The following is a 72,089-nucleotide window of genomic DNA, read 5'->3' on the forward strand; positions in this document are numbered from 1 at the left end:
TTGCTTCAACATTTCAGTAAGGAGATCAAGACTCCTCTCTTAAAGAAATGGCTTCTTCGACATCTAGGTCCACACACCCTCCACTGCCCACCTACCTTTTGACTGGGCAATCTGCTCAGTTCTGTTTCCTTCCCTGATTGTAGGTCTGTTGCTGCCAAAAGACATGCCCTCCACTTCCCTCCATGGTAAGCTCCAGCACCTCTTGTACCTGTTTCCTCATTGTATACTCACCCCATGACTTGTCAAACTCTGTTGCTTCCTGAAGCTAGGTCCATGCCAAAAAATATCCTAATAATAACAGTAATAATAATAATAATAATAATAATAATAATAATAATAATAATAATAATAATAATAATAATACACAATAACAATATGTATGTAATAATGTATTGATTTATTGTGTTTTGGTTGTCTATCAAAACCTTTCACAATCATCAAATATTATTAAGTTACATACAAATCATTTAAAAGACAATAGTATTAATTTACATACAAAACACTTAAAAGACAAGAATGATACATCCTGCACACACTGCAGACAAAATATATTTGGCATGTAGACCTGAATTCAAGAGGTTCAAAATGGGCAGAGTAAAGTTCTCCAGGGCACTGACCACCAGAGGCCAGCCTCTCTCTAGACAAAAAGGAAATGTATGGTTTAAATTGGGCAGATTTAAGAATTATTTTTTAACAGTGTGTTTATCTTTATCTAGAGAGATTGTACTGCGTGTATCAAGGCACATTTTGTTTTGACAGGCCATTAATGCAGGGTGCTTATTGTAAATATGCAGGTATAAGCGAGAGGCTAAAAGCTATCTTAGGTGCCATGTCCATAAACAGAATCACAGAAATGAGTTGGGTTCAACTGCATCAAGCTAAAGGGCATCCACATGAAGTATGAACAATAGTGACAGATACATGAGAGTGAAAGAGAGAGAACCTTGTTAAATTTGGTCAGGAATTTGAGTTTGATATAGGGGCTTCAGCGAGTCCAGGAAGCCTTTCAGAGATCCACGGGTTCTTCAATATTTCGAAATGAGAGTAGAGATCAAGAACAGTGTAGGTATAATTTCTCGGAGAAAATACCACAAAAAGCCCACCCATACAGAAAACACAGCAAATATAGTTCCATGTATAGATATCGATCATGACTTGAAGGGAGCAAGAAGGAATGAGGAGCCACAAGGTCGACTCAGTTGATCTCACATAGCGTCTTAGTTATTCATTTCTTACAAATAAGTTGGCTGTTGGGAAAATCTGTTAGGTTCAGAACAGCAGTATTCCAAAGCAGTTTCGTTTAGACTGAAAGACACCCGTGCAAGGAAAGTATTGCACATTTCGAAAATTAAGTGAAGGTGCAAGGGGCTATAATTTAGGAAGTAGTCTCCTAGACCAAAGTTTGTAATTAGGTGAGGTAGACAAGAGGTAGGAGTAGGAGAGTGGCTGTAAGGATACATAGTTCTTTGAATACCGAATGTCATGACCTTAATGGGTTTAGATGTAAGATCTAAAATGTTCAATGAATTGGAACATTTAAGCACAGCACGTTAATGACATTTGCACATTGGAAGATATCGTCCTTTAATAACCTCAACCAGTTCACATGTTTAAAAAAAGAAGAAACGACCAGACCAAGGGAACATTGCACAGTAAATTAAACACTCAGCACAGCAGTCAGGGGGCAGGTGAACAGCTTCAGTCCTGGCAAAGGCGACTCAGTCTGCTATCCTTCACAGGCTTAGGAATTGAGCGCCATTGAGTTCAGCATTAGCACTGTTGAGAGGCGGAGCAGCCAAACACCTGTCTCAGATTTTGTGATGAGTCCTCTGTTGGGGGCTCAAGATTTGAGCGGGCTGTTTGTCTGTTCTGGTACTCACATGTTCTCAGCTGACACACTCTGCTTCCCTCTCTCTGCCCACTACCCCTTTGCCCAAAACTCATGACGCTCCCACAAACCTATCCAATCCTCAATTTAAAAACATGAATTTAACAGCCACATATCAATCCTGGGCTGGCTATGGAATTTTTTTTTTTAATAGGAGAAGCAGCTTGCGCTCTCTAAACATGCCATTTCTTATGACAAAAGAAAAGCTCCTGGAAGTTGGGATATAATCCCAGGATTATAATGATGATACATTACTGGGCAGTGCGCCATACTTGATTTTAACAGCCCTAAGTGCTCATTAAAGGGCTTTTCCAGGTGTGGGCCTGGTAATTGGGTCTTTGGGCTGTTATCACCAAGTATACTACTTAAAAGATTATCACCTCAATGATAATACCCATTATTTACAGCACAACCATGCAGTAAATATTTGCAAAAAAGCTATTGTCACCCAGATTGTGAGATCACTGCATGTGAAAACATCTATAAAGTAGTACAGTTGTTTGTGTGCAAACCACAATTTATTTTATTTCTGCCTTATCAGAACTCCTGAAAGTGGTCAATAAACCCAATCTGCAAAAACACACTTTTGAGTTAATGTTTGTCTGTGGGGTGTGTAGGTTTCATTTGTTCGCTGGGTTGAGCTATAGACAGTGGGGAGGGAAACAAGAGGTAGAGAACGTACAAAGAACAGAGAGGTTCAGGCTAGCAGACAAAAGATTTCCTTGTGCATAATATAATTCAACAAGGGTGTGATGAAGTGGCGAGTTCAACTTGAAGTTTATGATGACGGGGTCAATTAACAATTGTGCCAGCACATCGTTCAAGGCAGTTAAATCTACTGAAAACATTGATTTAGGTTCAGGCACAAGAAAACATCATGCAGAACGTTTTATTAAGGTCAGTAGGTATCCTGCTTGCTAACAAGCCTTTAGATCATTCCTCATGGTCAATAAGTCCCTGGCAGGCAACAATTGTTCAATTTAGTGAACAAGCAATACTTTGCATTCGGGTCATGTTCTGACTTTCTTTGCTTGTAAATTCTATTCTTATAGGATGGATTGTTCAATTAAAGCATTTCCATTGAGCACTTGGGGTGACGGTCAAAGTCATCCTTTTTCAAACTTCCTAAGTTAACTTGAAGCTTTGCAGAGTTCAAATCGATTTGCTGAGCGTTCATGAATCGTGTGCTGCTTTGTGGATCAGGCATACATTTCGTGAAACCTGTGAAAGTTGAGTGCACTTTTCTAAGAACTTTGACTCAATCGCTAAAAGAAAATGTTTGATCAGTGGCAAATTGTAAGTGATTGCAGGTATGGGTGCATGTTTAGTGAGGCAATCCTGTTAAGACATAACAGTGACAGCTAGTACATTTTTGAACTGGACCTGGGGTTAAATGTTTTAAAAAATATATATTTTATTTTTGTTGGCAGAGGCATACAAAGAACACACACATCAGAGTGATCATTCACATTCAATAAACCCACATAATGACACAGTAATCTTAAGTGGTCATTTCCCCGGGTACAAAGCCAAGGAGAGAAACAGGAAAAGACAAAATACTCTGCTGCACAGGAATACCATCCTACAGGCCCACAGATGAGCCACTCTCTGATGCACTCGCTTCCTGAATATTAAGGTAACTGTTGAATGCACACCAAATGTTCTTGGGGCAGGAGCAAGTGGGGAGCATATCGAGGTATTCCTGCTCACAGTTCTTGGACCAGGTAAGCAAGTTCAACCATTTCTGAAATGTGGGAGAGGAGGGATTTTTCCAGTTTTGAAGTATGCATTTCTTGGCCACCACACAGTTTATATTCAGAAATTTAGCCATTCCCTTAATATTCTTAGCTTTCCACACCCCAAGCAGCACCCCGAGAGGGTCCGGATGAATAACACTTTCACTGATCCCCGACAATGTCATCAGTATTCTCTCTCAAAATTCTCCTAGTTTGTGGCACGTCCAAAACATATGTAAGTGGTCTGCATTCTCTATTTTGCGGTGGGGGCACGTGTGTAAGCCAGTATGAGCAAATTTGGAGATCCTGAGGGGGTGTAATACAGCCTGTTTAGTAGCTTAAATTGTACGGTGCGGTAACGGAAGTTGAGGGAAACTCTGTTGGTGTGCGAGCACATTTCCCCCCAAAGGTGATCAGAGATCTTGAGGCCCAGCTCCTCCGCCCATTCGCCCCATGCCCCAGAGGGTTGGGATGGAGTGTTCGTTAGTAGTATCTTATACAGTGCGGAAACAATGTGGCGGGCACCTCCTGAATTAGCGATGTAAGCAATCACTGGGGAGTCGGAGGGCACGTCCGGAAATTCAGGGCATGCGGCACGGAAGGCAGCACAAAGTCTGCAGTATTGCAGGAGTTCAAGGGCCGACCCGGAGTGGCCCGGCTTCCATTTCTGTGGGTTTATAAACTGTCCGTCAGGGTAAAAGTCTGTCAGGGCCAGAAAACCCAGATTACCCCAGTGATGTGAGAGGGCTACATCGTGCGTGGGCTGTAACCCGGGGAACCCCCAGGCTGGGAGCCACTTGTAGTAGGGGTGCTGATCTGCTGCCAGCCTAAAGAGGTGGCTCCATGCATGTACGGTGGTACCTACTAGGTCTATGGGGGAGTCTGGCATGTATTGTCGGGGCAAGATTAGTGCCATCACATTAACATTGTCTGCTGTGCTGCAAGTGTTTCCAGTTTGACATGCGGGTGGGGGGGTAACAGGGTCCCAATGGGAGGCATATTGGGCCTGCGCCTCCAGCCACTATAGTGTCAGATCAGGGGCAGTGAATATCCCTCTCTCTCATGGAAGGGTCATGTCGGACCATTTTTAATGCACCGAGCACGAATGCCACAGAAACTGCGCGCACATTTTATGTAATTTCGCAAAGTATGTTCCCCCTGGCCAAATGGGTATGTTGGAGAAAGTATTTAAAAACTTAGGTAGTAACACCATCTTAATAAGTGAGAGCTTCCCAGCAAGTGACAACGGGAGAGAACGCCAGCGGGCCATTTTGGTTTCAGCAAGCTGTGCCACTGCCGTGTAGTTGTCGGTGAGGAGAGTGTCTTTGGCAAGGGATACGTTAACCCCCAAGTATTTGATCCCATTGGGACACCAGCGGAGTGGGTATTCAGTGGCTGGCTGTTGGGTGGAGCTAGTGAGTGGGAAGAGCTCAGATTTGGTATAGTTGATTGTGAATCCAGAGTGGGTGCCGATTCATGTGATATCCCATAATATTGGGTCTAGGTGGGCAGATGGGTTCCTTACTTACAGTAACACATCCTCCGCATAGAGGGATATGATCTCAAGAGTGTCTTTTAGGCGAATCCCCCGGAGGGAGTGACATGTTCTAATGTGGTCTGCCATGGGCTCTATTGCTAGGGCGAAGAGGATAGGGGAGAATGGGCAGCCCTGACAGGTACCTCTGGAGAGCGGGATCAGAGACAATGTTAGGGAGTTCACCCACACCCTGGCCACTGTGGAGGTGTATAGCAGTTTGATATAATTGATCATGTTAGGGTATATGCCCATCGTTTCCAACACCACCCACATGTATCTCCAGGATACCATGCAAACGCCTTTTGCAGCGTCCAATGTGACTGCAACTGCATCAGAGCCCTGGTCTATTCGTGACATAACGTTAAGTAGCCGCCTGATGTTGTGGGAGGTGGATCTCCCAGGTATGAAGCCTGCCTGATCCTCATGGACCATGTAAGTCATCAGTGGGAGAAAGCAGTTTGCTATTACTTTAGCAAAGATCTTCGTGTCTGTTCATTATGAGAGGGGTCTATAGGATATGCATTCCTCACTGGACTTGCTGGGTTTAAGTAGCACCATTATTACAGCTTCACACAAGGTCAGGGGGAGGGCAGACACTCGAAGGGACTCTTCCCATACCTCCAGGAGCTTGGGGGCCAGTAAGGCAATGTGTTCCTGATAGAATTCGGCCGTAAGTCCATCAGGACCAGGAGCCTTGCCCTTGGGGAGATCTGAGATGGCAGTAACTATCTCATCAAGTCAGAGCGGGGCATCTAGTTGGTCCCTAGTTGCCAGGGAGATACTAGTAGTGTGCATACGAGCAAGGAGATCGCTCATATGTTTTTCGCTATGCTCAGGGGCTGGGAGTACAGTTTTTTATAGAACTTGGTGAAGATGTCAAGTATCTGCTGGTCCGACCATTGTGTGGCGCCCTGTTCATCTTTGATGCAGGCGATCTGGGCCTGACCCCAATCCACCCTTGTCAGGGTAGCGAGTGTTCTGCCGGGTCGCTCACCCTCCCCATACCTCCGCGCAGCCAGTGGGTGGCTGAAGTATTGAACTTCCCTAGTAGCATGTGTATTAAATAGCTGGAGTTCCTCACGAATAAGGGCGAGGGTAGAAGAGTCAGCTGATGGTGTGCATTTCTGCTCTAGATCAAGCAATCTGGACTCAGAGCGGCTAAGGTTGGCCCTAATGGTCTTCAGTACCCTGGCTTCCCTGGATATGGACATTCCTCTAATATAGGCCTTAAAGGCATCCCATCGTACCCCGATAGTGGTGGCCTGGGGGGCGTTATGGTCGAAGAAGGACTTAATGTCCGCAAGGATATCGGCCTTAAACACAATATTGCGCAATGCAGTGGATTTGAATTGCCAAGTGTTGAATGTTGGAACGGGCATTCCTAATTCCACAGCCAGGGTGATCGGGGCATGATCCGAAAGGGTACCGGTCAGTATCTGCGCTCCCTCAATCCTCCCCATTATGCTGCTTGACACAAGGAATAAGTCAATTCTGGAGAAGCTGTCATGTACGGAGGAATAGTAGGCATATTCGCGTAATTGTAGGTGCAAAAGTCTCCAGGCCTCGTGAATGTCAAGTGTTAGATTGGTAGTGTGTCTGAAGTCTGCGCGCCGCGATAGACAGTGACCTGGGCGCTATCCCTATTCTGTCCAGGTTGGTATCTAGTATGAAGTTCATATCTCCTCCCCAGATAATTTGGATTCCACGTATCCCAGGAGTATGGAGACCACACTGTCCACAAAGTCAGGGGTATCCACGTTTGGGCCATATGTGTTTACCAGGAGATATTCTCTGTTAATGATTGTGCAGTGTAATATGACATATCGGCCCTCAGGGTCAATATATCTCTTGTGCATTATGAATTTGACGGACGTATGAATCATTGTTAGCACACCACTGGCCCGGGTGGAAAAGGAGGTGTAATACCTGTTTGGTCCCCAAGAAATTGCCATGGTTTTTGCCAAGGAACCCTCAGAGTGTGTTTCCTGTAGGAGTAATATCCTGCAACCATGTCTTTGGGCATAGGCCATAATCTTGCAGGCTTTGGTGTGATTGCTGAGGCCTCGGACATTTCAGGACATTATGGTAGTGGGCATTTTAGTAGTTTAAGGCGCATCCCAGTTTTGGCGATGTCGTCTGTGACTGCCATCAGTGCTTTCAATCCTGAGATATCCTGGTACAGTGTGGTGTGTCCGTCTGCCTCTGCCATTTTTAACATAATACCCCAACCCAAGTCCTCCCCCCTCCCTCAACACCTTCCCCAACCGGGTAGTGTTCCTGTCCAGCCCCCCCAATAAACCGACACTCCCTTTGAGACAGAGGTCAGTGGGCAGGACCCAACGTGGGTACACCTCATTACCGGCCCAACGGGGGACAACATTCATCAACAACCAAATTAAAACAATCGTTGCAACTGCAGTGGGGCACGCTGCTGCCGTGTGGTTGACATTTTAGACGAAGGAGGAGACAGCATGTGCTGTGGTCAGCACAGGCATCTGCGGTCTATGTATTACTTGCATGGCCACTGAAACCTGTAAGCATGACAAAGCTGTGTAAGACTGAGGAATTGGTTGGCCCGAGTGGTCGGTGCCCGGTCCCAGGAGAAGGGGGTAATTAGTGTCTATAGGCCAACAGCCGACCAGTGGCCCGGATGCATGTAACATGTAATATTTGTTGAGTTAACAATACAACATTGCCATCATCACATCATGAGTCAAGAATTATCAGACAAAATGGGCACTGAGGACTGAAGCCTGTTTAGGATTAGTCATCATCAGCGTGGTCCACTCCTGGATTATGGAGAGGAATCTGCGACTCAATAAACTTCACCGCTTCATCTGAAACAGTGAAAAAGTACAGTTTTCCATTATAGGTGATTTTGAGTCGGGCCGGAAACAATATTGCATAAGGGACGTTACGTTCTCTGAGCAGTTTTTGATGCTGAGGAACTAGCGCCTCTCCTGTTGTACCCTTACTGAGAAGTCAGGGAAGATCCTGATGGTGTGGGCTTCCAGGCGTAGGTCTCCTTTCTCACGTGATAGACGAAGAATGAGGTCCCTGTCGTGGTATTTGAGAATCTGGCGATGATGGGCCTGGGAAAGTCGCCTGGTTTGGGGCGTGGTGATAAGGCCCGGTGGGCTCGTTCAACCGTGAAGTATGGTGACGGGGCCGGGTTGCCTAGCAGATCTTTCAGTAGGTTCTCGACATCGTCCTCCATACACCCCTTGAGGGTGTTCTCCGAAAACCCCAACTATGCACAGATTGTTCCTGCGTGAGCGGGACTCCAGGTCGTCACACTTTGTCCTTACGCTCTTCATATCTCGAGTCAGGGAGGCAACTGTGTTCTGAAGTGTATGTATTTAATCTTCATTTTCAGCAATTCTGTTCTCAGCGTCAGTGATCCTGGTCCCTGCTTAGTCAACTCAGGTTTTTAGTGAGGCAACGTTGGCGTTAATGTCGTCAAGTTACTCGCGGAAGGAGGCTAAGTTCTTTGCCATTGATTCCATCATCGTGGCGAGATCTGGTACCAGTGCATAGCGGTGGGGGTCAATCTCGGGTTCTTCCTGTGGGGATGCCGTATGACCCACCTCAGCCCTTGGGACGGCCTTAATAAACTTATCCATGGCTCCCCCCTTGCCGGTTCCTCGGGATCTATTAGACATTGCTCATATAAGTCTGGATGCAACAATGGCCCGCAGGTGGAACTGGAGGCGGGGTAAGTAGTGAAGGCGCCAACCAGATTGGTGGTCTCCAGACAATACCTCCAGTGACAGCAGAGTGGCTGGGTGAGGGCAGCAGTGATAGATGCAGTGAGGCTTTGGAGTGATATGGGGCAAGGGGCTGCCCCGGGGCCCATAGGGGGCAAGCGGCAGCTGTCAAGAGATAGAGTTTATTAGGCAGGGCCATAGTATGATGCCTCACTCCTGTGTAGAGGTGGTGAACACTGCACTCATTTTGCTGGGGTAGACGTGTATTCTGCCTCTCTCAGCCGCTGCGGGAGAAGGTTAGGTGCTCCTTGCCCAATATATGTAGGGACCAAAGGGGTCCTCGAGCCGTGCAAGAGAGGAGGTGCTGCAGTCTTAATTATGGTCTGGTAGCACCGGGAAGTAAAGTGTAATTTGCAGCCAGATTGGGCAGGTGTGGACACGTGTCTCCAATTAGGCAGGCAGAGGCTTATGTGGCCCAGTCTTAGTTAAGTACTCTCTCACGGTGCAGAAATGTCCTATGCACAGTGGTATGGCGATGTGTGTGCACCGAGTAGATCCTATGAGGGGCTGATGGTGCAAGGAACAATATGGCACAGTCACGAGTCTCTCGCGCTCCAGACCTGACTCGCGGGCATATCAGCGTGGGCTCATAGCGTATGGGACCAGGAAGGCAGCTGGGCTCGAGCCCGCGGCTTGCGCCGCCTCCCAGCAGCAGAAGGGCCCAGCCCCGGGAGTGGAGAGGCCAAGGGACCTAGAAGGTGGGGGTCACGGGCACTCCGTCAGCGGTCCCAGCAATCACCACGGCTGCAGGAAGCCAGGCGCAGGAAGCCGGGCGCGTGGAGGGGCCGGAGTGTACGTGGTGCAGCTCGCCGCTACAGGCGATGCAGGTCAGTACCGGGGGTTCCGATTCCAGTACAAACTCACAGCGTGCAGACAGAAAGATATAAGCTGCTTATCTTCAGTTTATTAGCTCATGGCGATGCAGCAAACCGCATATGTAGACGGATTAATGTCGACTCCGCACAGAGCTTGGGAGCTAGGCAGCCATTTTGGGCTGCCCAACAGCGCCACCGGACGTGGGGTTAAAAGTTTGGCCCAAATGTGCCAGAGCGACCAAGTGCAGCGAAGTTGCCCCGAACCAAACAAAGGGGGTTTGGTGGTTCACCCCGCATGAAAATGTTAAAATAATGGGTTACAATGGTGCGTTTTATAGCACTTATGTATGAAACAATAGGTAAAAAGCCACACATTTCTCATACAGTTTTGTGTGGCAGCACATATAAATAATACAAATAAACCCTATAGATGTAAGTTAACCAACTGTGCACAGGAGCATGTTCCAATGTATTTTCATGTCTTTGCCTAAAACATATGCAAGTATATAAAACATGTTCATGATAGCTGTGCCTATAGATGCCCATGCAGGCTGCACTAATATGAACCAGTATTACCATATAAGGACTCCCAGCCAGTAAACAAAGGTCATGCCACAGAAAGAAAGCATATCCAGACTGATGATACCAACATAGGACAGTGTATGACATAATCACACTTATGTTTGCTTTTACCCTTGATGCTCAGTACAAAAATCCCATGACACACTAAGAATATATGGTGAGAGAAACGGAAAAGAAGGTACCCCTTAATCTAGAATCAGGGGGAAACAACAAAAAGCAACAGAAAAAAGATCTAGGCATATTTATTGAAGAAACATGTATTTAAGATTATTTTTTTCAGATAGAAGGTTAATCACACAATTAATTCAAAAACAGAATCAGAACCCAATGAACTGCCCACCAATAATGTAAGAAAGGTTAATAAAAATCGAGCTGACATCTACTGTGCCAAATGCAAATCATATACTCAATCATACCAATCACACCAACAAAAACTCATTCAAAATCAATAATAAAATTACACAATCAAAAGCATAATTCACAATGAATTACTTCATGAGCCCATTTTTTTTGGTGGAAGGAGAGAAAAGCCACATGCCACTCACTGTAAGGAAATAGATCACCACCTGAGTGTACAAATGAAAAGGAGAGGGACCATCCTCACAATAAGAGGTTTATGATTGTTTAGCTGTTGGCGGACAGTTGTCCAAGGCAAGTGGATAGGCAAAGGAAAAGGACAGAAGGAGGTGTACCAGCAGCCCCCTTCAAACGTTGTCCCAAGGTCACCAGACCCACATACACATAGGGAGTGGGTCAATATTTAGCAGACTTTGAGCAAAAGCAGAGTCAGAGTGTCTCGCAGTGAACATGGAGGCAAAGGAAAAGTGGGAATCACTTCGAATCATGCCAAAAAGATGGAAATCTGCAATCGCTTGAAACAGAAGTTAACCAATACCAAGGCACTCTGCCGCCAAATACACCCGTGTTGTGAAAGCTTGAAACACAATCATGGCACAGCAGAGGTAGAGGAGAGAATCATTTTCGCATTGGTAGCGACAACAGTGAGATTCCGGTCACTGTTCGTGCTTTAGGAAAGGGAGACAAAAGGCAAGCCTACACTAAAAAACGTGTTTGATACGCAAGATGGACACACAGAGGAGCTGGACGAAATACTTGGGACCCAGTAAGCCTGCCTGCAAGTGGTGTTAGTTCTGTTGGGGGAGGGGGTCGGCTCCAAAGTGTGATTACGTTGATGCCTTTGGTTGTAAAGTCTGGTCGCTCCACTAGTTGAGCTAGTCACATGATGCACTAGTAGTGGAAGCGTGCGTCATGTAACCTATTCTCATTTACTGGAGATATGATGAGAATCCAGGTGGCCATCTTGGAGTGGAGTAATCCTCCTGAAATTAGCAGAATCTGAATGCCAAAAGTTGAATAGGGCCCAGTGATGTCTTGGATATGACCCAATGATGCCTTCACTGATCAGGCCAGAGGCTCCACCAGTTGAGCCTGTCACATGATACATAGTTGGTAAAAACTTGAGTCATGTGACCTATTCTTGTGTGCCAGAGATCTAATAACAGTCCGGACGGCCATCTTGGAATGGAGAGATGCTCCCTATAATTTCACAAATGAGAAAAGTTCGATACGACCATGTGAGTGAGCACCGAAACTACGGTACAATTACCCCTCCAATGTATTAAGGCCTGATTCAATAGTTTTTAAATTGAACATACACAATTGTTCTTTAAAATTAAGATTACTTGCCATTTCAAAACTGTTGGTTCCTGTGGCCTTGTCAACATAGAACCAAGTGAATTCATCGGCAGTGTGTCCTAGTTCACTGTAATGCCCTGCCAATAGGGCAAGTACGTTTTGGTCCATATTTTTTTAGCAGTGCTCAATAATTCTTAAGTGGACCTGCCTGCCAGTTAAGCATATGTAGAGTTGATCACAGGGGCAGATGATGGCATATATCATGTTAAGACTTTTGCATGTCATGAAGGAGCTCATGTGCCATGTCCAATTATCAACATCAAATGATTTGACATTTTGAGATAGCTTTCATTCAATACAGGAGTTGCAAGGGTAATGCCTAATCACAGGTCTATTCATCACATCCACAATGCGGTTCTGAAGTGGTGCATTCCTAGTTGCTCAAACCAGCTTGTGTCTCAGACACTTTGCTTTTTTATAGGCAAAAAGACATTTTTCCATGCACTGTTCTGGAGTCTGTAGTACATGTCAATTCTTAAGGTTAGAGACCCAGATTGCTTGGGTTTGTCAGCAGAATGTAAGTACACATACTTCGCTTGATGTGTCTTCTTTATTCGATTCCCAATTAGCAGTGCCACCCGATTGGCATATCATGCCGTCTCTTAGCAGTCATTCACTAGGTGCTTGGGGTAGCCACTGGCATGTTGTTTTTTTAGATAGAATCTCTGCATGCTGTTGGAAGAGATTGACATCTGTACAGTTACTCCTTAGTTGGAGAAACAACACTTAGAATATATGGCCAGACTGAAGACACCAATGTAAGCCAGTCTAGCCACATAATAACACTCATCATGTTTGTGTTAGCCTTGATGCCCAGTACAAAGGTCGCGCCACGGTAGGAAAGTAAATGCAAACCAACACCACCAGTCTAGGAACGTAACACCACTTATCATGTTTCCTTTATCCTTGATGTCAAGCAAACAATGATCTGCCACAGTAAGAAAGTATGTGGAGATGGCACCACTAAAGACGGCCATTTAAGCCACGTAATAACACTTACCATGTTTGCTTTACACTTGATGCCAAGTAAAATATGTGTCATCAACATTAGGAAAGTAATGCACACTGGCACTACCAATGTAGGCCAGTCTAGCCACGAAATACTACTTAGCATGTTTCCTTTATTATTGATTGCAAGTAAGAATGCCACACCACATAAAACACGTATATGCAGGGTAGCACTATTAGCAGTACCTTTCAGCATATACTTTCTTAATGTGTCACATCATTTTCTACTTTTCAGTAAGAAGCAAACAGGATAAGTTATTGGGCCTCATTACAACCCAGGCGTTAAGGGTTAAACGGCGCCGTCGGCGCCGTTAATCCTTAACGCCTCATTACCATTTTAACGCCTGCTTTTAGCAGGCGTTAAAATGCAAGGTGCTAACCCGCCTTGGTGCTAATTACGGCACTGTAATTTACGGTGCCGTAATTAGCGCCTTCCCCACTCCCATTATGCCCTATGGGGCAAAAATGGGAATGGGGAAGGGTAAATGGGGAATGAGGATTTACCGCCCCACTCACCTTGGAATGGGGCGGTAAATCCGCCATCCACCATGGTGTAAACAGAGTTTACACCATGGTGGTAAAGTAGGGAACTTACCGCCTGGGTTGTAATGAGGCCCATTATGTGGATTGAGTGGCATACATTCAAGGTGCATAAAGTACAGTGCATCAGAACTATGCATCAAGGGCAAAGCAAACATGATAAGTGTCGTTACAATATTAGACAGGCCTACTTTGAATGTAAGTCAGTCTAACCACATATTAACACTTATTACCCTTGATGCACAGTATTGTGCATCAAGAGTAATAACAATTATTACAATTTTTGCTTCAATCTTTATGCAAAATAAACATGATCCATTGTATTACATGGCTATACTGGCCTACATTCAATATAGGCCAGTCTAGCCATGTAATGACACTTATCATGTTTGCGTTAGCCTTGATATACAGTAAAGATTTTACGATGCATCAAGGGTAGTAACACTTATCTTGTTTGCTTTACCCTGGATGCAAAACAAACATAGGACATTCTATTTCAAGCTACACTGGCCTACATTTGATGTAGGCTAGTCTAGCCACAAAATCCCACTTGTCATGCTTGCTTTACCCTTGATGCACAGTACATTTCATCAAGAGTAAATCAAAGATAGTATGTGTTAGTGCATGGATAGACTGGCCTAACCAGTGCTGTGCATCAAGAGAAATGAAAACACAAAAAGTGATTTTACATGGGTTGACTGGCCTAAATTCAATGTAGGACAGCCTATCCATGTAATATAAAGCAAACATGAAAGTAGTATTACGTGATTAGACTGGCCAATAGTCAATGACGTTCAGAATATTCACATAATACTACTTATTATGTTTGCATTACCTTTGATGCAAAGCAAAATTGATAAAACATACGCTTTCCAAGAGACTTTTAGCTCTACCTAATATAACTCTGCAAAACCTGAGAAGGTTCCTTAGTGCTAGGTACAGGGTCTGAAACCTGATAGAACATCTTGCACACTAATGTTACTTTTCTCAGATATGCAGGTCTAGTGGTACACGATAGATGTAGATTATGCAACACTCATCTGGAAACCCTAAATGACCTGATATTGTTTGGCCCGGACTTGAGATCCTTGAACACTCCACATCTGTATAAATGCAAGAGTGAGAAATTTGGAACAGATGCAGAATCATGGTGGGAGGCTCTCTATGGGAGGGCAAATATTGAATTGATAGGTGCACTTGTAAAATGTGTAGATTATTATTTTTTTTTTAAATGTAAGGATCTGGAATACCAAAATGAACTAGCCATTAGTGCACAGCTAATGAGAGATTTGAGAGGTTTGCTTCTTTCAATACTTGTTTAATACTTTTTCTGTGACAAACCAACTTACGGGGCATCTGTTGTCCAGAGATGAATATAGGTTTCTAAACCATCAATCAATTCCACACCTCTAGTACACCAAAAGGGATCTGAACAGATTGGAATACAAGTGAATTATAAGACTTCCTTGTCCAATTTTGGTAACGTGGACGGAACAGCAGGCTTATATCCGCAAGGTCGTGGATCGCTGATTAGTTACAACACAGCGAAAATACAATTATTACCCAATGATAAAAGGGACTGTCCAGTCAAGGTTGTATAAACCTATTTACTTTATTATTACTACAACAGACACTTTTAGCACTTCAGAATACAAACCCCCCTGTAAAGGAACACAGATGACAGACAGTTTCACTAAGGAAAGAGATGCACTCTAGATACTGACAGGAGTGTAGTTGGTAAAGTAATCCATCTTACTGTTCATGGTTATTCGGTTCCAGCACCAATGGGGCTGATTGCAGGCAACTGCCTTGTCCTTAGTTCAGATATTCTGCAGCACTTCCCACCTAGGAAGCTTGTTGGCAGAACCTAGCAGGGCATCCTGTGTGCTGGCTGGTACTGGTTCTGGAGCTGCTGGACTGGTCCTCTGAGTCCGGTATGTCCCTCTGTTCCCTGGGATATGTTTAGGGAAGGGATCTTGCTCCTGTCTTGGAGCATGTGGCCTTCATTCACTGGTGGAAGATGTAAGGTAGACTGTACCATCTGCCTGGGTCCAAATGAGTCCTTCTTCTTACTCCTTTCAAAGTCATCAGATGATCTGCCAAGTGAGGAGTTCAACCCTCTCTTAAAGAAATGAGCCCCAGTGATTGGTGCAGGCTAAGCCCACCTTAACGAACCATTCCTGGGTCCCCACCAACAATATTCTGTTATACATGAGGTCAGGACCACAGTGCTCTGCAACAGGAAAGGCAAGGGGTTACAACACATACCTGAGTCCCCCCCATATGCCTGTCTGTTGTAGATCAAAGTGTCTCTATGGTTAACTTAACCCTCTGTGACTCTTGATTAAAGTGCAGGTCTCCCTTGAAGTGTGTGTTGGGAGCAGACTTTCTGTCTCCCCCAAATCGCATCCATTGTCCCTCTGAAAGGGGTTTGCTCTGCAGGGAAAGCTGCAGTAACTGCTGCCTTTCATACAGAGAGGTGGGAACTAGCTTCAGGATGACACATTGCATACCAAAGGTGTGTTAGCCCCCCCTTTCCTGTTGTCTGTTCAGCAACTAAGTTCCTCCTCTAGGCCTGCTTTAATTATCTTGTTAGTATGCACTGCCACCCGCCAAATGCCAATAGGAAAACAGATCCATGGAGCATTTGACATTTTAATTAGGCTGCCCATGGCTGGAGGAAGGTGCGCCTTCCCCCTTCTTGAGATGTTTTGATGTACCCGTGGCTGTCACATACCAGCTGAATATGACAGGGGAAGATGGCACCTGTAGGCTGTGTCTTCGCAGAGTACACGTGACTATGCGTTTTGTGCAGGAAGCAGATGAAATGGGTGCGTAATAGGCATGCGCATTTCTCTGAGGTTGGTCTCCCATCATTCATTTTCATTAATAAAATGTGATTGATTCTAATAGGTTGGTAAAAGTTCAAAATAAAGGAATTGCCAAATACAAAAATAAAATACATAAATTGATAAGTGCTATTACATGGCTAGATTAGTGTACATCTAATGTAAGCCAATCTAGTTCTTGATGGATAGTGCTATGCATCAAGGGTAAAGCAAACATGGTGAGTGATATTATGGGGATGCATTGGCCTAGCCAGTACTGTGCATCAAGGGTAAAACAAACATGATACATGTCATTCGGTGGATATAATGGAATACTTTCAATGCACTCCAGTCTTCACGTACTACCACTTATCCTTTTGCAAGTGTACAGCAAACAGGATAAGTGTTATTAGCAGGCTAGACTGGACTACATTACATGTAGGCCAGTACAAACATGTACAAACACTTATCATGTTTGCTTTACCTTGATACACAGTAAATATTATTTGCTGTGCATCAAGGGTAAAGCTAAAAAGAATACTGGGTGGGGGCTGCTGTGTCATGCCAGAGTACACACCTAAGTTTAGCGGCTCTGCTCCCCCTTCACATGCACACACAAGCTCACATACAACCCTTTCCCCCACACATTCACACATCATTCAAACAACTATTTGCATGCACACAGTGACACACAAATGCACGCTAACCTACATACATAGAGATATCATTAAAAACACTTTGTTTAGCGGCTCTGCTCCTCCTTCACATGCACACACAAGCTCACATACAACACTTTCCTCCACACATTCACACATCATTCAAACAACTATTTCCATGCACACATAAACAGTCACACACAAATACACGCTAACCTACATACATATATACATAGAGATATCATTAAAGAACACTTATCTTCCCGACTTCACAGATTTCCATGTGCCTGGGGGATTCCTTCAGATATTTCAAAATGTTAGGCACTCTTGTAATGGATTCTGCTATGAAAGTGAGACCTACTGAACAGTCTCAATTTCAGAAAGTGCTCTGTTTTTTTTTGCTTACTTGTATCCCTGCTGGGACTGTACACTGACAAACTCCAGAGCTGCCATATCATTTGGCAACATTACAGCCATTGATAACACTTTTAGTGAACGGCCTGTTGCAACACACATTTCAACTGACATGGTTTGTGTTTACCCATGGCCACCCCTGACCTTAATTGCATATGATTGTGTAGTCCCATGGTCTGGAGGTGGATTAATATCTAAATATAAGCCATTTCTAGTTTGATATTTTGACTCCTAGGCCTGTAAAATTATAAAAGTGTTTGGTTTCATTGTATTGTCAGCTTTTTGGACAATAACTCATTCCTAGCAGGGCCCTATTTGCATTCAGTTATCAGGACCATGTTCAATCACAACACCCATTTGGGTTCAGCCCGGGAAATCCTCCTTTTGATACCCCGAGAAGGCATGTCACTTTCTCAAGATAACTGGAAATCTCCCCAGGGGTAACCATGAAACCAGTATTTTAAAGGCAGCATTTCACTACAATGGACAGCTCCCACAAAGGTGCTGATTACTGGAGACTTTTAATGTAGGCAGACAGTGGAAGGGGGCAGAGTTAGAGTAGCCCAGGAGAGGACTTTCCAGAAGGAGAAGGATTTCACTATCTTGCCATTTCCTAGAACTCCCAAACTTGCGTGCCCCTCCTTACTTTCTGTATATGGAGCTCTCAGGATGTGACATCAGAAGGTAAAGGACCCTTGTTACAGCAGCATGGATTGGCCCTTTGTAGGAGGCCTAGAATTGTCTAATATTGAGGAGTATCGGGGGTGGGGGTGCTTCCCTTATTTTATTCATATTTGGACAAATGAAAAAGAAGGTTTCATCTGGAATGTGGTCACAAATACTTTCTGATCTAAAGTCCTCTGCCATTGAGGTGAAGACCAAGATTTCCAAGAAAGAGGCAAGCAATTCCACATAACCATCCCATGAAAATATGTGGGTGTTCTGCTGGCTGAGAAAGGCCTACTGCAATTTAAACAACTGATACACAGGAACCTGCTCAATGAAGGTGAAAGAGCCCTTCAATTGCTCTCTGAAACCTTCCAGTCTGGGAAGTACAGAAGAGAGGATTTACTTTGCTTCTGGAGCATCTGAACAGAGTGCAGAAGCTACCAAAGTACCAAGAAAGTGCACCCTGGCTATTCCTACATCTCTGAACTGTTTTGACACGATTTGAACACCTTACCTTCATTAGGCTACAGGCACTGCAGGGGAACAGCTAGAGTAAATGTTGACCTCAAGGCTTAACCGCTTCATTCTATGTTTTGACTCAACATCAATGGCAATCTCTACTATCACCAGATCTGAGACCTGACGAGAAGTCTAGCATCCAAAATTGACAATGATTGTCTGTTTAGCAGCTTCTTCAGGCCCAAACCTCTTGTCACTGTAGTATCACAACACAATGCTGATTGATTTGAGCCCACTCACCACCAAAGGCAAGTCTTCACTTCTCTGCATCAAAAACCACTGGGTCTTCCAGCTCAGTTGAACTAATCGTCCTGATGTTCCCATCATCTTCAACCAACAAGTCATCACCGCTGGTGAACTGCACAACTTTGTTTCATTGCATTGAAGCTGCTTCGCACATCAACCCAGCTCAGTGCTGAAATCACCCAGATGCCTGGTTCGACTCTGAAAAGACTTCAAAGTAAGAACAGAGTACTAATAGTGGCTCTGTCCCCCTGGCCTGCTTTAGAGGGACCTCGTGACATTTAAGACCCAACTTCTTTACCTTCAACTAAATGTTTGAAACAGAAAACTCAGCGTCCCTTTAAAATCTGCATTTTCTGTCTTCTCTCTTAAATGGGTGGGTTAGTAGTGTTCCTATTAGCTGTATCTTCTTTTAGACATTTCAAGATCCTGTTTTTATAGTATCTTTTTCGGACATTCCTTTTCTTTGATACCCTAGTACTATTGTTGTTTGGGTTGCTTCTGTGCCGGCTGTCACATATAATGGAGAGTATAGTCTGCCCTCCGCCACCACTACCTTAATAAACAAAGTAGATATACCATTTAGGTTGTTTCTCTTTCAACTTTATGATTGGGATCATTGATGTTTTATTAGTAGTGTGATGCTGAGAATGTGCATTAGTCACTACTGATTCATGCACTCTTGCAGATCAGTAGACTATTGGCATATGAAAGTCATGCATCCAGTCACATGATACATACACACCTTAAGTACTCACCAGGCTGGAAGAAAAGGAGTGGTTTAATACCAGCAACTTTGTCTGTAAATCCATCATGCTTTCCCTTGTGAAACGTAGAGGATCTCTATTCTATGGTAGCACACAAAAGTCAGCATTATGGCACGCTTGAAGTTGAGGGTGCTGATAATAGTGCAGTAATGACCAAAGGTAAAAGGCCATGAAGGTGGATGCATGTGTCTAATCCACCTCCCTTGGAATGTACTCCAGGGGATCAGCCTTGAACAGTGTGCAGAGTGCCATTGACTGCCTTGACAAATGAGCACCAAAGGTGGGGAGGTCCACGCTCGCTTCATGCATAACGGTGCACCACCATAGCAGAAGCATGATGACGAAGACTGGGCGAACGTGGGACCTGTGTGAAAGAAGGCATTTACTCAACTCTGTAGGAACCAAATAACCCACTCTAGTTTTGATACTGTAAATACAGGCACTCACTAACAAATCCTAAAAGCCGCCTGGGAACCACTCATGCATAAAAGATTCCACAAACCTCTTTCTCTGTTTGTCTGCATCACGTTAAAAACACTGACAGGTACATGTTTTGTAGTAAAAGCATTCTACTATGATATTGCTGTGTACAAAAATTAAAACTCTAAACATAAACCAAAACAACAAATCATCACAGATTAATCAAATCGAGTGCAACAAAAATCCCTTGTGCCCAAAAGTTACTTATTTAAATAATCTTCGCTGATCCACAAGGGCGAGTTGGTGAATGTAGTACCCAAAGCATATGCACTAGTATCCCTCCTCCACAGGGACAGATTGTTGAATGGTGAGTCAAATAGACCCACTTTTCTACATTCTTCGCCAAAAGAAAGTGATCCAAGCTCAGGTTGCAGAGCAATATCCTAGTCCTGCCTATTAGGCATACTGTCAAAGTAGGCCACGATTCCACCTGCAGGGGCAATACAAGTGTAACATATAACTGTGGACATCAACATAACCATTTTCTGGATTTCGTCACACCATTCAGGAATAAAAGTAATTCTTAAGAATGTCTTTGCAGTACAGGTAATGCTACGTGGTTCTGTGAAACAATCCTCAAGGTTAGTGCTACAGAATAATTTGTTAATGATCATTAACCATTGGATTTTAGTAACCTGGGGATACAATAGCAGTACTTATACACAGTCATGGCCCAGGGATGAATCCTTGCTCTGCAGAATTATAATCCAAAACAAAAGTAGATTTCTAAACTAGCAAGTCTCCGACCATCAAATAAAAGCCAATCCTGCATTGCAGATTTGACTGCTTAATTCATAACTGGATTCATTGGACAAGTGAAGACCATTGCAGATTTGATGATAAATGTGCTTCAAAGTAGTCATATTTTGGAACTATCGCAAGGGGCTTTTTCTTTATTATATCCTGGGGAGTGATGTGGCACTTTCCCATTGGCTATTTAATGGCCATAATAGGTTATATGGCTACAAACTTCCTAATGGCCGGTACATTGGCTAATATGAGATGCTGAGCCATTCCCTTAGATGCAATGTGTTGCCAGTGGAGCTCTTAGTGTGGTTCTCCCTATGTTCACGGGAGTGCCAATGCAAATAGACCTGCTGTCAGCACCACTCCCCTCAGGGATCTCTGGGTGGTGCTCTCGTGGTCAGAGGGGGTGCTGTGTTACAAGCTCTGCTACCAGGGCAGTGGCTCTCGGTGCGACGCTCGCTCTGATCATGGATGTGCTGATCTGAGAACCTTGTTGCCAGCACAGTAACTCCTGAGCAGCACTCCCATCATTAGAGGGTGCTCTGCAACAAGACCCCTGAACGGTGTGGCCCTACTACCCCAGGCCGTACCTGACAGACGTGGCCCCTGCACTAAACCCATCCCAACCATGCACCTGATCTTACTGAGTTGCGAGTGGATGGCTCTGCCCCGTCACAGGATACCATTTTTGCTAGTCTGCACCTGTCGGATGTGACCTTGCATCTTCTTTTCATACCCCGTCACTGCCACTCGGAAATCTTCCCAGGTTGCTCCCAGCAGTTGCCGGGTCCTTTGTAGGTCCTGTCCCTCCCTCCTCATCACATTGTGTATGTGGTTGCTGGGAACTAGGCAGTTAGCAACCACTCCAAGCAGATTTCCCTTTTTATTTTTCTTACCCCCCAATTCCCTTCCGTGGGGCCTGAGGACATAAAGGCTTTATAGAGCGCACCCTCAGGGCCACAGTAGGAGGTATTGGCCCTCAACACCTCATCAAGTGCCCTTGCTGTGCTCGGGCCTTTAACTCAGCCTTCAGATCCCATTACTACTGGGATGGCACTGGGGCTATGTCTGTAGTGTTTATTTACAAATTTGAGGCAAGTCTTCCTCTTCTGTCTAATCATCATTATTTTAGATCTCTTGTTATAATTTCTAGGGCAAGGTGACTGCAAAAGCTGGCAAAAATACCAAGTTCTCTTACAGGTGCGTTCTCTATCTTTGCAATGACCAAGGCATCATCCCTCAAATATGAGCAACGTTTTATTGATTCCTGTGTTTGGGACATCCAAGACCCCCTTCCTCAGTAACATATACAATACATTTATTTAGTGGACAAAAAGGAGCCCAGCTTGCTAACATCCAAGAGGCACTCCTTGTGAGAATGAAAATCATTCTGTCCACCGGCCTCTGCTCACAAACCTTGCCCAAGCAATATTCTCACTGTGGAGTGCATAATGCAGTTTAAAGGCAAGCCATAAACCTATGACTGCAAGGATTTTCCATTGTTTATTAAGGTTCTTTATATCAGAGTCAAAGTCAGGGTAACAACAAATGTAGAAGTCCCCCAAACAATCTGAAAGGGTACCTGTCCAGGGAGAAGTGTTGCATTCAAATGTCTGCCCAAAGCCCTGATCTCAGACACCTGGCTTTAGAAATCTGCTTGAATGAAATCATGAACAACAGCATATTTACTTAATTTCCAGGCCAAATGCTAAATGTTCATGTGTTCACCACCCGGCAAGCCTCAAACAAGTAAAATGGGTGCAGAAATCAAGGCCAGAACATGAACCCAATGGAAAATTGTGGGGCAGCAGTGATCTAACAGTGAGCAGATTTCCCCCTGCAAATAATCAAACAGAAGCCTCGCCAGACTTCCAGTGGAGTATATGTGGAAACCCAGGATGACAAGCAACCGACTCTGGCAGAGTGACTACCTGTTGGCATTCAGTGTAAGCCCAAGGACTGAAGAAGTGTCCCAGTGAGTGCATAAAACATGATCCTGCAACAGGTTCATGGTTTGGGCAACAAGCAAACGGTTGGCCAGATAGATGATCTAGTGCACCCAATGAATTGAAGATAGGCCACCACCAGTCTCAGCACCTTGGAAAAGGTGCATGGTGCAGAGGAAAGCCTGAAAGTATGGAAAGGGAACTGCAAACTGTTTCTGGTTCAACAAAACTGAAGAATGAACAGTGAAGAAAGCTTCATGAGCAAGTCCTCATGTAGGTCTCTAAAATAAGATAGTTTTAATTACCTTCAAGTGGTTATAGGTGAGAAAAGAAAGATGTTGAATGGCCTTACATTTATGATTGGTCACATATCGGTCTGCACATTCTTATCCACCAGAAAAAAAGGCAGCTCACTACCTTGGGGCCATACAAGGCTCCAATTGTCTTGGCTGAAGCTTATGGTATTGGCAGGAATTAGCTTATGAGGACAGAAGACAAAGTTAATGATAAACCATAGGATCCATGCAACTGGCAGATGAAAGAAGGGGATGCTTAATTTACTCAGTTTTGGATGGTGGTTGACAACTCCCACATCCGAGGTGAATGTGGGAGTTATCTCTGCCATGCAAGAACAATGTGCTGAACCAGAATCCAGAGAAGGATTGATGGCTATTCCAAAAGGCTTGATTCGTTTTTTTCATCAAGTGGAAGGTGAGTGGGAAGTTGCCATCGGTTCCCGGCCTGGCCAGCAACCACTTATAATTCTTCTGAGCTTTCTCATGAGTGGTGATTGCCCCAATATATTTCACCATCCTCTTGATCAGTTCTTCACAAAAGAGGACATGTCTGGCCACCATGCTGGCATCACTGTCAGACAGTTGAGCAGGTTTGTGGTCTACTTGAATCAGCAGTGAACTGTTTCTCTGTCAGGAATATGTCATTGCTGTTGGCTAGCATGCAGTCTATAGGTTGCAAACGCCCATGCAGGAGGTTCACATTAAACAAGACATCTCGGAGGGATGCCTCCTCGTCATTATCCATCATGAAAGCCAGCAGGTCGAGGCTTTCCAGAAGTTTGATGATGATGATTTATCATTTATATAGTATGTTCACCAAAGTTCTGGTCATAGGGTGAATTTGTCTTGTCAGGATTTGAACCTGTGACCTCCAGATAATGCACAGATGACAACAGCAAGAGGTCAAATCTCTGGGCTATATTACCAGCATAATTTTTCCTTGAACCCCCAGAATGATTGATCAATGCCCAAATAAATGGGCCCGGAAGGTCAGGATCTCTGGAGAAACGACTGGGACTTATTCGGTCTTGCCAGCAAAAAATGGGCACAAGCATTCAGCCCTAGAGAACTTATGATTGCCTTTATCAAGGGACCCGGTGGGAATGATACACAGCTATGTGTTGTGGCAGACACCAAGATTAACATCAACCCCCTTCTTCTGGATTTCCTAAGACTGGTGGTGTTGTTGAGCCATTTCGATGGCCAGACCAGCATCCAGATCCCCAAGGGAATACAAGTCATGACCATTCTGGCCAAGAGTCTCCTTCCTCCAAACTGTCATTGCCAAGGGAGACTTCTTCCCACGTAAACAAGACTTACATTTGTGATTTCATCTTTGATGTCCTGGGTGTTAGTCTTAGCAGTGCACAGTGGTGGCACGAGTTATGGTTGCGTAGCTTACAATAACTGGCGAATTTCTGAGGTTATTCAGTTTTACTTGTAACCATAACGTCCCTTTAACAACGTTTTTTCAGTGAATGTCATAGGTTTTTATTAGTGCAATTTAACCATAACTTTCAGTTAACAAAAGCCTTTTCAGTGAATGTTATGGGTTTTAACCAGTGCATGCTAATTTCCTACAATTTACTAATATCCTACTTACCCCAAGATAGCATCTTTTTTTTCCAATTTACAAAGTTCTCCTTTAAAACTCTGCAATGTGCCACCTTCTAGCATCATTTATAACACTTTTCCAAACTTTTTTTCACAGTTTTTGCGTCAGTCGACATTTGCAAACATCTGATGTCATTGCAGACTTTCCGGACAGTGTCACGTGACAGCACGGTCGCGCTCTGCATGGTGGCTTGTTTGTGAATGGGTCGGCACTTTGCGATCAGTTCTGTGCTTCGCTGACAGTTCGGAACTGCATTTTATACTAATCATGGACGTTTCAATCTCAAAATGTTCCCCTTGCACAGCTCCTACACCTTTTCTTACTCATTATCCATTAACAATCTAGTACAGAGCACATACTTGGAAGAATATTAGCAAAACTGGTTTTTGTCTTAAAAATGGCATTAGCTATTGAGAGCCACCAACAGCTGGAGAACCTACACAACAAAAAAAGCGCAGTACCTCCAGAGACAATAAAGAGGACCAAGAAGATGAGGTAGAGGAAGAGCCTACCTCTAGCATCAATAGAGAATCATGGGTGTGGCAGTTCTTTACCACTGTTGAGAATGTATGAAAGGCTAAAGATACCAAAGTGAAGTGCACTGAGTGCAGCACTGTACTCAATCACAGACTACCTGGACAGTACTCTGTAGGTGCCTTTCCCCGGCTTACTACGTGTGAGAGAAAATAAAATAACTGACACAACCCCTTGTCGGGGAAGGAGGCACTGAGACCCGGCTGCAAGAGTTCAAAGGATGGTTTATTTCTCCAGCTAGGAAATAACCCCAAAAAAACCCTAGACTCTCATTACATCACGCTTATATTTATATCAATTAAAGTAACTTTATCAAAAAATGCTAAATGGATCCGATTGGCCAGGCGAAATGGTACTGTAGGTGTGGGTGGCATCTCTTCCTTCTGGTTGGCTGAGTGGCTGACGAGATGACGGGCGTCAAATATCTTGTGCTCCACGCAGGTCAGGGTCCGGTCAATGTGGTCACTACCTAAGCTAATATGTTACACATTAAATAACAAATTATCTAAAACATTTAATGCTACTTTTCACATTTCTACATAAGTCACACACAATGATTATTGTCAATACAATTTGGGTCATTCGTGGCTTGTAATTGAAGGCATTGACCCTTATTGTGCATGTAAAAGAATCAGGCTGTGTTTCGCATCTCTCCTAGGTTTCAAACCCATTAGTACAAGTAAAAACATATATAGTAGTAAAAATGCTTAAGGTTAGTAAGGAGTGTGTTGGGTGGGTTTCGCAGCACAGGCGAGGGTCTGGCACTTGAAAGAAATACCTTACTGGGAGCGTAGGGTCAGGAGGGCAATAAATTGTTCTAAAATGGGGGTGGGTGGCTGGCACGTTTATGGGGATGAATCGAGCAGAAAGTGCTTAGCTCATTCTGATTCACATGCTGGTTTTCAGGCGAGCAGTGATCTCAGAGGAAGAAAACTGTATCATATTGGTTGTTGCAACTTTCTCCGACTTCTGCGTGAGAATGGGAGCGCAGAGCTTTCCTTCGCCGGGGGAGTTCAAGGGTGGGGGCCAGCCAGCTGCCTGCGCGCCTTGTGTGTGTGTGTGTGTCTCTGTCCTTGGCTGCTGCGGTGGAAGGGGAGCTGAACATTGCTGTACTATCGCAGTGAGGCCTGTTTACCCGAGATGGAGTCGAAAGGGGGCACAAAAGATGGATGCCCTGTGTCCTGCTCAGTAGTCCCATCTATGTAGCGGTCAACCGTGGTTAACTTTACATAAGGGCGAGGGGCAATCCCACTACCGGAGGCACATGGTCCAAGCCTTGTACTGAGGAGCGTACGACGCGAGGGGGTGTGAGGACCCCTCACTCCCATACAACTCCTACATGACCAACTCCATGAGCAGTCACACTGAATCCAATCCCTGCAATGCTCTCAGGAAGGCTGTTTCTTTCTTAGCAAGTAGTAGGCTATCTTCTTCCACTTCATCTTCCTCAAGCAGTACTATAACCACACAGCCTAATTCAGTGGGACACACAATCCCACCAGCTACCTTGCAAGCAATCAAAGAGGTTGTTGATCCATATCTTTCAAAGACAACAGTCCTCTCTTTATACTGCAACATACTACTCTGCAGAGGGGAGCAATTTAAAAAGTGCTTTTGAAGCTGTAATCCAGTAGCATGAGAAACAGTGCCCCACCTTCGATGTAACACATGTACAACATCCTCCCCTGTCCACCTGCCCCTCCATATTAGTGCTTTGTGCCTCTTCCCTCATTTCCCCTCACTGTACGTTCTAACTTCTCCTGGAACAAAAAAAAAACACCAAAAAAGGTTCCTTTAGGAACCACCTTTCACACTAAAAAGAGAACTAAAAAAAGTCTTATATACTCTGTCTACTTTCTCAATAAAGTACATAGACTCAATAAGATTTTCCAACATTTCCATTAGCATTTTGTGTTATGCTAATGGGAATAATGTTTCATTAATCCTCCAGTCCAGTGACTGGAATGGGGGATAACAGGCCACCATCCCAAGTTATCGGTCCAAGGGAAGCGAGGGTGGAGAACGAGGGCTCCAGACTATATTCCCCTGTTCCAGCCCCTGTAATGAGGGATGAAGGCCATTAGCACCCCGGTTTGCCAAAGCAGTAACCTGGGTGCTAAAAAAAACATTTTTCTTCCTACAATGGGACGTGCGGGCATCCCAAGTCGAGGAAGGAAAATCCTTTTCCAAGATGGCCGCCATGGAAAGGGAAGGTGGGACTCCATACAGATCCCCTCTTGCCTTTCCATGGTGGCCTGCAGAAGGCGAAGAGAGAAGCATATGGCTATATCACCAAAAGCACATTTTTTTCCCCTTTCAAACCTATCCCAATTTTTAAAAAAACTTGAGCACATAGCTGGTCCCTGGTGGACATGGCCACTTTATCCCCATTGGTTGCCCTTTGTGTTCATTGCCAGTATACCATGACCCAGACAATCTAGCCACTGCCCATGGCCACAAGAAATACCTCAGTCACCAAATGTATATCACTATTTTTTGTACCTACATTATGACAGTTGACAAAAAATAAAACATTGACATTTGCAAAACAATGCTTTCAGGTCCTTGCCAATGCTCCTTACACGAGTTTGCTGGAGATCCGCCCATGTTTTATTTTTTCAAAAGTGTTGCAATGTACGTGCATACAATAGTCACATAACTTAGCCCCCACTTGGCAGAATCCATTCATACCTTTCACAAACATTCAAGGTTCAGTCTCTAATCTTTCTGAACACGTTTCTCCAAATTCATCAAATAGCAACAAAGTTATAAGCCATTTAAAAATGTTGAGACCCCCTCTAATTTAGCCCCCGCTTGACAGAATCCCACCAAACCTTGCAAAAACATGTATATCTAGATCTAAAATCTTTTTGCAAACTCGTGTGTAGATTTGTCAAATGGTACCACATTTATAAGCCTTTACAATATGTTGGGACCCTCCCTCTAATTGTGTTCCCTCTTGACAAAAGAACACCACACTTTTCAAGACCATTCAGTATCAGGCTTAGAATGGAAATCCCAAATTTCATGCAGTTTCATTGATGGGCATCTAAGTTATAAGCCATCCAAAAACCGTTTTTCACCAACCCTGTAATGAACAAATAAGCTTAGATGCCCCAAGCATCTAATATTTTCGCGGACATCACAGGACTGCCCCGGATTGTTTGCAGACATTGGAGAAGAAAAAAGCCTGTTTTCAGACTTTTTAAGGACATATCCCATCCTCATCACCCGTCACGTCCCCAGATATTGCTTCATTAGTTTGACAAGTGCAATATTGTGTATTTTAATGTGTTATTACTGCGCTGTTTGTGGATTCTGGCGACTGTCCCCGAATCCAACATGGCGGGCGTTTCCAAGAATCTGACGCACCTCACGCTTTTCACCATTCAATCAGCGGGCACGGCAGATATCCGCAGACCTCACATTGGCCCCTGGGCCAATCGGTGGCCCGTGCGAGGACCGAACAGGGATGTAAGTCAGCAGACCAAACCCAGATGACACTTTTTTACCTACTTTTGGGTTGTTTTTAAAAAACGACTGGCTGGATTTACACCAAATTAACAAAAGCATGCTTTTGGGACTAAGCCGGCAGCCCTGCCACACATTTGGTGAAAATCCATCCAGCGGTTTCGGCTGTAGATTTGAGCAAATTTATTTTTCCATTGTGTCTATGGGAAAATTCACACATTTTGGGACCACCCTATAACTCCCCCCCCCTTTACAAAACCTCTTTAATCTTTGCAGGATCAATCTGACAGGGCCATAAACTTCTTCTGCAAAATTTTGTGAGGATTCATTCAGGGATGGCAAAGTTGTAAGCCACCCAAAAAGTGCTCTTCCTATGGGTTGAGCAACTTAACCATAACTAACGGGCCACTACCACATGCCCTGTAATTATCATAGCATGTGCTTCTGCTGTCAGACCATTGTCCAAATGTGCAGCTGGTACACCTGTGCGGTGGTATGCATTCAGTTCACACTGATAGGGTGTTCTTTGGAGGAGGCGGCAAATAGGATCCCAGAGATCAGCAGGTGCCAGCACCAACATGGAAGTTGGTGCAGTAAGACAGAAGGTCATTTAACTCTTTCCAAACTGCAGGCATGATGCAGAAAAGCATTCACTTTCCGGACAGCAAGAAAGACACACGCAACATTAACAGAGGTTTTTCACCACTGCCTGCACCCGGACAGATCTCACAGGTTCACCCTTCGCTCTGTCAGAGTCTGCTGCACGTTCCAGTGCTCAGCATCTGTGCACGTGAAGAGTTTTACTTTGGAAGCAGGACATATGACATGTATGCGCATGCATGTGCATGAACATGCCCACCATTACGCTAGACACTATGCTTGTTAATAGGATGTGGCAACCTTCCACAACTCCTGAGTGAAGACTCACTGTATATCATTTCCACAACAAATCAGTGTTATTTATGAGTGTGGATTAGGCCTTTCAGTGTGGTTGTGATTTCTGTCATTGACAGCACTTAAGTATATTTGGCTGGTGTAGGTTTGTTTCAATAAATCTGCATGTTTTTTTCTGTGAATGTCATTACTTGTAGGGTGGTCTGGTTTTGCAAATTCTATGAAACCGAGTGCGGTAATCAGTGTGAGTGACAGATGTGAAGCAGTATTTGAATGACTTGTATTTAAAAAACAGTGCACGTTTTCCCAATCTTGGTGCTAGGAGTGATTAGAAAAACCACACACATTTAAAAAAAGAAAGCAAGATTGAAAGTCCTAGAACACAAATGAGAGCAGCGAAGTAAGTATTCAGGCATACTGGTCTGTATCAGTGCAAAGAATTGCTCAATATTTCAAGTAACAATCTCTCAATAGCTACCACTAAGCTGTGACACCTGGCTTGATTGACGTAAAATCCCAGAAAGAAATATGTTGCTGTCACTACGTTTACAAAATGCTGTTAGAAGTCACTAAAAGGAGCCGGTTGTCAGTGATGTAAAATAGGGAAGCATGTAGGATAGGCTAGGCATGATCGCCATGCACATGGATAAGCCACTCTACCAAAACAGAGTGCTGACAGCAACTGCAAGGATGGAGTGCCAGATGAACCAACTGGCACCACATCACATCACACAAAACTACACAGGGTCATCTTTGGGGGAAAAGGGTACCTACTGGCCTAAACACAGTTCATGAAGGAATACCCAAAGCACATTTTTATTAAAATGGTGATTATATACACACGTGAGCCACATACATAAGTACACATATTATCATGTGATGACAATACCCATAAAAACGTAATACAAAAAATAACACAAATCTGATCACAAATCATGGAGCCACAGGACCCATGACATCTGACACAAATGCCAACTGGGAACAATGTCCACTTGAATTAAGCACTTGATGTAGTGTACCAGCAATGAGTCTAACATGTGTATTTCAGCATGTAGGAAATAGTTAAATTGATTAGTCCCGAGTTGTGCCAAACTGCATCAATGCCTATTAGTAAGCCACGCTGTATGTTTCATTTTCTTGGAGCAATGCAGGAACTTCATCAGAGTGGCGTAATTCACAATCAGATGCGGGCGATAAATAGAACGCATAAGAAGATTTCTTATAGCTCATGTAGGTGTGACTAAATGGAAAGAACACAGGAGGAGAAATACATCCAACCTTCCATGTGGGAATCCTGTAATGGCTAGTGAGGCGTGCAAGTAGGATCCTGTAGAATTCAGGCATTATTGTTCCTGGGGTGCCACATTCTAAGAGTTGCTGAGGTACACTCTGTATACACCAATCCTTATCACAATGCCTTCTTTAGTGTCCAATTGCAGAGGAGGATAATGGTTCATCAATGAACCCTCGTAGTCCCAAGTAGAAGTAGCAGATTTGATTATGTGGATCCTTATGCCTAGAGAGAAATAGGACAGATTCCTAAATAATGCATGATGGAGAGAAACACCATCACGGTGACATTTTGGAAAGATCACGCAAAAAGCAATAATACACATAAGACCATTGAACCGAGGGTCCCTCAGGGATTATGTGCATAGTAACAGCGTTTCACAGGGACAGATGCTGTCAGAGTGTGTGGATGAAAAGGTGCCGTGTTTTCTCACAGTTTTTTCTAATGGATCAAAACCAGCACGAAGTGAACCCCCGCTTGTGATGTCATCAGTAGTTGTGCCTTCATTGCGTTTGTTGTGACGTCTTTACGTTAGTACACAATGTCGTGAGTACATGAATATTATCGAACCTACAAACATGCTAGACTGCACAGGTCCGAAAACAAAAGTGTGTTTAAAATGGATACCTACTTCTATAAAAAATGAATAATGTGCCAGTGAAATGTTATATACAAGCAAAAATACAATCTAAATCAGGAGAAACGGTATGCAAATTATGGGTAATCTGTTATGTCTGAGTAAATTCTTAATGCTCCCAGAACCTGTTTCACTCACTGTTCTAAGTGAGGTGTTTGTTAGGTTTAAAGATCATATAGAATAAATGCAGGGAGTCTATTAACTTGGGTTCAAATGTTTACTAGGTTAACACAGAAGGTAAGTACACAAGTTATAGTTAAGTTAAGTATATAGCAGGGAGAGACACCCACCGGCCCCCTCATCATCTAAGCTCAGGCCCCAACTGACATTGTGGAACACACAAACACAGTTCATCCATAACATTCCACACTAACATTCCATCAGGGGCTCATACATACATAACAGGGAAAGACCAGAGTAAGTAAAACCCAACAGTGTTCGCATTCTGTAACACGTAGTTCAGAATGTGAACACCTGAGAATGTTTGTTTTAGATTTTATGTCAGTTGAACCTTGTTTGAGTTGCATGTCGTTTCGTCTGCTGCCTGTTGTGACATATCTTAATTAAATTCATGTTATGTATCTACGGCGTCCTGCTTTACTTAACACTGGCGACGAGGATCACCCGCGTGTTTCTCTCCGATCCTCGGTAACTTGTCTGAAGGACGCCGCGTTCCGCTGTGGAAAACCCTGGAGCCAGCCCCATGCCGACCTGCTGTGTCCTGGAAGCGCCGCTCCTCCCTGCCTGTGGGAGTTTGCAGCGGTGCACCTTCTGTCTGCCCAGCTCTGCCTCTTTCTGCATCCTAGGCAGCAGACGCCACGTTTGGACTCCACCTTCCAGGTCAGAGCAGGGTGGGCCCCTATTGGATGGGCGATTGACCTCCCCTGCGCATGTGCGCGCGCATTTTTTGGCATAATCCTGTGACTTTGGTACTCATATTTTGGGAGCCCTGCCCCTTCTGGTCACTGTGCATCTCGGGGCCGGGCCCTCGCCCGTTAATTCCCCAGACTGTTGTTTGCTTTTGATGCTGTCACTTTGTTGCATAGCAAATGCCTTCCTACTCTGCTTCCACGATAACAAAGCAGGTCCATTGTGATGTCAAAGTGGAAGCTACTCTGAACGTTCCACATCCAGCATGGAAGCAAATTACCATCTACTCAGCTGCCCCATTGTTAAGTCAGCACTCTTGGTCATTGTGACATCAGCACAATCCTATGAGTCTTGAGCATTAAATGGGATTTCATATTACTGACTCTTGCACATAAATATAGAGAGCCTGCTTGAGCACACCCACTATCACCACAGCGTTGTTGCACTCTGTATACCCAGGACTTCTTGTTGGAAAGAGACAACATGTCAGCGGCAATTCCACCACCTGCGCCATTCCTTTCTGAACCCGGCCGCCCCCTGTGAGGTGGGACAGGTGGATTAAAACGTTTGAGAATTACATAGTAGCCATTGGTGGTGACAGATATAGTTCTGCAAGGAAAAAAGCACTACTCTTTCACAATCTTGGAACTGAAGGACGCATTGTTTTTGATGGCCTCACACGAAGTGCTGAGGAAGGTGCCGGTGAGGCTGATGAGTACCTCGTAGCAATAAAAAGAATTGAGGAACATTTCGAGCCAAAAAGAAAATGTAACCTTTGAAAGGCATACGTTTTTTCAACCTGCTCAAGACAGCGCAAAGTCAGTTGAGTCTTATGTGGCATCATTGAGGACCCCGAGTCATTCATGCGATTTTGGGGATCTCACTGATTCTCTCATCAGAGATCAGTTAGTGCACTGCCCGAACAGTCTCAGGGTGCAGGAGAAGCTACATGCCAAGGATGTTTCATTGGAGCAGGCAGTGGAACTAACACGCAGCATCGAGCAAACGTCCCAGTACATGAAGGTTATGAAACTTGACAAACAACCAACTCAATGTTTGGCGCGGGTGTTTGTGCTGTGCTACCAAAAAAGAGGGCACCCATCAGGAAGGGGTGGTGGAGTCAAAAGTGTTCCAGATGTGACAACTCCAGACACTCAGCTAATTATCCCACGTGCCTGGCGAGATTTGCGGAGTGCTACAAATGCAAGAAAAGAGGTCATTTGGCAAACTTGTGCAGGGAGTCCTCCATCAATGTTATCGAGCAAATAGACCCTGAAACCCATGCCGCAAGTCAGTCATTGAACAGGACACCTGATGAGATGCCCATTCAAGAGAAGAGTGCCTGACATATTTTCCACATTTGTGCTGTGTCCGGTGATTTCAGAGGACCGATTGATCAATTTCTAATTCACGGATGCGATCTTGAAATGAAGGTGGATTCGGCCTCCCCATGGACCATCATCTCTGTGGACACTTTCAAAAACATGTTGGGAAAATAACCCATCATTCTGGCTCAAGCGGGTGTCCAACCATGTGGATACGGAGAATTGTCAATTGATCTAGTGGGTGAATTCTATGGAAGGGTGTCCTACAGAGGTAGAGAATGTTCCGCCAAGATACTGGTTGCCAAGAAGGGAGCATCGCTTTTGGGATGGGACGAACAGAGAGAATTGGGCGTCCGTATTCAGGCTAATGCTACGGAACCACTAACAATTGCCGAAGTTGAAGACAAGTGGTCAAAGGAGTTTCCTGAAGTCTTCACCTCAAATCTAGGGAAGTTGTCCAATTTTGAACACAACATAAGATTGAAGCCAAATGCTAAACCAGTGGTACACAAGGTGAGACCCGTTCCACTAAGACTACGTCAACAGCTGCGTGAGGATCTTGAGAATTTGACCCGGAAAGGTGTGATTGAGCGTATTGAAGGAACTGAATGGCTTTCTCCCATTCTTGTCTCAAAGAGCAATAGGAGTTTGAGACTCTGTGTCGATCTTAGAGAACTCAACAAGAACATTTTCAATGAGAGACACCCACTACCTATTATATCAGAGACTCTTGCTACTCTAGGAGAACCCAGTTGTTTTTCAGTGATAGATTTGTCTGCGGCCTATCATCAGGTCCCTCTGTCGAACTGCTGCCAACATGTTACAGCATTTATAACACCTGAAGGCACCTTCAAATACCTATGGATGCCTTTTGGATTGGCATCTGCTGCCTCAGTTTTCCAGAGAGTAATGGAAGAAGTATTGAAGGGTCTCAATAATGTTGCTGTCTTCCAGGACGATATATTGGTGTAACGCTCACCTGTTTCCCACGGAGGTACTGGCCCGGTTCGCGCTGCTGTGACCTCTTCTAAGGTGATGCGCAGGGTTCGGAAGATGGACTGGACCGGGCCCCCAAATCTGGCTTGTCTGGCTCGCAGAAGTATACTTCTGTAGGCGAAAATAGGGGATTAACTGTCTGCGGGGTAATGCAATCGGCCTCCCACTTTCCCCTCTCACCCTCCTCGAAACCCTTCTGTGATTCCCCGTAGCGTCTCACCTTAGGGTCTGGAAGGACAAGCTCTCCATCCTGCTTCTGATGCAGGGGCGCGTTGGTATCCAGTTACTTCACTGGATTTTCGGATTGGTGAGAACCAAACTTGCTTGGCTTCCAGATAAGTTTTTTGATAAGAGGTTCCCCTTGTGTCCATGCATTAATGTACTAATGCTAGTGTCTTTTTCCCCATAGGGGCCAGGGTACGGAATGCCGGGGAACAGGCACCGACCCGAGATGAGAGGTGAAATCCTTGTAGAAATCACTAAGTCTTTAATGAGCTTTTTTTGGTAATGTCTTTTCATTCGCTCATTAACGCTGATGTCTCTTTTTCCCCTTAGGGGCCGGGGTCCGGAAATGCCAGGATGCGGCGCGGACCCGAAATGAAGAGGGAATGAATCAAGAGGTAAGTCTTAACATGGAGATTTAGCTTTCCTTATTCCCTTCTCTCTCACCTTTTGTTCTTGTCTTTTTCTCCCTAGGCGCTGGGGCGTGACTGCGAATCCGGATGATCGCTGCTGAACATGGAAGCGCCCTGTAAAGGTGAGTGGAATGTGGCGCTGCAGCGATCGACGCGATGAGCTTTTAAATAAAAGTCTTCCTTTTCAGGATTGTCGGCGAGATGTCTCCGGGATGCGGATTTAGCAGGTAAGGACTTTTCCTTCTTCTGTTCTCTTCTTCTCTTCCTTTGCAGGTGATCCAGGATGTTGGCAGGTGTGGCAGAAGTCAGGATGCAGGAGCAGACACGGTGAGCGTCCAGCTGCTAGATGCAGAACAACGCAAAGCACGTGTGGCTGTTCGGGTGGGGTTTAAATAGCCTTGGAAGAAGTTCCAGGTATGTATCCTTCCTCCAATCAGGCATGTATCCTTCCCCGACCACGCCAGAATGGTAAATTAGTCCCACAGGTAAAGTAGTTCCTTTCAGGCCTCAAGGAGGCCGGGATCCTGCAGCATGGTCTGCATCAGGTAAGTGCACCCAAGCACTCCCATAATGAGCCTGGCGCCTATGGCGCCAGGACTGATGTCTTTTATGAGCCTGGCGCCATAGGCGCCAGGACACTGTCCAAAGGGCCCCTATATGGGGTTGCTGGGTCCTTCCTTGGGGACTGGATGTCCGCTTTCGGGGATGCAGGGCTTGAACCGGCTCCCCGGGAGCGGGCATCATGACAATTGGTCTATGCTGGGTCTGAAAGTGAACACAATTGCGTGTTGAGGAGTGTTTTACAAAGACTGAAAGTTGCTGGCCTTACAGTACAGAGGGAAAAGTGCTGTATTGCTCTCAGAGAGCTAGAATATTTAGGCCATAAAGTGTTGGGTCAGGGTGTGTCCCCAAATAACAAGTTAGTCGAGAACATTTGCAGAGTCTCTGCCCCTACCAATAAGGATCAACTGAGGTCCTTTATGGGTATGGCAGAGTACTACCACAAATTTGTGGAGAGATTTGCCACTATCTCTTCACCCCTGAGGAATCTGTTAAAAAAGGGAGTAAACTTCAGATGGTCAACTGAGTGTCAAGAAGCATTTACTGCTATAAAGGAGAGCATAACAAAAGCTCCCTCATTAGGGTGTTTCGTGAGTGGTAGGAAGACAGTCCTTATGGTAGATGCCAACCTATCTGGCTTAGGGGCTTCACTGTGCCAAGTAGACTCAGGAAAGGAGGTCCACACTATTGCATTTGCGTCCAGGCCCATAAGAGGAGCTGAGTGAAATGACTCTGTAATCGAAAGGGAAGCTTTGGCGGTATACTGGGCTACCTTGCACTTTAAGTATTTTCTTTGGGGGCAGGAGTTTCTAATAAAATCAGATCACAAACCACTGGTGCAACTGTTAGGAAGTTGTGATTGGGCAAAGGGTTCTCCTAGGATCGCGAGATGGATGGTTGGGCTGCAAGGGTATAATTTTAAACTAAGTTACATACCAGGCAGGGGAAATGTAGTTGCCGATTGTCCATCCAGATTCCCTTCAGATCAAGTTGAATATGTTCCTAAAATGGTTAATGAAGAAGACATGAGTATTTCGGATTTGTCAGCGTGTGCAATGGGTAAGAAAGAATGGAGTGAGTCTGATGCGAGGGATTCTTGTCTCACCAGAGTGAAGGAGTTTACAAAGTGTGGATGGCCTAGCAGAGAGCCTTTAGATAAGAATTTTGATTGTTTCTATGAGGTCAGACTGGAATTGAACTTGTCTGTAAATGGAGAGACACTGAGGAGAGGTTCCAAGATAATTCCTCCTTCAAGCGTAAGATCCTGTTTGGTTGACCTGGCTCATCAGGGCCACTTAGGGATAAATGGCACAAAGAGGCTTCTGAGACAGTCATATTGGTGGTCAGGGATGGACAGTGTGGTAGAGAACAAAGTAAGGGGCTGTTTGGAGTGTGATAGTGCAGATAAGGGTACAATTGTCAGGGAAGTTCCCCTTAATCCTGTCCAAGTCCCCAGCGAACCCTGGAAGAAACTAGCAGTGGACATTATTGGCTTGGTCCAAGGTTTGGGTGATGGCTTCAAGTTCATGGTGGTGTTAGTTGACTACCACGCCAAGTGTATAGAATATAAGGCATTAAGAGAAGCCACCACAAATGAGTTAATCACATTTTTTGAAGAAGTCTTTTACAAGGAAGGGTTCCCCACAGAGATCATCACTGATAATGGGGTGCAATTCTTTTCCCAAAAGATGAAGGAATTCTTAGTGTGTTATGAGATTAAACATTCAGGAACTGCACTTTACCATCATAGGGGAAATGGCCTGGTTGAAAGGGCCAATAGGTTTAGAAAAGGTGGCATTCAATTGGCTGTAAATTCTGGCATAGAATGGTAAAAATTGTTGAGGGAAATGGTTTGGAGTTATTGTGTCACGCCACATTCCACTACTAAAATCTCACCATTTGTTTCATTGAAAGGGAGACAGCCAGCCTCCAGGTTATGCCCAGGATGGTTAGAATTGGCTGGGTATGTAGAGGTGGCTAGGAAGAAGATAATGAGTTTAATATCCAAAGCTCAGAACGAATGTAAACAAAGGTTTAACACCACATTCTGTGTCAAAGATGTGGAGTTTTCTGTAGGGGACTTTGTCCTGATAGAAAATCCACGTTTTGGTGTAAAATGTACAGAAAGCTCATTTCTTGGTCCAAAAAGAGTTACAGCTATCCGAGGCAGTGTGGACATACTTGAAGGTGGGGAATGCTGGTCAAAATCCAGACTGGTGAAGAGCACTATTAACTTTTATGATAAAGGCAGTATTGAGAACAACAAGGATGAGGAAACAAGTGTTGACCAGAGAATCAGTGAATCACAAGTGACATCACAATCAGTCGAGAATCATCCAGGAACCTCTGTGCATTCAGACAAAGGTCACTCAGATAATTCAGAACCCAGCATAGAGGGACACAGCAAGAGAGCTACAAGAATGCCAGATCCGTTCAAAGACTTTTATCTTGAGTAGTTTAATAAAGATTGCCCACGCTAACAGCTCAGGAAGTCTTCATTCTATTAAAGATAAGGAGGCAAGCATTATGCTTTTCTTTCTTTAATACTGCCATAATAGCATTTAAAAAAACATGACTTTTTAAACTTTAGCATTTGTGCTTTTCTGTCACAACAAAGAAATAGCCAAACTGAGGTTTTAAAAGTCCAACTATAGTGTCCATTTCTTCAAGATGACCATAAAACTAAAACTCCCATGAAACCTATGGGGTGTTGTAGTCCTGACCCTAACTCCTGCTCCAATCAGCTCATAGGTCAGTCTATAAGAACCTTGCTCCCCAGGTCCTTTCCTCTTTCCTTTGCGATCCAACTCTCTGGTAACAAACTCAACAGTCTTATGAACAATCAACTCAGGATCTTCAATCTAACTGTGCCCAGTGTCCATGAACTGTAACTGCTTGGAATTCTTGGGCGAATATAACTTGACTCCGCTCTGATGACTCAGTGCTCGTGATCAGGCTGCTTTCTGGTCGTCTCCTAGGGGAAAAGGGAGAAGCAATCATGAGGGTGGGTATCACGACAAGTTGAACATCTTAAATAAATCTCACATCAGTTCAACAGTTGTCTACATTTCGGGTGGGATATAATGCTCGCCTCCTTGTCTTTAATAGAATGAAGACTTCCTGAGCTGTTAGCGTGGGCAATCTTTATTCTATGACAAGACAGGAGGCTCGCATTATGCTTATTCAAAGCTCGCCACCACTCTATTAGGTATATCGGATACAGGTTTAAAATAAAATATCTTAAAGGTCGATTCAGATGACCAATCTGCTGCTTTCATTATATCTTGGAGTGGCACTCCGGCGGAGAAAGCTCTAGAAGCCATCGCGCCCCTCGCAGAATGTGCACCAAACTGGGATAAGTCAATTCCTGCCCACTGCATGACCTCACGCACCCATCTAGCTATTGTCGCTGTCGCAACTGCCTGATAAGGCTTCCTACGCGCTATTAGCAGCTGTGTAACACCTAGCGGTCTGTACTGCGCTGTGGCGGTCTCGTAATCTTTGATACATTGCGCCACACATAACTTTTTGTTTCCAGTAAAATAGGGGTATGAGATAACACGTGAATCTGATTTTGTTCGCTTGGTTATTGTAAAGGCTACTCCTTCGGGATAGAATATTTTCCTATCTATTTCTAATGCCTTAACGTCCGATACTCTTCGGCATGCTGTAAGACACAATAACATTGCAAGCTTGCATGACAGCTGGGATCGGGATAGACTACCATTCTCTGGCCATTCCAGGAAAAGTCGGAAGACCTCTTTAACATCCCACAGGGTTGTGTATTTCGGTTCTGGAGGCTTTTTCAACTTCATACCTCTCAGGAGTCGCAGCACCGTGGGGTGTTCGCCAATGGCGTTACCCTCTACCTGATCATGCCCTGCTGATATTGCAGACCGTAATAATCCTATCATTCTAAAGGTGTTGCCTTCCTGAAATCTCATTGCTAAGAAGTTCAGCAATTGCACTACAGGGGCAGAAATGGGATCCACACTCTGTTCTGCACACCAGTGCACCCAACCGTTCCATGCAGCGTTATAGTTCTTAATGGTGGAAGGCGCCCATGAATCTCTGATGCAGTCTGCAGCGAGTTGCGAAATGCCAGGCAACTCCCATTTTCTCCTGAAACCCTGCAGGCCATCAGTCGTAGAGTGCCCGCTAAGATCAGCGGATGCGCTCTCCCGGGTCGAGTAGAAGGTCCGGCTGGTGCGGAACTATCCTCGGAAAATCCGTAGAAAGTTCCATCACTACTGGAAACCACGGCTGAGATTTCCAGATAGGGAGCACCACTATTAGGTCTGCCTGCTCTCTGCAAACCTTCGCTAGAGTCTCGTGATCATAAGAAATGGAGGGAAGGCATAATGAAGCGCTCCTTTCCATGATTGGAGAAACGCGTCTGTGCCAGCTGCACCCCGGTCTATCCACCAACTGAAATATGTCTGTGTCTGAGCGTTCAGTCTGGACGCAAACAGATCTATGTGTACTGGACCCCAAAGGTCTGTTAACGTTCTGAACACCCTGGGATGCAGTCTCCAATCGCTGGAATCCACCAGATATCGTGAGTTCCAGTTTTCTACTTCGTTCAGATTCCCTGGTAGGTATTCTGCTGTAACTGTTATCTGATTCTGCAGGCAATAATGCCAGAAATCATTTACTAACTCTGCTAGCATCTGGGATCTTGTGCCTCCCAGTTTGTTTATGTAATGCACTGCTGAGATGTTGTCCATCTTCAGCAGCACGCAGCATTGTACTTTGTCTTTCGTAAAGGCACGTACTGCGAACGATCCCGCTAGTAGTTTGAGACAGTTTATGTGTAGTTGTAACTCTTGTTCTGACCATTTTCCTCCTGTCTCTACATTTTCACATCTCGCCCCCCATCCGGATCTGCTTGCGTCTGATTCTATAATGATGTCTGGAATGTCTCCGAAAATTGCTCTGCCATTCCAGGCTTCCATGTTGAGAAGCCACCACTGAAGCTCCGAAAGCGCTGCTTGATCCAGGGTTATCAGCTGGTGATAACCGAGTCCTCCCTGTAGATGCTTTATTTTGAGCCTCTGTAACGCTCGATAATGTAGTGGGGCCGGAAAAATTGTTTGAATTGAGGCTGCTAGGAGGCCTACTACTCTCGCCAGAGCTTGAAGAGAGATCATCTCCTTTCCTATCAGTACTCTGATCTCTTTCTTTATCGCTCTTACTTTGTGGTGCAGAAGCTTGAGTGTAGCTTTGATTGGGTCTATATTGAACCCAAGGAAATCTATATTTTGCACAGGTACCAGCTGGGATTTGTCCAAGTTCACTAAGAAGCCCAGAGATGACAAGAGCGTGAATATCCATTGCACGTTCTTGGATAGCGTGGTTTTGTCTGTCCCTAGGACTAGAATGTCGTCCAGGTAGACGATAATACGAATTCCTCTTTCCCGAATAGCCGCTGCTATGGGCCTCATTATTTTGGTGAAGGCCCAAGGCGCTGATGCTAGGCCGAACGGGAGACATGTGAACCGCCATATTTCCCCGCACCAGCGGAACCGTAGATATCTCCGATGCTGCTGGGCTATCGGAATTGTGAGGTAAGCGTCTTTGAGATCTAATCTCGCTAACCAGTCTCCTGTTCGGAGGAGGTCTCGAAGTAAATGGATGCCCTCCATCTTGAAATGATTGTAAACAACCCATTCATTCAAACTTTTTAAATTTATCACCGGACGTATTTTGTCCCCTCGGTGAACAAGAAACATATTGCTGAGGAATCCTGGTCCTTCCTGCGTATCTTTTTCTATTGCATTCTTGTCTACTAGGCTGAGCAATTCTCTGTGTAACAACACTTCTTCTTCCCGGGACACCTGGATGGGACGGGGTTCTGAGCTCTGTATGGGATTCTGTATGAATTCTAGCTGTAATACCCATGCATGGCGCGATAACGCCTGCCATGTGCTCAGAAATTGAAGGGTTCTCCCTCCTACTTTCACGCTTATTACACTCACCTCCTGAGGCATTGGGTTGTCTGTAGGAGCCTCTTCCTCTACGACCTCTGGGGAACCTGGCTCTGGACGGGAAGAAGGTGTCCTGTTGCTTCCCTTCCCAGTATTGGGCGCGCGGCCCTTGGGGTCTACGGGAATAATTGAAGCGACCGGACGTACGACCCATGTAACGTCCGGTACAGGAAAAAACTCGTCCAGGGAAGATCTTCTTGATTGCGCTTTGCGCCCTTTCCAGCGCTGAATACGTGCCTACAAATTGCGACATTTCCTTTACAAAGGCTTCGCCAAACAATAGACCTCTGGCTCCTTCACCACCCTCAAACGAGGCCAAGTCACTTAGTTTATTATCAATTTTCAGAAGAACGCCTCTCCTACGTTCCGAGGACATAGCGCAGTTAGCGTTGCCCATGAAACAGACAGCCCTTTGCGCCCAGTTAGCCAGAGCCGAAGCGTCTACTGGTGTTCCCGTGTCCTTGGCTTTTTCCGCCAGGTCTATTATTTTTGCTAAGGGACCTGCAATGTCAAGAAGCTTATCTTGGCATTCTCGCCAGGCCCGATCGATTCCTTTTCGGATATCTCGCGCTGTTTTCGTCACGAAAGTGACCATTTTGGAGTCAAGCTCTGGTGTCTCCGCCAGTTTGAATGGCAACTCTGGTCTAGGGCATTCTGACCGCATCCTGGACCTTACCTCCCTGTCCAGAGGTTGCTGCGCCATATAAGCTGCTACTCTGGGCGACGGGACCCAATCTGAAGATTTTGGGTGTCTGATCGCTTTTGGGTCAAACATATCGGTGGTACTGTCTATCTCTTGTGGATCAATATCCTCCTCAGCATGTTGCGCGGAGTCAACGTCGTCTCCGCCTTTGTCATCTGGCATATAGCCTTCATCATTGCCCCCTGGATTGTTCACCCCTGGGGTAGGGGGTCTGTCCTGGCTTTGCTTTTTCTTTTCCAGGAAGGCTCTTTTCAGCCTAGCGACAGGGTCGTCTGGTCTTTGGGGAGCAGCATCCTCCCTATCAAGATTGCTCGGGGGGGGTCAAAATATGTTTAGTTTTCCGAGCTGCTTTCTGCCCCTTATGTAGAATCCCTTCAGAGGGATGTCTAGCTGACAGCTGATCAACTGATTCTTCTGCTTTCCTCTTATTCCTCTTGAATCATGGCTTCTAGTACTTCAAGTCTCTGCGCAATAGGCTGCACACCTTGCGATACCGCCTTTGATAATGAATCCCCCAATACCATCTTAAAACTCTGTGAGAGATCAGCGTCCTGTTCATACGGGCTCTCTCCCCACTCTTCCTCAGACCACTCCGGAGAGGTGGAAGGTGTAGCACCGGGGCTGTTGGATTGTGCCATCTCTAGTGTTGGTAATACCAACTTCTGGGCTGTCAGCAGGGAACAAATGCGGCTAGGCCCCTGTTCCACAGAAATATGTGTATTGCAGGGTTGTGCAGAGCTGCTTCAACAAAGCATAAAAAGAAGTATCAGAACTTCTTGCTATAGCTGTCCCCTAAATGGCGCTCTGGTCAAATACGAGTTTTTTATTTGAATTTTTTTTTTTTACTAATAGCCGGTATTGGGTCGTTGTTTCCTCACTGCTCGCTGCGAACGCAATGAATCACTTGCGCGCGAGCGAGGAAAGGCCCCCAGGGAATGCCGGGAGACTGTTCTTCCTCCCGCTTCCCCTGGGTCGTACTGCCTGACTTATTCGTCGGCGCGGCTTCGTCACTCGAGGAGCGGGGTCGGGTGCCTGAGGCGAGCGCGTTCGCTCGCAGCGCCGGCCCCGCCTCCTCGGAACATGAACAATGCAACGCCGCGGAACAACGACGAGTGGAATAATATTCGGTACGTCAGAGCGACGCGGATTACCTCTATATTTTCTTCAATTATAAATATTACATTATATATACACTTTAATGTCAATGAAGGACACACTTATATATATATATATAAACGTTCTATATACGCTGCGCTGGGGATTATGAACATACGCACAAAATTATTCTAAAGAGAGATAACATGAGGTACTTATCTTTGGCAGCAAAAAAGAAAGAGAAAAGGACCTGGGGAGCAAGGTTCTTATAGACTGACCTATGAGCTGATTGGAGCAGGAGTTAGGGTCAGGACTACAACACCCCATAGGTTTCATGGGAGTTTTAGTTTTATAGTCATCTTGAAGAAATGGACACTATAGTTGGACTTTTAAAACCTCAGTTTGGCTATTTCTTTGTTGTGACAGAAAAGCACAAATGCTAAAGTTTAAAAAGTCATGTTTTTTTAAATGCTATTATGGCAGTATTAAAGAAAGAAAAGCATAATGCGAGCCTCCTGTCTTGTCATAGAATATAGTTTTTTTTAGTGCATATGTAAGGTGTATTATGTCTGAGTACATGCTTAATGCACCCAGAACCTGTTTCACTCACTGTTCTAAGTGAGGTGTTCGCATTCTGTAACACGTAGTTCAGAATGTGAACACCTGAGAATGTTTGTTTTAGATTTTATGTCAGTTGAACCTTGTTTGAATTGCATGTCGTTTCGTCTCCTGCCTGTTGTGGCATATCTTAATTAAATTAATTTTATGTATCTACGGCATCCTGCTTTACTTAACATAATCCTATGCCAAAGGCGCCATCCAGGTTAAAATAGTATGCCACATACTTTCTGAGAAAATACACAAAATGTTTTAGCTTCATTGGGCATCATCAGTGAGGTCTGACTTGGGTCTGTTGTCACAGACATTTTGGAATCCGCATAAGGGCATTACCATGTCACTTAGGGCAACTTTGCAACAATGAAGAGAGATGGATGGAGATTTTAATTTATAATAAGCAGTTCATCATAGTCGCTGGGAATTATTCTGGGAAGCATTACATTAAAAGTGCAGCTCATGTTCCATGCTATTGTGTTCTGTGATGGTTGATTTTTGTGAGTTGTGTGTGTCTGTTTGTGTGTTCTATGAATATTGTGCCAAAATGAGGTTGTTTATGTGGGATGGATAGATGATTATGAGTTGACTATTGACATTTCCTAAGGAAACGTATTCTGCAATGTTACCTTCAATTGAATGGAGCTTTTACGTTGATATAAATGAACTGTAATCTGAGATGCTTGTTTACATGTCAGTTTGAATATGTGGTTTGGGTGTATCTGTTGTCATGAATGAGTGTTCATTTACCAGGTAATGTGACGTGTTTGCCTACAACCATTGCATATACTTGTATTGATGTCTCCTGGTTATGTGTGAAATATAATGTGCTATAGCTGTTCTGTATGGGGTCCGGAAATCAGTACTACAACCATTTTTTTGTCGCATGTTAGCTATTGTCACTGGACAACTGCTTTTCAGGTTGTGATTTGGAGAGAGGTGTTTGTTTACAGCTAACAAAGTGCACAAATTTGAATTGGTTGGTGGTGCCTTGGTGTTGAGTAGAGCTGTAAAGTGCGATTCGTTGGTTTTGAGTTATCAGTTGGTCAGGCTTGTCTTGGGTTCTGAGTGGCTGGGTTGTTCAGTTAGTGGTGGATTGTTGTGGATTAGTTGTTGTGCTTCTCTGAGAAACACGTCAGACATTGAGTTCATGTGTCGAAAGCTGTATGAAATTCTGTATTGTCTATATGATTGATGAACATGTATGGGGATGTGTGTGATCTCGTGAGGAAGGTATGTGACCAAGTAGTCTTTCTGGGCTGCCCCTTTTGGGGTGGGCCAAAGCCTGCATAGGCTTTATCCCCTTTTGTAATGACTTGGCAGGCGAAGAACTGGAGGGTTGCCCAGAGCAAATCCAGAGGTCTTTTGTTTTGCGTTAGTCTATATGATTGGCTGCATGAGTGATTTTCAAGAGGCAAAATGGATACCAACCGGCTCGTATCACAACTCGTCCGCATAGAGAGACCATGTAAACAATCATTCTCTTGTCATGAACCTTTGGTTTTAGATCCAGGTATTGACTCAAAATGCGCACACACATCTCCAATTTTGCACTTGTCTTAAAAAAAAAAAAAATTCGGCAACACCTGACCAAAGACTAATCCCAATCGATGTACACACCTATGCACTGACGGAAACTCATCATAATGTGCTACTTTTATATGATGCCAGGCCAAACGCTGGCTGCCCACCTGCTGTACCGCACTTCAAGATATTGAAGAGTCTTGCCAACCCCTGAAGTTGGGCAATTACTACTACGACATTAAGCTGGAATTTGGATTAGAAAAATATCTGAATTAAATTGAGCCACTGTATGCAAGAATGCTGTTCTTCAATTTTAGCATAGGTTCTCTTAGGATGGCCTCATTCACCAAACCGTGGAGTGTGAGTGCTTCTGGCAAATGGCCTTTATGTAAGCAACATGAAGAAACCATTTGCCAGTTTCTATTTCTCTGTCCATGCCTCAGTGTCTTGATGACTCAGTATTTAAAGCCTATACTGAGAATTGCTGGTGTGAGACTCGTCAGAGAAGCATTAAGGTGTTGTAAATGTACTAATAATCTGACTACTGTTAGTATGGTAGCACAATTTATCTATCGAGTTCGGCTCTGGAGACATAGGGAATATCATTGGATAATGATTGGATATGATGAATATATATATACTTCAAAGATCTTCAGTTTAACAATAAAATAACATAACAATACGTAATTAGGACGCAGATATATGCTTTAAAGTGACTAATCTGTGTGTTGCAAAACCATGAGTGTTTGAGGCCAGTGCCTATGTTCCTCAGGTAGTTGTAATTAGGTCTGTGTGAAGTTTCAGGACTTCGCCTTGGCGCACTTCTGGATGTTTACCACAAAGCTTTGCAAACTTCACAAGTTATAAAGTTTTATACAGGACCATTCCATGTCAGCAAGTTGAGTTTTGAGTGTATTTAAGTGTCCATGTAGGATCATAAGTGTGATTAATGGTGCACTGGAGGTGGTGTGTGCATCCATCTCCACAAAAGCTGTAATCGAGGAACACATTCTACTCCTTCACCTTTGCTAAGGTCCTTAAACTTTGGCACAGTCCTTCTCCTTGAAATAAAGTAGTTCTCTTTCATCACAGACCATCTTTTGTCATGGTATTCTTTGGCACAGTCCTTCATCAGAGTACATTTCTTTCATCACACGACTTCTCCTTTATCTCTATCTCTCCAATACTTCCCAGCCCTCCTTCATAACAGGCCTTCCTCTTCCCCTTGCGCGGGTGCCGGAGCCGGGGGCTCAATGGGAATGGGGGAATGGCAGCAGCAGTACTGTTTATAACGGTACCGTTGCTACCATCATGTTCTGCTCGCGGGTGCCGGTACGGCCACCGGGTCAGACCAGGTGGCTGCAAGGGCAGCCGTGAACAGAAGTTCTAGTATGGAGGTACGGTAGCAATGGTGCCGGTAGCGATACCGGCACTGTTGTTCCCTTACCGCCTGACTCCTAATGAGGCCCACTGTCTGGTTCTATGTGATAATTTCAAATATTAAAGGCAGAACAAACAAAATGATGATTTTTTTTTGCTGATTTTTTGCAGCCTTTAATATTCAAAATACTTCAAATCTTCCACCCCTCCGCTTTAATATCGTGGGTTTCAACCCAAACCGCCTCAACCTCTGCCCAGCCCCAACATTGCCTCGCATACAATGACCCCTCACTCACTCAGACACACCTTTTTCCCAGCCCCACCTCACATACAAATACACTCAACCACACACACACACACGCACACGCACTCGTCCCCAGCCCCCTCCCCACTACAAACACTATACCCTGTCATACACACAGGCATGCTAAAAAACACTTACCTAATACCCGTATTCCCCTGCACATCTATGATAGCCTGTCGGGCCCCTGCATGCTCTCGTGTGTGGCAAGGGTGTGACAGTTAAGATTTAGAAAGACCGCTCTAAGCTTTCTCAGAGCAGTCTTTCTAAATCCTTCTTTTTCATTTTTGGGAAAATGAAATCATGACATTTTCACTTAATACCCATTAAAGAGGCTTTTCTCGTGACTTTGTGTGAGACCCTTTATTTTCACCGGCATTAAGAGTGACAAATCTCTATTCAGTGACCTTTTACTGGATACCCTTTGTCATTCATCAAGGTTATTCTCCTTCATCACAGTACTTATTATAGACCTCCTTCACAATAATGATTTTCTTTTGTCACATCCTTATTCTTTGTCACAGTCCTCATCTTCATCACACTCCTTTCCTTTATCAAGGTTCACAGTCCTTTGTCACAGTCCTTCCCTTTTCTCACAGTATTTCTCCTTGATCACAGTTGTTCTCCCTTATCCCAATCCTTCTCATTCAACACAACCCTCCCCTTCATGTTATGTTATGATATCGGTACTTGTATAGCGCACCGTCACCAATGGAATTGGTCCCCAGGCACTCTGGCGGATCTGTAAACAGGAAGGGTGGGGGGTCGGGTTAGTCGGGAAGAGGGGAGAAGGAGAGTGAGAAATGTGGTGTGCTGTTGGCAGCTTCAGCTCGGTTCACACAGAGTGCTGGGCTTTGGTGCTAGTATCGGATCGGATAAAGGCCTCGAGTGCTGTGGGTGAAGTTTATGTGTTGTTGATGCGGTGTGGTAAAGTGCGTGCGGATTGCTGGGAGAGAGATGGTTGTGTGGTTTTGTGTGGGTTTAAGTAAGCAGAAGATTGAGGATTGGGTTGGTGGGGTCTGTATCCAGGTCCAGCTACTTACGATTCTGTTAGAGTTGTATACCTGTGTGTTTGGATGTTGCTGTGGGTTCAGATGTTGCTGGTTCCTGGTGGCCGACTCAATTTGGTGGTGTGCGCTGGTCCAGCTGTATCCTATTGAGTATATTATGGATTGGTGGGTGCGTCTGAACCTAATCTTCAGGTGTGGGACTGGGTGGGTGATATCTATTCTTAGGTAATCTAGTGTGACCCTGGTCAGTTAAGGCTTTGAGTGGTTCAGGGTTGCGGTCATGTTGAAGTGTTGTCCTAGTGGGTCCGTCTTGGTGAGCGTGTGTATTCAGACGTTCGTATCCTTCTGTCGTGACTGATTCTTTGATTTCTGTTGAGCGAACATCCTTGAGACTGTTGTTTAGTTGTAGTTTGTGTGGTGGGGCATTGTGCTTCCTGCTTTGTATTGGTGGGCCGTGTGTAGTGATGAAACATTCTGTTTCTCACCCATTGCCTTGGGCCCGTGATGCAGTGCTTCCTTTCCCTCACTATGATTTTTTCTAAGGGCTGATGGGGAACTTCATAGTTAGGTCCATGTCCTCTTGATGATTTGTTCTAGTTTTTCTGTCTTAGTTTGCTATGTTTACTGTCTTTGGTCGTATTGCGAGTGTCTCCCGTTCATCACAGCTCTTCTCATTTATCATAGGCCAGCTTAATCACAGTCCATTATCTTCCTCAGTGCTTGTTTATGTTCCTTCTTACTCATAAAAGTCCTTTTCCTTCATCACAGTCATCAAAGTCCTTCTCCTTTGTCATACTTCTTCATGACATTCCTTCTTCATCACAGTCCTTACCTTTCATAACAGCCCACCCTCATCATATTCCTTCTGTTTTTTTTATTAAAGTACATGTCTTCCATTGCATTACTTCTACTTTGTCACAGTCTTTTTTACTTCATCACTTTTTCTCCGCCATGACAGTCCTTTGTACAGTCATTTTTCCTCATCACATTTCCAGCAGAAATTTCCTTTATCACATTTTTTCTCCGTTGTCACAGTCTTCATTACACTCCTGGTTCGTCACCCTTTGTGAGGTATCCAGGCATTGCATTGAATACATAGTTTTGAATGCAAAATCTTGGGGAAAAAATGCACCGAAAAAAGTTTTTTACTATAATGGGTTTAAGTGGAGTTAGGGGGGACCCCCCCATTGAATTTTTTTTTTTAAATGTTTTTTTTTTCAGTGCTTTTTTCCGATGATTTTGCATTCGAAGATTTTGCATTCGATGCAATCACTAGGAACCCCTTTGTGACAGTCTGACTTAAATTCCTTCTCCTACATCTGAGCTTATCAACATAATTCTTCCCCTTCATGGCAATCCTTCTCGTGTCTCAAAGTCCTTCTCCTTCATAATAGACTTCTCCTTAATCCTAGTCCATCTGTGTCTGACACAGTCCCTCAGACAGTCACAGTCTCCCTCCATATGCCCCATATTGCTTTATCTAGCTTTTATTTCCTGCACATAAGGTAAATGCATTCTTGAAGTTCTAGAAAGTACTTGTAGTTTTCTTTGCCATAAAATAGTAATTTTCGATTTCCAACGCTGGATCTTTTAGGTTCAGGAAATCATAGATGGCTGAGCAAAATGCACATGATAATAAGTCGCCCATGGATTGTGAGAGCACGTGAGTTGCAGAAAACTCCAAGAAGTGCCAAAGTCATGCATATCATTTCCTTTCTTCTGCCCTGAAGGCCTTTCTCATTTTATTTATTCTAAGACCCATTTATATCAGCTATAAGATGTTCTACAGTCACTACCAGGTGCTTGCTAAACAGGAACTTCTCTAAATCATTCCAGGAAAGGCTTTATTAAGTGGACACCAGCCCACATCCTTCCCTGACACCAATCACTATAGAAAATCACCCCGTTAGTGTTTCCTACCTTACAATTGCCTCATTACCATCATGAATTGCTTCTAGTAGCTCCACATACTTTAGCCTCAGGACTTCCCTCATTATGAATTCTCACCACAGCTCCTGGTTCACAGAGTTGAACACCTCTTTCATATGTGCACATCTTTTTCTCTCTTTCCTTTCATTTTTCCTTGTGCCAGGTGGGATAGAAAATGTACGGGTGAAGGTCACAAAAGAATTAAAGGCTGAATGGAGAGTTTGTAAGAGGGGTGGATGTTGGATGCATACCTTGTAATTTATTGTTTTACACTTTCCCTCTTTCATGCTGAAACACCCCCTGCACCCAAGCCTCTATATGAATCTTTTTGTAGGAATGCTACCTTTCGCAATTAAGTACTTTTCTTGGTTGAAGCGTTTGAGGTATGCATGGACATTAAGCTCTGTTATTAAGTGTGAAGCTTGCAGGAAAAGCCTGAGTAGAGTAGTTGTTTCAGTTACACTAGAGGTGAAGGGTAAGCATGATTGCTGCTCATATGTTTCTCAAACAGAAATGAACATATGACCATCACACTGCCAGATCTTCTGTATATCATTTATAAATAGCAAGTTTGCATGAACGTTGATGCCCTCCTTTGATGGGCATCACTCGTAGGATGGTTCTGGGTCATAATTATGCACAATATCCTCATTCTGTTGCAAACTTTAGTTATCAAACAGTGCATTACCTCCTAAACATTGTCTCGTATATCATGTAAATATGTATTCTATTTCTGAGTGGCAAAGTCCTAACCTTTGCCCTAGGAGTGAATGGATTGTTAAGGGGTGCAACACTTATATTCTGTGTAATTGTTACTTAAAGGTGGGTTGTAACATGGAGCTGCCATGATGAATGGTACAATAAATGTAAGCACTTAATGGGCCTTCATTGCAGGCTTCATAAACTGCAGGCTTCATTCCTCAGCTGCTGATTTACAGTGTAAGACATATTTAGTTACCCATCAGTGGCTGATGGGTACATTTGTGGACTAGAGTTGTAGTAAAAGTAATAACGATGGAGGATGACAGAGGAAAATGGCAAATGATTATGCATTGGTTGCTTCATCAAAAATGAGAAAGATTAAACATGTGAAATAATCCTGAAACTGTGCCAATTTTGCTAAATTTAAAGTAGTGGACACTTTTCCGAAAATGGCACAGTCAGTTACTTGTCCATTAAGGCTGTCAGACAACCTTTGCTCCATCCAGTAGAAACCAAAACAGCCAGCGAAGTATAACAGTCTTAAATAAAGGAATGTCCTTTCAAGTGTTGATAAAAAATATTTATACTGTAACCAAACACACCATGTACTACAATGACTAAATAGACAATGTCACAATATACCAACCCGGTAGAAAGAACACAGAATATTCAAGATAACAAGATGCAGCACTCTGGGTAATGAGACAGGGGGAGAATAGGCAATAAAAACCACAATGTTAAAAAGGATTTGATCTTGAGGTTTCAAAAAGAAATGAATGTCACATAGCCAGCCTCTAGGGCCCAACATGGACCACAGGGCTGCGATCAGACTTTAGTGCCTTTCGCAATGCCTTGGCAGTACAACAATGGCAAACCAGGTTTCTCCTCGCTGTTCATTAGTTCAATCAGTTTGAGATGCAGCAGTCACAATCATCCAGCAACAAGCAGGTGTTGAAGCGCGTTCAATCTGAAAGAAGGATATGGTTCAAAGAGGCTTGAGCAGTGAGGATAGTGGAGACCTCTGCATTCGGTTCGATGGTCGAGGTTCGATGTCGGACTTGCCTAGGATTGGATGTGAAGGTGAGGTAGTTGGTTGCGACTCGAAGTATGCGGTTCAGGAAGAACATCAGCGGCGGTTCGGTCGTCGACTTCATCGGCAATTAAGAGGAAGGTGGTTTGAGAAATGCAGATGCAGCTGCACTTCTCTTTTTTGAGCCTAAGCAACAACATGTTCAAGCTGGCACTCGGTCAGTCCAATCTTGTCTTAATGGGGGAATGTGGTTTCGAAAGGCAATGAGTGCCCAAGGAAACTTTGGTGTTTTATGGTGATTTGAACTGGGTCGAACATGCTTGAATCACAGCTTTTAGTTTGATGATGAAATGGCAGGAATCCTGGCTGTCTTGGTTCTCAGGAGCTTTGAGTCCCACTCCAGGGTGTCAGGGAAAAGATGAGTCATACATAGGAGAGGCTGCCATACACCTTCAGGGGTCCTTCTAGAATGTTGAAGTCCCGGTCAGAGTGTGACTGGCAGTATTGCAGGTCCTGTTGCAGCAGTAAGGTGACGCCGAATGGTGCCTGTAGAGGGGACAAAGGTTGGATCTGCCTTGAAACACCTATGTTCACATCACTACTGGAGGACTTTGGAAAGACTTCTCTCCCAATAGGGTCCAACAAAATCTTCAAGTGTGGACGTCCACACATGATATCAAGACATTGTGGTAGTCCCCTTTCTTTTAAATGCAAAAGCCCCCAGGTGATTGGAGTAAAGTTAGCTTGCTTTAGGGATCCATACATGTTCTAGGAACAAGTGGACTTTGCCTTCTAAATTACCCCCTGTGCTACAGGAATTGGAGGGGACAGGAAGGAAAAATAGAGGCAGAGAGAAACAATACATTGGAACCTTCAGATGTAAAGAACTCCCTCTTTCTACACCAACCCCACCACTTCCCTTCTCAATAGAATCAAATACCTTCAGATATGCATCATCCTGGTGTGAGAACTGGCCATCTGTATTGATTTAAACCACCTCAGCTGTACTTCAAAGACACTCGCATCCCCTCGGGAGCAGGAGAAGGAGCGCCGAACCACTGCAGGAGCAGTCGGTCATGACATCCGCCGATTGCTGTGATCCCCATGTAAAGGTATGCTGGTAAACTGGCATATTTAAATATAGCATTATTCTATATGGCTATTCTTAGCGCTGTATGCGCAGTAGCCGCGGAAATATCTGCAAAGAAAGTGTGCCTTTAATTTTAAGGTATTTGTGATGCACATGAGTTGTGCTGCCCTGATGTAAATGCCATCAGCACCCTGCCACTATTACTACACACAAGGTGTTTACCATGTCCAAGATGGCCGCCCGTGTCTCCTACACTGCTCACCTTGTTCAGCCCCTCCACTACAGTGATGCCTGTTGCTGATTGGCCTCTGCACCAGCATCAGGAGCCTATCGGAAGCCGGCAGGCAGGAGCCGGCCCTTCCTGGAAAGGCCCTGAGGGCAAGGCCAACAACTGTCCTGAGACTGTCCCGAGCTGACCAGAGCCCAGGGCCAGACCCCCTGCCCATGCACACCAAGACTGTGAGTAACCCACTAGTGCCTCTCTGTCCCTATGCTAATAAAACAACCGGGCACCTGGAACTTAAAGTCCCACTCTATGTAGAACTTCAACTCACTATGTATACTCGCCCTGCCTACCAAACACTGTGACGTCTTGTAATTTTGGCTGCATGTGCACTTCTGACTAATTACTTTGCTTGTTAAAACTTACACTATAGAACATGAACATATATGCACCTTGAAGTGGCTTAAATATCTACAGCTGTACCTCCTCTGATCCATTGCCTGCACTGCATATATAATGACGCTAGTTGCCTCTATGCTGTATATATATTACCTTCTAGCCCTGATTGCCAAAAGTCGAATCTAGCTGCTCCACTGTTTATGTTCACTGTAAATGATGGCCGCACTTTAGCCCAGATTGCCTAAAGCCGAATCTAGCTGCTCCACTGTTTATGTTCACTGTAATTGGCCGCATATTATCACTGATTGCCTAAAGTCGAATCTAGCTGCTCCACGGTTTATGTTCACTGTAATTGGCCTCACTTTAGCACTGATTGACTAAAGTCGAATCTAGCTGCTCCACTGTTTGTGCATTCACAGCTCTTTAGCCCGCATATGTCTAGTTTTCAAGCTTAGACATAGCAGCATTCTATATGCCTTCCTCGATTACCAGTATTGTACTTAGTCTCCTCTACATACCTTGAAGCTCTCCCTAGTATCCCGGCTCACTAGCATGCCAGTATACTCTACAGATATCCCACCTGACACGGTATCTGATCAGCTTCGACTGCAGTGCACCAAACGTCAATGTGCCCTAAATGTGTCAGATATCCTAAATCTGATCTCCCATAGACGCTACTAGCCCTAGACTGTTCCTGCACCTTATGTGATACCTGCCCAGCCTCCATTGAATAGTACCTGGTCTTTACATTTGCCTGTGTTACACCTTTGTTATTATGTATGGACATTTGCTATACTTTGCTTGATCCCTTACCAATTCCCTGCATACAATGTATTTCCCAATGCGTTACACTGTCCTACTAAGAACCCTCCTATACATTACTAGCCTACATGACCATACCATATTCCTTGATCCTCCACTACCTGCACCAGCGCAGAATGCCCTCAAACAGGTTGCCATGATTACCATACCCTGCACTGTTTCACAGAGGAACCTTAAATTGCGTGCTAGACTACCTAGGCTCTATGACTCTCCAACCAAACTAGCGCACAGTAATGCCACTTGCAGCTTGTGCAACTCAAGCCACCACCAACACCCTCTCCAACTTAACAGTAGACTCTTCTGAGAACCTACCTTTCCCCCAAAATGCAAACCTAAAACACAACTAACAATCTTGAAACCAGTTCAGTCTGGGACAAGAGCTGCTCTTATAAAAGCACGCTGTATGATAGCTCATGCTACTGAAATAAATGACCTACTACACAATGAAAACCTAGACCTCTCAGCGGTTACCGAATCTTGGCTCCACCCTGCAGCCGGCCCAGCAATTATGCTAGCCGTGCCAGACAACTACACCCTCCTAAGACTAGACCGTACCACCTCTCGAGGTGGTGGCCTTGCTATCATAGCTAAAACTAACTTCTTAGTGAACCTCTCACCACCACACAACACAAATTATTGTGAATCCCTAACGGCTAAGTTAACTCTATCTAATACGCAGACTGTATCCATTCACCTAATATACAGACCTCCTGGTCCACTTGGATCCTTTGAAGATGACCTAACAAATATTATATCACATAATCTCAAGAACCCCTCCCAGAGTATTATATTAGGAGATTTTAACCTTGGTCTTAGCGACCCATTAGTCACTAATGCTACTATAATCAATAACACCCTAGAGGAACTAGGTTTCACTCAGAAAATCACAGCTCCTACATATACCAAAGCTAGAACCTTGGACTGGCTAGTGTATGGGAGCGAGGGGTCCTCAGGCCCCCCGCGTCATACGCTCCTCAGTACAAGGCTTGGACCATGTGCCTCCGGTAGTGGGATTGCCCCTCACCCTTATGTAAAGTTAACCACGGTTGACCGCTACATAGATGGGACTACTGAGAAGGACACAGGGCATCCATCTTTTGTGCCCCCTTTCGAGTCCATCTCGGGTAAACAGGCCTCACTGCGATAGTACAGCAATGTTCAGCTCCCTTTCCACCGCAGCAGCCAAAGACAGAGACACACACACAAGGCGCGCAGGCAGCTGGCTGGCCCCCACCGTTGCACTCCCCCTGAGAAGGAAAGCTCTGCGCTTCCATTCTCACGCAGAAGCCTGAGAAAGTTGCAACAACCAATATGATACAGTTTTCTTCCTCTGAAACACTGCTCGCCTGAGAACCAGCATGTGAACCAGAATGAGCTAAGCACTTTCTGCTCGATTCATCCCCATAAATGTGCCAGCCACCCATCCCCATTTTAGAACAATTTATTGCCCTCCTGACCCTACGCTCCCAGTAAGGTATTTCTTTCAAGTGCCAGGCCCTCGCCTGTGCTGCGAAACCCACCCAACTCACTCCTTACTAACCTTAAGCATTTTTACTACTATATATATATGTCTTTACTTGTACTAATGGGTTTAAAGCCTAGGAGAGATGCGAAACACAGTCTGATTCTTTTACATGCACAATAAGGGTCAAGGTCTTCAATTACAAGCCTCAAATGACCCAATTGTACTGAACATAATCATTGTGTGTGACTTATGTAGAAATGTGAAAAGTAGCATAAAATGTTTTAGATAATTTGTTATTTAATGTGTAGCATATTAGCTTAGGTAGTGACCACAGTGACCGGACCCTGACCTTCGTGGAGCACAAGATATTTGACGTCCGTCATCTCGTCAGCCACTCAGCCAACCAGAAGGAAGAGATGCCACCCACACCTACAGCACCACACCACCTGGCCAATCGGGTCCATTTAGCATTTTTGTTAGAGTTACTTTAATTGATATATATATACAAGTGTGATGTAATGGGAGGTGAGGGTTTTTTGGGTTATTTCCTAGCTGATGAAATAAACCATCCTTTGAACTCTTGCAACTGGGTCTCAGTGCCTCCTTCCCTGACAAGGGGTTGTTTCCGTTATTTTATTTTCTCTCACACGTAGTAAGCCGGGGGAAAGGCACCTACATTTTTGGTGACCCCCGTGACGTGATTTAGAGAGGTACCTTGAGGCCTGCACCGTCCGGCAGCGAGATCCAGGGCGCCCCCAGCAAAACCATTGCCTCCGCGGTTGACCAGACTGTGCACACCAAGAAGGAAGGGTCAAAGGTTCCCGGTTGACGAATACCCAATCAAAAAAGCTGCTCGCCAAGGCAGGCCACGGCTTGGTTGGGGGACAAACCTGAGCGTCGACCCTCGGAGTACCTGACTGACCACATGGAGTCCCGGTTGCAAACACCCCAAAGGAAGGTAAGGGGAAATACGGAAAGAAGGGAATTAGCAACAAAGGGAAGGTAGTTAAGAATAGGGTCTGCGTGAGTGACGGTGAGGCTTTTCTGATCTATACTTTATATGGCCATTAGGTGTTGTAAGAAGTGAGAAGAAGAGAAGTAGTATCCTAGCCCATACGGGGTAGAAGGCGGCGCCGCATAGCATTTGTCCCAACCAAGTGCAGAATAAAGATAAAGAGAAAAATAGTAGGGGTCTCGAGTAGACTCGGAGTAGTTTTTTAGAATATTCTTTTTCCGTGAAGGTAAGAAATCTTGAGATATAATAAAGGTGAAAGGGGTGGGAGTGAATGTCAAATAGTAGCTAGGATAGGAAAGAAGAAAAACCAGGGACAGTAACGGGAACAGGGAAAGAACAAACGTGCGCAGGCAGTGCATGTGTATGTTGCATGATTATATGTTTGTTGGTCTGCTTGTGTATATGTCTTGTTGAACACGCTAAAGTATTTCAGTACAAGTAATTTGTGATTGATATAAGATAGGCAAATAAATAAATTGTGAGAGGTGACCAGGTAACAACTCTCAGAAAACTAATGCGACATATGGTAATTGTGAGCATTGATAAAGAACGTATTATTTCCACATATTGTAACTGACATACCAAGTGAGAAGTGGGAAGAGATTCAAGGGTACCAGAATACACAGGAAAGGAAAATAAACATTGCCATGGGGGGAGTAACACCACTGGCACATATTTGCCAGCACCTTCCACTATATAGCGGCAGCATACAGAAGTATCACGATCACCGAGATAAAGGAGACGGGGTTACACCAATTTGGCCAGAAGGAGGGTCATTTGACAAAAGAGTATTGGACCTAGTATCAACACATTTACTAGCACGATACAAAGGGAAACAGTTACAGAACCGAAGAGAAGTTTTAGATTTATAGCGAATGTTCAAAGAAGTTACCCCCACGGCAGAGGTAGATACAAGCCGAATGATAGAAAAGCAGAAAAAACCTGAAAAAGTAGACGGGAGACCAAAAGGGGAATGCTCAACAACTACAACCGAAAACGAAGTAACAAAAATCTATCCCTTAATGACTAGGCCAGCGGTAGGGTTTAAGGAACCCCTGTATATACCAACCACCGCCACTGCTCAGTGCGGGGCAACAGCCCCCGAACCTCCACCATATAACAAAGGAGGCCTGTACGGCCCCACGAGTGCGCCTCCTGTGGACATAGCACGTTTAACAGGTGATTTGAACCGCCAGTTAGCACACGCACAAATGGAAATAACACGGTTAAGAGCTTTATGTGACAAAGGGCAAATTCTGCCAGGGGGAGGGGAGGTACCCCCGCTGTCACTGGCAGATCTCACACCCCCGATAGGGGCAGCAAGCAATGCAACCCCAGCAGCCTCGGTATCAGGGCAGTCTATAGTATCCCAAGGGACGTCATCACAGCAAAGACAAGAACAAGAGTGGCAGTCAGGACAGTTCCTGTTCCAATTGAATAACAAACCAGTGAGAATTATACGCCCAGATACACCGGAGAGTCAACAAAGTGGAGATCAGGGTGAAAGACGAGGAAGTGAACCCAAGGAAAACTGGGAGGATAAAAACGAGCTAGAGTCAGAAATAGAAGAAGTATGGGATGATTTAGATGAATACGAAGAGGCAGCTGCTGCAGAGGGTTCCCCACTGCCAAACTTCCGTTACCCAGACACACTATCGCCACCATTATGGCAAGGTAGATTAAGACAACGAACAGGGAGGACAGATAACATACTGGTAAGTAAAACAAAAAAAGGGAGAACGAGCAAAACGGGAAAGAAATAGAAACTTCAAATGCCACTGATACATAAAGGAGCAGGTAGGCCAAACTATATTCCGTGGGTCCAAATGGACAAAACCAACCAGTTAAAACTCCTCCCCCGCTGATGGGAGGGGCAGGTAAGTGGATACATGTATTTGAGAAGAACACGGCAGGCGTGCCGTTAGCTATAGGTGATGTGAAAAGCTTATTAGTATCAGCAATCGGGGACGAAGCAGACACAATCTGGGAAAGGGCAGGGTTCCCGGGAGTAACAATGAGCTGTGATCGACACAATGGATCACCATTCAACAATGTTCGAGCACAAGTGTGCTTGCGGCGTGCATTTCCGGACGTTCCAGATTTACATGCAGTAATGCAGTGCACGATGGAGGAGAACGAGGATCCTGCGCAATTCATTTTGCGAGTGCAAGACTTATGGAGAAGCGAAACTGGTACGGCATGGAATCAATCAACAGCTCTATTTTATTTTATCATTAAAAAGGGGTTGCCGAAAGAAGTGCAGAAGGCCTTGGACAAAATAGCTGGGATCGAAGCCAAGGGATGGCCAGAAATTCAGAGCATAATTGTACACCATTAGAGGAGGATCAAAGAGAAGGAAAAGGAGGTCACGCAAAAGAGGCTGGCCGACGTAGCAAAATGAATACAGACGAAATTAGTGAAGGTTGCCGCCATGGCCGCCAGTGTAACCGCAGACAGAGGAAACGAAGGAGAGGAAAACGCGGGAGGAAGGCCCGTTAGGATAGCAGCGCAGTGTGTTGGAGAGGACCAAGGCCAGTGGAACGGAGAGGAACAGCCATGCCAAGGATCACAGTGGCAGAACAGGCCGGCCCAAGGAAGAGGTGGGTACCGCGGGCAGAGGGGAGGATATGGAGGAATGGGAAACAGAGGCTATGGTGGGCAAGGACCAAGAGGAGGACAACGGGGTTGTGTTGGAATTGTGGAAGATGGGGACATTATTCACGAGATTGTAGAATGCAACCATTAGGGTATTTTCAGCAACAACAGCAACAGCCCATGAACAATGAACAGGGGTGGGGCTGCCCACACCCAGGTAACCCTTTTGGAGCTCCAATGGGGAGGGGGGACAACATGATCAGTACTGCTATGATCCCCAAATGCAACAAAGACAGCCAGCCCCAGAACAGCAGCAAAATCAGCAGCAGCCACAACAGCAAAACGCACTACAGCCCATGGCGAGACAAGACCCAGTAGGGAACATAAACAATAACCCTTTGCAGCGGCCACAAACGGTGCTCCTACCCCATTCCATGGCGTAACGATCGTAGGTGACAACGTTTTTTCAGTGCAAGGTCAGCAAAGATACCAAGACTAGGACAGCCCGCAGGGAGCACTTGCGTGTCCAGTCCTATCCACCACACAAAGTGCAAATGAGGAACCACTAGTGGTGGCAGAGATAGGAAACAAGCAGTTTATCTTTATGGTAGACTCTGGAGCAGAAAAATCATGTCTCACAGAAGGGCGGTTTCAGCTCTCGGGAAGAAATTTGGAGACACAGGGGTTCTCTGGGGCTATTTTAAAAGTTCCTTATACAAAAGATCTTGATGTAACAGTAGAGGGAAAAACAGTGCGTGCACCCTTATTGTATTACGAAGACGCGCCAATCAATTTGATGAGACAAGATTTGCTCAGCAACTTAAACATGACCATAGCCTTTACTGAAAGAGGGATAGTGTGCTTGACGCCAGGAGTATGCCCGTGCGAACACTTTTGAAAATAAGCACGATTACAAAGGAAGATGCAGTAAGAGGGATCCCCATCGACATGGACATGTTCGTCTATGGAATACAGGTATTAGCCCGAGTAGTGCCTGAAATAACACAAAAAGAATGGAGAATACCATCAGACTTCATATTCCGCCCAATCACACCAACAGATGTAGTGCCAGGCACAATTATATCTATAGACATTGAGGCAGTTCAAGTTTCCAACAAGCGCATTGTGGTTATAGGCTGAGACGCGCAGGGACGCGAGTGGAAAAGTGTGCTATGCATAGAGCCAAACATAATGCTAAAAGATGTAACTGATGAAGAATTGTTTACTGATTACGAAGGGGATGGAGAAATAATAATGGAAATAAGCATACCATGTGACATTATGATCCAATACAGAGAAATACACAACCCACTCATGGCTAACATAAAGGCCCCACTGACAATATTCGAGGAAGACATGGCCAGGGTAGCACCTGAAATTTGTACTACAGGGCCACACGATGTGGGATTGTTGCATGAGGTGACTCCCATAAAGATAAAACTGAAACCAGGTGCCCTCCCACCCAGAGTGAAACAACACCCAATATCCAAAGAAGCCGAGGAAGGTATTAGAGAAACAGTGAATGCACTCCTAAGCAAAGGTATCTTAGTGCCATCAACTTCCCCATGCAACACAGCGATTTTTCCGATTAAAAAAGCGAAAGGAGGGGCGTGGAGAATGGTCCAGGACCTCCGCCCACTCAATGACGTCATCCAAAAAGAGTTCCCATAAGTGCCTCACCCGGCATCAATATTGTGCAGTATACCAAAAGAGGCAACTTGCTTCACTGTCATTGATCTGAAAAATGCCTTTTTCTCTGTGCCACTCGCACCAGAGTCGCAGTACCTTACAGCCTTTACATTAGGAAACAGCAGATATGAACACTGCAGACTCCCACAGGGGTATTGCGAGAGACCAAGCATTTTTAACAGGATACTACGAGAAGACATCGGCAACATAGATGTAGGGAGCACCATTATACAGTACGTAGACGATTTACTTGTCTGCAGCAAAACAGAAGAAGAGTGTAGAGAAGACTCGATAACACTGCTTAACGTATTGGCTGCAAAGGGATACAAGGTGGACAAAGGAAAGTTACAATACTGCCTTGCAGACGTTGTATATCTTGGCCAGAAAATATCTAAAGACGGAAAAAGAATACTACCAGACAGAGCGGCGGCCATTCGACACATTATCTTACCAAAAACAGTGAAGGACATGCAGAAATTTCTTGGCATAAGTAACTATTGCCGAGCATGGATCCTCGATTACGCAGCATACACACGGCCAATGCTACAAGCACTGAAAGAAGCCCCAATAAAATGGACACAGGAGACAATTGCCCAATTCTCCCGATTAATAGACCTTATTACAGACACCCCAGCCCTTGCAAATCCAGATTATGAAAGGGAATTTTCACACAGCAATGGTACATTGATGACAGCAGTATTGACACAAAAGACATTGCTAGGCCACAAACCATTAGCGTACTACAGTGGGACATTAGACCCAGTAATGCAGGCACATTTCGCTTGTGAACAGGCCCTCGCTGCAGCGGCCGTCGCCATTGAGAAAAGTGCCACGATCATAATGGGATGTTGAGTGACGCTATATCCGGAACACTCATTATTTGCTATCTTGGAAAGATCAAAATCTACTCTCACAACACAGAGAGCATCTGCTTATGAAATAATAATATCAAGTCCAAATGTACATGTGGTCAGATGCAAGACAGTGAACCCAGCCACATTCATTACAGAGCCATGCACAACTGAGGATTTACAGGAACACGATTGTAGCACGTATGAGGGAGAGGGAGATGACATTCCCAAAACAAGAGAAAATGCCCTTACAGAAGGAAAAATGTATTTCATAGACGGGTCAGCATCCATAAACTCAGAGACAGGAGAGGAACATGTGGGGATGGCAGTAGTGCGCATGGAAGAAGACACATACGAAGTGATTGTTCAAAAGCGCCTCCCCTCACATTACTCTGCGCAAACAGCCGAACTGACCGCACTAATCAGCGCGTTACACACAGCCAAAGATTGTGCCGTAATAATATATTCAGACTCAGCTTACGTCACCACCACAGTTCACTCAGGGTTATCACGTTGGCGAAGGAGAGGGTTCAGAAGAGCAGACGGGTCCCCCGTACAACATGCCACGTTGCTAAATGAATTAATAGAAGCTTTAGCAGAGCCATCAATAGTAGCGGTGGTTAAATGCCAAGCCCATACCTATAACACAGACGCCGTCTCATTGGGGAATGCGGCAGCCGACGCAGCAGCGAAGGAAGCCTCGTACTTCAATAAGACATCAACATCAGAGTACATTGTAAAAACAACCACAGCAGAACAACCAGCAGAAGCATACAGTAACACGCCCATAGCACAATTGATAGAACTCCAGAGAAGGGCCCCACCGGAAGAGCAGGAGTTGTGGGGCAAACGAGGGTGCAATCAATCAGCCACAGATCTCATTTAGAGACAGGAAACGACAGGCAAGGTAGTGATGCCTGTAGAATTATTAGAAGTAGCATTCCAACGACTGCATTTCCCAGCTCACATTGCAAAACAACACATCGGCTCAGATATTCAGGAGGATTGGTTTGTTCCTAATCTGCACAAATACTTGTCTAAATTTGTGATTGAATGTACTACATGCCAAACTTACAATTCAGGGATGACATTATGAACTCTGCGTGGCACTTTGTCATGCCCTACAGGTCCATTTAGAGAACTACATATCGATTACGCCAATATGGGAGAAAGATGTAATGGAGCAAGATACTTGATTGTGGTGGTATGCTCTTTTTCACGGTGGGTAGAAGCGGGCCCCTGTCCCCATCCCGATGCAAAATGTGCTGCCAAGTTCCTTGTGCGAGAAGTATTCTCGCGGTGGGGAATCTGTGACGTGATCCGTTCAGACAACGGCACGCACTTTGTGAATGATCTCTTCAAAGAAGTAACCTCCCTTCTGGGGGTGAAACATAAACTATGCTCGATTTATCATCCAATGGCCAATGGAGTTGTGGAAAGGATCAACGGGCTACTCAAAAGCAATTTATCGAAATTATGCAGCACGTTGAAAAAAAATTGGGTATATTGTCTGCCCCTAGCACTGTTCCAACTCAGAAACCAACCATGTAAGGATCACCATTTAAGCCCGCACGAAATCGTGACGGGGAGAAGAATGCACACACCACTCTCTCCTGTTAGGAGGGCGTCTGATGCGCACAGGGCTGCCACAGTACTGGGAGAAGAGTTTAAGGAATACCTAGCACAGCTAACGCGCGCAGTACGCAGCATAGCAAAACAAATTGCTCCGCCATTTACTGAAGATGTAGCAACAGACACCTCCATGCCGGCAGCAGATAGCCCGGAGGGGCCTTTAATGCCAGGGGAATACATCTATGTTAGAAGCTTTGTAAGAAGGTGGAATTCACCAAGATTTCATGGTCCATACACAGTGGTGTACAGCACCCCAACTGCAGTTAAAGTGAAGGGGTTGAAATACTGGGTGCACCTCTCAGATGTGAGAAGGGCGCACAGTGTTGCACTTCCCCAAAATGAAACCGACTGTGTGGATGCCATCGCTAGCACAGTCTGACATGATGAAAACTGCAACTTAAACAGGGAAAGTAGGGTGGAAAAGCAAAATGTTTTTACATATTGTGTCTCTCTCTCTCTCTCTTTCTTTCTTTTCTTCTCATATAAATCGTGTTGTTTTTTCTATTTTTCTTCATTATTTTTATGATAAATGAAAAGAAATTGTTAAATCATAATTGAGCAAAGAGATGAAAAAGAATGAACAATTACAAATATGTTTCTTTTCATGATGACTTAACAAATTTGTCTTGCCCACGTAGGTTCAACATGAGCCAATGCGACGAAACGGCTGAGCAGGCTGAGATGTTAGATAGAAATAGGGATGCCACTAGGGCCAGTAGATTAAATAATGTAGAATGTGTTATAAAATATGCTGCCATACTATTTGCAATAATGATGTTTTATTTTATTTGGTATAACGTTGTTTTATTTGTGGCAAATGAAATGAACAAAGGGGGGAACGGGGCTAAAATGACACAACCAGGGTCTAAACTAATATGGACTGGAGCAACGACTATTTTGAAGGACACTTATAACATTGAATCGAATAGTATAAATACAACGTCACCCTATGAACAATTGCATGTAAACAAAACTGCTATTCCATTGTTGAGTAATACTATGGCCAAGAAATAGAGCTTGGATGGAATGTAAATGACGATTACTATTGATTGACTAACTCCAGAAATACAAGCATACACACACACACGGCACCAGAAACCACTACTGAACACACACATGTCAACATGAACAACATAGATGATGCATGGTCCAGAATATTCCCACTGCAATATCCACGAGTTGGGGCCCAATTAAAAAACAAAAGGAGGAGAAAAATGGGGGTGGGAAAAAACAGATACAATATTTATCATAACCTGGGGTTAGATGAAATAGAGAACCCCCGACACCCTGACCAATCAAATAAATGGTATTCAGACATGAGCGCCGCAGCAAAGCAAGCAAGTAATGAAAGTTGCTACGTGTGCTCACTTATTCTTCATGCAACTGGAACCCCAAAAATGTTAATCCCACAAGAAGTACCCTTGTCTGAGGCCCAATGTTTGATTCATCTGATGCTGTGTAGAATAAAAAAGACATTTCAAGCACACAGAGTCACTATGGAAAAATTGGAAAACGAACAAACTTGTACCAGCAGACGACAAGGAGTGATCTGCCTCCAAGATCCATTTTTCATCATAAAAGGGACAAGGTATGCAGACGACAAGTGGCATGATAAAATGATTAAATGCAAAGCTGAGGGACTTCGAGGGCTGCCAGACGAAACATTCGAGTGGGAAAATGAAAGGTGCATCCCCATCTGGTCACAGCATATCACCAAGCTGACATGGGTCACACCCCTGGAGAGGCCCATAAAGATTCAAAGAGAAATACTGCACAAACTTTGCTTCCATGGAGAAGGGAAGGTGAATATGGAACCGTGCAGCAGTGCAATAAGACTATAATAATACCAGCTATGAAAAAAGGCACTGCCGCATTAATGGACATATACTGGATCTGTGGCAAACGAGCAACCTGCATCTCCCAGCATCCTGGAGGGGCACTTGTGCCCTAGCAACACTTCACTCAGTACTAATGGTGATACCAAAGAGCCACGTTCAGTTTACAGCAAGGCCTTGGGCTGACATATCGACAGCAGGCCAATCGGCTGACACATCGGCAGCAGGGCAATCGGCTGAACCATCGACAGCGCCCGATGAGACAATCACGGAGCCCCCAGCATACAAACTATTGTCAGAAGAAACCTTGAAAACCAAGTTATCACGGAGAAAAAGATCCAATTATATTTCGTCCAAATCCTCAGAACTTCTTGCTGAAATCCTGCAGCAGTACAGGCTTTTCTCATCTGCAGAGACATTTTTTGCATCATTTCTAGCACCAGGCGTTCGAGCAAGGACAAATGCGAAATGGCAGCAGATAACATGCTGGGAGCTCATCCAGCTGGCTAACGACACTGAAGAAGGATTCAACATCATAAAAATAGAGCTCCGTGCACTGCGCCTGATGACGATGCAAAACAGATATGTCTTAGATCTTATCACAGCGATGGACGGTGGTATTTGCAAACAAATTGGGGGGCGTGTTGCACGTTCGCACCAACTTCAGATACTGATAACGGGACACTGTCACATGTGATAACAGCAGTGCATAATTTAGGAGAAAGAATGAGAGCAGAAGGTGGAGCAGATAATGACACGTGGTTCGACAATCTGTTCAGCTGGATACCATCATGGGTGAACATAGCAGCGAAGATACTCATTCCCATTATTGTCTTTCTTCTCCTAATATTCTGCGTGTGCCAATTGGGACTAAGATGCTGTGAAAATAATATGCCTAATTCAGCAATGATGATGGTAACAGTGGGCCGACAGACAACGGTGGCTACCATGATAGATGCCCAAGTACAAACTGGAGAATACACCATACCGCAGTATAGGATGACTGCAACCTATGGGCAGTACGGAGACGTGGTTGATAATGCACATTACACTACCATTAAAGAACCAAAGAACTTGCTGTGGTATAATGAGGTTTGGATAGATTTAGATGGGGATGGTGGAATATACTTAATGGTCACCCCAGAAGAATATGCAAGAAGAGATAACAGCTTAAGAAGTGTGTTTAAAGCATGGATGCCAATAAAGGGTACACCTGCTTGGGATGAGGCTGTGGCTGAAGCTGAGCGCTACCGAAGGGAGAACGGAAATAACGAGATAATTAATTTGTTACTTTAGATGTAACGAAAGGGGGGAATGTATAGGAGCGAGGGGTCCTAAGGCCCCCTCGCGTCGTACGCTCCTCAGTACAAGGCTTGGACCATGTGCCTCCGGTAGTGGGATTGCCCCTCGCCTTTATGTAAAGTTAACCACGGTTGACTGCTACATAGATGGGACTACTGAGCAGGACAAAGGGCATCCATCTTTTGTGCCCCCTTTCGACTCCATCTCGGGTAAACAGGCCTCACTGCGATAGTACAGCAATGTTCCCTTTCCACCGCAGCAGCCAAGGACAGAAACACACACACACACACAAAGCGCGCAGGCAACTGTCTGGCCCCCACCCTGGCACTCCCCCTGCGAAGGAAAACTCTACCCTTCCATTCTCACGCAGAAGCCAGAGAAAGTTGCAACAACCAATATGATACAGTTTTCTTCCTCTGAGATCGCTGCTCGCCTGAGAAACATCATGTTAACCAGAATGAGCTAAGCACTTTCTGCTCGATTCATCCCCATAAACGTGCCAGCCACCCACCCCCATTTTAGAAAAATGTATTGCCCTCCTGACACTAGGCTCCCAGTAAGGTATTTCTTTCAAGCGCCAGACCCTCGCCTGTGCTGCGAAACCCACCCAACACACTCCTTACTAACCTTAAGCATTTTTACTACTATATATATATGTCTTTACTTATACAAATGGGTTTGAAACCTAGAAGAGATGCGAAAGACAGCCTGATTCTTTGACATGCACAATAAAGGTCAAGGTCTTCAATTACAAGCCACAAATGACCCAATTGTACTGACAATAATCATTGCGTGACTTATGTAGAAATGTGAAAAGTAGCATAAAATGTTTTAGATAATTTGTTATTTAATGTGTAACATATTATCTTAGGTAGTGACCACAGTGACCGGACCCTGACCTGCGTGGAGCACAAGATATTTGACGTCCGTCATCTCGTCAGCCATTCAGCCAACCAGAAGGAAGAGATGCCACCCACACCTACAGCACCACACCGCCTGGCCAATTGGGTCCATTTAGCATTTTTTGTTAGAGTTACTTTAATTGATATATATACAAGTGTGTTGTAATGGGAGGTGAGGGTTTTTGGGTTATTTCCTAGCTGGAGAAATAAACCATCCTTTCAACTCTTGCAGCCGGGTCTCAGTGCCTCCTTCCCCGACAAGGGGTTGTGTCGGTTATTTTTATTTCTCTCACATGTAGTAAGCCGGAGAAAGGCACCTACACTAGCTGTGCATAATTGCCCACTTACAGTCTCATCTATAATTCCACAGCCGTGGTCTGATCATCACCAGATCACATTCTCACTAGAGCCCACACAACCGCCACAATCTAACAGCATAGCTCCAGCTGTCCCAACGAGAAATAAGAGAAACATCACTCCTGAAAACCTTATTCCTCTGATTTTACCTACTCGTAATGACCATTCAGATCCCTCACCTATGGTAGACCTGTACAATAAAGTAATGCTATCCTCCCTTGATGCCATAGCACCTCTCAAAGTGAGAAAGAGCAAACCTCGCAAACATGTGAACAACTGGTTCTCTCCTCACCTTAAGGCTATCAGACAGGAGAAACACCGCTATGAAAAAATCTGGAGATCAGATCCTTCTGAAATTAATAAGATAAACCTAAGTAATTTAGCTTCCAAGTACAAAAAAGAAATCACCCTTGCAAAACAAACCTCTTATGACCTTCGAATCTCTGAAGCGAAATCTAATACTAAAGAGCTCTTCTCAATTCGGAAAGAAATAGAAACTCCCGTCCAGCCGCCTGACTCATGCATCAAGGACAAAAACTGGTGCACAGCTATTCAAAATGCTCTTGCCAATAAAATTACTTCTCTGCAAACTAAAATCAGTAACAAAAAAGAATCCCTCCTCTCCGTCTCCAAATTGAGTAACACCAGTTCTACTTCTCAACCTACCTGGACGTCACTGCCTGTGCCCACCCCCCTCTTCAACTTCAGTAAAGTCTCTACCAAAGAGGTTGAAAAAGTTATTCTTGCACTCAGACCTTCAAACTGCCATAGGGACCTATGCCCGGCACAACTGATAAAAGATGCAGCTCGAGAACTCTCACCATTCATCACTAAACTAATAAATGCATCCTTTACAGCCGGTACCATACCTAACAATCTGAAACAATCTTGGGTCCTCCCACTCCTTAAAAAATCGAATTTAGATCCTGCGATCCATACCAACGACCGTCCTATCACTACAGTGCCGTTTCTCCTCAAAATCCTTGATAAAATAGCATACCAACAAATTCAACAATACCTTGAACTTAACCACCTCATAGGAGTCCGACAGTCAGGCTTTAGACCCTAGCACAGGACTGAGACTGTGCTTATAGATCTTAAGGCACAGATAGATGAGCTGAGAGATGAGGGCAAGACAGCACTTCTGTTACTTCTCGATCTCTGAGCTGCATTTGATCTGGTCAACCACGAGATCCTCTGCACACACCTACAGTCGACAGCTCATTTCTCCCAGGAGGCAACTGAATGGGTTCAGTCCTTCCTCAACAACCGCACTATGCAAGTCTTTTCCCCTTCAGCAGCCGCTGACCCTATGCCCATTACCTGTGGTGTGCCTCAAGGTTCTTGTGTCTCCCACACCCTGTACAACATTTTTACAAAGCCCCTTTTCGATGATCTAGATGGCCTGAGTATCACCTACACAAACTATGCTGATGATACCCAGATCCTCATCCCGCTGATGGGGGATTATGACAAGGATTTGGCCTTTGGAAACCGAGTGAACCTCATCATCCAGGCATGGATGGCTTCTCATGGTCTATGCCTGAATGATGACAAAACAGAACTCCTCATCCTAGGCACTGTACCCAACCTCAATAAATCAGGTCAAAACTACTCATCCTTTGTCATTGACAATAATATCATTACTGTAGCCAAGGAGGTTAACACCTTAGGATTCTATTTAGACTCAACGCTCACCTTCAAAAAACAAGTCAATGCCATGGCCTCCGCCACATCTTATAAATGTAAACTCATTACGGCAGCCAAACCATTCCTCTCACCAAACAACTGCATCACTCTAGCTAAAGCATTTATCCTATCCAAGTTGGATTATTGCAATGCGCTCTACGTAGGCAGTAACAAATACATTACAAATCAAATTCAAACCCTACAAAACAATGCCTTAAGAGTAGCCCTAAGCCTCCCGAGGAAAGCACATATCTCAGAAACGAGAAGATCGTACAACTGGCTTTCTACAAAATATACAATTTTCCTTAAATCGGTCTCTCTGACCCATAAATGCCTACATCAAGCGACCCCTCAATACTTGATAATGAGATTCACCAGACCAACCTCTTGCCGCCCCTCTAGAAAAGCCAATTCAAACCTCCTTCTTGTCCCAAGATTAGGAATAGCTTTCCTGTCAGAGCAGCATAATTTTGGAATTCCTTACCACCATCTCTCAGGGGAGATCTTCCTTACCCACAATTCAGACCTAATGCCATCCGTTGGATCAAGGAACATGACATCTAACGCTAAGACACCTAATCTCTTCCACTGCTGCGCCTATTGTAAACATTTTTATAAATTGTACATCCTCTCACCTATATTCTTAGATATATCTATAACTTGTAAACCATGTATATTCACCTATAACTTTATATTCTGATGTATTGGTCCTAAAGTTTGATACTTCCAACACTGTAACCCAGTTGGATTCATTTTCTGTGTGCTCTGTAACTTAAGAGGTACACTCCTCCTGCTGCTTTGCGCCCTGCTACCCACGGGTTAGGTGCGCTTTACAAATAATAAAAACAAACAAACATCTGTGAAAGGGTGTGCCATTGGATTCCTGCCCCAGGCCAGCATATTGTTGAGAGATTGTCTCTGGGGAGTGGTCCCCTGCTCTCAGAAAAGGAACACTGAGAGGCAATCCCTAAGGCTTCAGGGACAGAGCTGTCGGATAAGAATGCACATGATCCTTTTGCAGATGAGCAGGGCTCACAGGACTCACACAAGTGTGATATCAAATTGATGTGGCTTCGAAAACTATGGCAGCTGCTGGCTACCATAGCCCAACTCAGGTTAGGCGTATCTTTAAAGTTTAATTTGCCACCAGCACAGAAGTCTAATAGTTATAATATTTTTCAAACAGGGGTGCGTGTCTTAAAGGCAGCCTGTGCACTGCAAAGACGTGTTTGTCATTGCAGTTGTCACAAGGGCACCTGTGACCCCTGAACCTGCTCTGTGTCACAGGACAGCAGGTGCTGCAGATCAGGTTACCGAGGCAGCTGGCCACAGGTAGACATTATCCTCTTGGTATAGAGAAGGGGACTCTGATTGGCAGATTAGCCTTCCTCAAATCAAAAATCTTCATCCTCTCAATACAGCAATTCCTCACAATCCCATAACTCCCGCCTTTAAAAAGCATAACATGTGGGCAATAGATCCACAAAGATCCAATACAGGAGTTGTCTCCTTAGAACATTTATTAATTGAAGCAGCAACAACCAAAACATTTGGTTGGTGGTACTCATATGAAATCTAAGACCCGCATGCAAATTTAAAAGTGCATGATTGTCAGCAACCCTATTTTAAAGACGTGGACATGATACCCTGCTTTTGATCTTTGCCCTTGAATCCAGAAGTGAAAACAGGTCAATAATTCAATGTATCATCATGGTCTCCCTCTTTAAGAATTGGAATGATCTTGGCACTCTTCCAGTGTTAAGAAATGTGCTCCATGTTCTGGATGCCATGAAATAGTTTTCTGTGAAAATGGTGTTCGGGTGTTAGGTTCTGTATGAAACAGTTCCACAGGTAATATGCTCAATCCAGGAGTGTTATTCGGGCATTGGGAAAGTAAGTCACTTTCAACTTCCCTTGTAATAAACTGTGAAGGTGGTGAGATCACAGATGCCACCTCCTAGTGCTCC

Source organism: Ambystoma mexicanum, chromosome 3p (assembly GCF_040938575.1).
Source record: "Ambystoma mexicanum isolate Mex_15411 chromosome 3p, UKY_AmexF1_1, whole genome shotgun sequence".
In the NCBI taxonomy this organism is placed as follows: Eukaryota; Metazoa; Chordata; class Amphibia; order Caudata; family Ambystomatidae; genus Ambystoma; species Ambystoma mexicanum.